The sequence below is a fragment of the Gymnogyps californianus genome, chromosome 1 (genome assembly GCF_018139145.2).
Source record: "Gymnogyps californianus isolate 813 chromosome 1, ASM1813914v2, whole genome shotgun sequence".
In the NCBI taxonomy this organism is placed as follows: Eukaryota; Metazoa; Chordata; class Aves; order Accipitriformes; family Cathartidae; genus Gymnogyps; species Gymnogyps californianus.
Window position 1 is genome coordinate 11,078,427 of NC_059471.1, and position 72,089 is coordinate 11,150,515.

At 40.8% G+C, this 72,089-nt stretch overlaps 1 protein-coding gene across 1 annotated transcript; it reads left to right on the top strand.

The window, feature by feature from the left end:
• Positions 1 to 523: 523 nt before the first annotated feature.
• MTNR1B (melatonin receptor 1B) lies at positions 524 to 32,207 on the top strand. The gene is made up of 2 exons (XM_050908677.1): positions 524 to 734; positions 31,339 to 32,207. The coding sequence occupies exons 1-2, from the start codon at positions 524 to 526 to the stop codon at positions 32,205 to 32,207; spliced, it is 1,080 nt and encodes a 359-aa protein (XP_050764634.1).
• The last annotated feature ends 39,882 nt before the right edge of the window (positions 32,208 to 72,089 follow it).

Consider the following 72,089-nt stretch of genomic DNA (forward strand, 5'->3'; position numbering starts at 1 on the left):
GAGCAGCACCGAGGGAGAGGGGCTTCGCCGCCACCGGCTGTCCCCGCGGCTCTCCCGGGCTCTCCGGCCATGGAAGCCGTCACCGGGGACGACCGAGCACGGCCGCCTCCGCTGCCCCTGGGCCCTGCCCCCGCACCTCCCCGCCGCGGCCGCCTGCCGCCCCTCAGCACCGAGAGCCGCCCTCCCGCCAGCCCGGGATCCCCCGACCCCGCCGAGGGGCACCGCTCCCGCCAACCGCCACCGCCCCCCTCCCTCAACTGCCGCCACGCGCCGGGGCGGGGCCGGGGGCGGGGCCCAGGCGAAGTGCCCGCCCCCGGGCTTTCCCGTACGGCCTCGGGGGGGAGGGGGCGCTAGCCCCGCCCCTAGCCCCGCCCCGCCAGCTCCGCTGGGGAGCGGGAGGGGCAGCGCGCCCGGCGCGGCCGTTAAAAGCCCTCCCGCGCGGCCAGTCAGCGGGGTCGCCGTGCCGGGACAGCGGCCGGTCAGCGTGAGGAGCCGGCCGCAGCGCAGGGGCTGGGTATCAGCGATGCTGGAGAATGGCTCCCTGAGGAACTGCTGCGACCCGGGTGGGCGAGGCCGCTTCGGCTTGGCGGAGCGGGAGGCGGCGGGTGCCCCGCGGCCCGCCTGGGTGGTGACGGTGCTCTCCAGCGTGCTGATCTTCACCACCGTGGTGGACATCTTGGGCAACCTGCTGGTCATCGTCTCCGTCTTCAAGAACCGCAAGCTCAGGAACTCAGGTAAGGGCTCGAGCCCCGGCACTCGCCCCGGCGGCGGCAGGTGGTAACGAGCGCCCAGAGCCCCACGGGCACCCTGGTTCCCGCTTCTAGCTGCCCTGAGGAGACCAGCCTGCTTGTGGAGTCCGGGCGGGCCACCTGCTAGAGGCAGGGGACCAAGGAGTCCCCCTCTATCGGTGCTTGCCCCATAATGTGTGCAGGGACCTCCAAACGCTCAGTCCTGTGGCAGTCCTTCCTAGCACACCTGCGCTCCCCTTAGCCTGTGCTCTATCTGCCCTAGCCCTCAAGGGGGGAATGCAGGTCATTAAGTGGCTCTTAATGAGGCATTGTGTAGTCTCTATGGAGCTGCTGATGAGGGGAACCGGTGTCATTCGATTAAAATACCGGAGACAAAGAGCGTGCCCAAAACGGTCAGAGGAAGAAAGAAGGAACTTTAAAACTTGCCTAAGAGTACTTCTGAAGATGAGGTGCTGTGCATGTGTGGGAAAGCGGCTCAGCCCACGCTCCGGAGTCTTCATCAGAGTTCACAACAGTCTTTCACGAAATCATCTTTCTGCTTGTCTCCTCACCGAATATCCTGCAACCAGAAAGCAGCAAATAAAGTGGAGTGTTTTTCTTGAATCGTGTCTGTAGTTTTTCTTTGCGTGTGCCAAAATGCGGCTCTGCGTGTTTTATTTGCTAAACCTATTTGCTTTCTTTTCTCATCTTTGCTGGGCTAGTTACACGTGTCTCAAACTACAAAACTCTGTAGTTAGCACCAACTTCTCGGATTTGCCTCCCGGCCAACTTATCTGATTCACGTACGGCCCACTGCATGCGGATGCTCTCTTTCCCCGCACCCTGTTGATGCTGCAGGTTGCCGGTCGTTACCCGATGCGCAGAGTTCGGCTGCTGCTCGCACACCTGCACTCGGCTGGCTGGTGGGTGTTGGTGCAGAATGAGGTGCTACCCCCGAAATAGTGGTGTACCTACTAAAATTCTCATAGCACCAAGCAGTTCCCGAAACTGCTCGCTTATTCGGATCTCGAATGCCATCGTTTTGCGATGCGCACGCAGGTCGGGGTAACAAAACTTTGCCGAGAGCTGAGGGAAGTCAGATGCACAACGTCCCCTGCGCTCTCAGAGCCAGCGAGCTCTGTGTCATCGGCCCAGCTGCACGCCCAAGGGGCAGCGGGGTGCTTCCTCACCAAGGGGAAGGAGGGAGGACTGCTCACTTGTCTCTCCCGGGTGGTGTCTGTGTGTTTTTTTTAATGGGTGTCGCTTCCCGAGCGCTGTCGTGTTTCACGTGCAGTGACTAGAGCTCCTGCTAACTGGAAGTAGGCACTCATTCGCCCTTGTTTTAAATTAAATGATGCTTAGGAACAGAAGCAGTTTATAGAGGGATGAGACTTCCTCTCCCTAACCGTTACACGGCTAACTGCGTGCGAGGGATGCCGGCGGGTCCCATTTACGTGGGGCTGAGCGATCACACCCCACGGAGCAGCGCCCAACTTGAGGACGTCTGAAAGTGTGGTTTGGGTGAGGAAGGGAAGAAATGGCGGGGGGGAGCTGCTCGGGGCGTGAGGCGCGGTCCTTTGGCTTGTACTTGGGCTGTACATGCAAGGGAACCAAGCCGCCACGCAGAGTAGCAGAGCCGTACCGAGGTCGGTCAAGCCTTACCTGGTGCCGAGCCGCGGAAGGCGGCACCCCCGGGAGCCGGAGCTCTCCGTTCCCCGAGCGGGGGCCGTGGCGGCCGAGCAGCGCCGGGCCGGGTGCGAGCGGGCGGGCGCTGCTCCGGCCGAGCGGAGCGGAGCTGGGCGCACCGCCGCGGCGGGGGAGGGAGCTCCCCCCGCGCCTCGCTCCCTCGGGAGCCCCCGTGGGTCCCCAGCGCCCTCCCGGCCCCCTCGGCGCCGGGGGAAGGCGCGTTCCCGGAGGGATTGGCGCCCGGGCTCCGGAGGGGCGAGCGCCCAGGGAACAGGCTCTCGCTGGAGAGCGCGGCCGGCCCGCGGCATCAAATCCCGGCCGAGGGGAGAGCAAGAGTGGGGCTCTCTTCTGAACCGTTTCCTTCGTTCAAACGACAGCAGAGGGGAGGGTTTGGAGTGGAAGAGAGTGATGCCTGGAAGAATAAGTTTCACGATACTGATCGAAGTGCTCTGTGGCATCCTAAGACTGTTGAAATAAGACGTGGTAGACGTGGTCTTCTTACCTAATTCAAATACCTAATTGATCTCCTTCTAGGATCATCCTTAACGTGATGTACTGACCCTGTCCCAAGGATCTCTTCATCTTTGATAAGCGCCATGAAGAATAGCAGGGAGTTCCTTCTGCATAATCCTCATAAAGTTAAATACCTTTTAAATTGCCACTTGTTAGTTTTCCGTCAGGGAGAGATGGCTCCTGGAGATGAAGCTGAAAGAGGATAGTTCAGTAAAGGTCCACAGAGGTCTTTTCAGACCAAATTTCTTAAGGAGGGAGCAGAGTGGAAGAGGACTGCAAACTTCTGTGGGTGGAGTGATGGAGGGAATGGGGAGGTGGTGGAGAGGTAAGGCACTGCTTGGGAGCCCTTAGCCTCCGACAAGGAAAGAAGATGGACAAGCAGGTGGGCTTACAGGTTTTCCTTTCTGAGCAAATCAGAAACAACATGTTCGTACTTGCAAGGGGAGCGGGTGGGGTAGAAAGTGAAATGGTGAGGAAAAATGTCATCAAAGGAGTTAGACTTGTAATAAGGGATGTCAGAGAGGGACAAGAAGAAACTAGTGGAATGGTTGTGACAAGAGACAGGGGGTCCAGATGACCGAAGAAAAAAGGAAGAGCGGTAGCACCATGAACACTCAATTCTCTTTGAAGAAGCTAATGAGAGACTTTCTTGGATAAGGATGAGAGTTTGGGACTTCAAATAAGCCACAGGTGTATGAGGAATAAATTAAGCAGCTCTGCCCACTTCACTAGTACAAATAGTAATCTTCCCTTCAGAAAGCAAAACAGGGCTTCCACATATTTCTAGGATTTACCAACACTATCTGTCCTAGGCCTTACAGAGAAATCTGATAGCTGCAAACAATGTATGCATCACTCTCCTTAAAATTAAAGCATGATCAAAAGCAAATGTGTTTTAACTCTGTTATTTAATATGAGGCACAAGAATGGAGTGAAATAAAATGACCTATTAGCCTTTATGCTGGTAAGTATTATGCTCAGCAGGAGAGAAAAGGAGAATGGGTAGGACTGGTGCTTTTAGAGATTGTTCATTCACTCCTTAAACAGTGGGAATTTTGCCAGCCTTACAACAGAAGGGTTGTTTCATCGCATACAGAAGCCTCTTTCCCACGTTTAAATTTGTTTTTGGAGGGGAAGGGGAAAATTTGTGAAGGCTCTTCCAAGTAATGCATAGCATAATTGGTATGAATCAACATGCTTGTCTTCTTACATAACTGCACCCAGTCTTTCTGTGAGAGGCTGAGCAACTTCTGATCTCTAAAAGTGATTTAATTTACAGAAATTAATGCTTTTATAATTTGTAACTTGGGAGGGGAGGAATTTTGTCCAACACACTACAAAATTAAATAAAACTTTGTATATGGAAATAATAAAATAAATTAGCCTGTCTTTCTATTTGAAATGTTAAATGTGTTCTGAATTTTCAAAAACGACTATTGATTTTGGATGTCTTCAATTAAGCATGCCCAGTTGAAGGCAGCTTTTAAAGTGCTAAACTTTTGAAATGCTAAAGTTTACATGTGCTCAAGAACCACTGCTGGATCGCCAAGTATCCTGAAGGTGCATCAGGTCAATCAAAACCACTAGATGCTTTTAAGAATTTCAGGATACATTTGTATAGCCATAGCTGTGAAAATACCATTACGGGCTGGGGTAAGAACTCGGTAGGAAGTCAGAAGGTGAGAACTGGCAAGGCATCTCCCACAGGAGGGAGATAAGCAAACCATTTGTATTTCATTGGCCTTAAAGCCAGCATAAAATCAGTGAGAGGTGAGAATTAGGCACATTAACTCAATATCATTTCAAAGAGTAGTGAGGACTTGGGGCCCTTTGACTTTTGGAAGAAGGCCTAATATTAACCTTGGTGCACTGCCAAAGAAGACGTTAGCAGAAAGCGATATTTTTAGTGCATTATGTCAACCCTCTTCACTCTCTCCACTATTTTCCTTTCTATATATAACAGCTAACACAGTATGATGAGACTGTGATTTCCATTCGAATGGCAAGGTTGTCTTGCTGTTGCAAGACAAATTAAATCAAAATTCATGTTTCTTTTACCTGTAAGAACATGGGCATATTTCCATGTTTAGTTCTATCTAATGTGTGTGTGGCTGTAGAGATGGACAATACTTCTCACATGTACATCTGTACGAAATAAAACATTCCTGCACATAGAATTGTAATTTTTGTACTTGTCTGTCTACTAAATAAACACGTTCGGCAATATAACCAAGTCTTGTACTCTTTTTCCATGCTATTTCCCTTTCTGTAGTCTTCACTCCATTTCTCTCTAATATAGCTGAGGGTATGTTTTCTCCATTGTTATATGCTGTTTTCAGTTATTCTTCATCTCTTTGGCCACACCAGTTCTCTTTCTCTCCTTTATTCCTCCCCTATTATTATTCCTGTCAACTGGGATAGAGGACAGCTTTTGTACTCCTGACTTATTGAACCCTGGATCCATGGACTTCTTAGCCCTGGGACTGTGTGTGTTTGGCCTTCACATTCTCTCTCACATTCAGAATCTCTAGCCTTGAAGCTGCTCAATACTAAGAAATTCATGGGAACATGACTTCAACATTCACAAAAGTTCATTGAACCCAACGCTTAAAATAAAGTTCTTCTATCTCTTTGTAATAATACTATGGTTCAAACATTTTTTTATTTTAACTTTGTGCTTATTAGTTGCTAATTTATAGTGGATATTTCTATTTGTAGAACTCTAATTGTCATTTAACTTGGATGGATCATTTCTCTAGCTGGTGAGAACTCTTGTGCCATATTAATGGAAAATAAATACATATTTACCTCTCAACCTTTGTTTTTCCATGATAAACAAGCCAAATGCTTTTAGTTCCCTCTAATTAACGAGGCTCTCTATTTCCCCGATTGTTTTAGGCCTTTCAGTTCACCTATCCCAGCTGAATTAATCTGTCTTGAACATGAGAAAACTGAACTGTTCACAGTAATGCAGATGAAGTACCACCAACACCTTCAAGAAAATAATATTAACATTCTATTCTGTTCTGTCCTTCCCTGGATGGACAAAATGGACCTGGTATGCCTTGGAGCCACATTTTCCTTTTATGTGATAGCATCATATAGGTGACTCTTCTTGGTGCAGTCACTTGCTAATGCAGCTCTTCTTTTTATTTTGTCTTTTCAGTCCACGCAATTATTATTCCTTCAGTACCTGACATCATACCTCATGCTATTATACTCTATCCACTTTCTGCTCTTTTAGTCCTCAAGGAAAAAAAGATCTTGACATTTCCCTGTATCCATATGGGCTCTCAACTTTGTATTATCACAAAATGTCATTAGTTCTCTTTACATTTTGTGACATAATACTTCTGAACCAGACAAAATTAGTTCAATGTAGGTTATCTCCCTCCAGTCCAACAATTTTCTTTCATCACCATCCAGGCAGTGGTAGCAACAGACTGTGTGTGGTACCCTACCATATGTGCTTCCAAGGCTAGATCAGTTTGGAGCAACCTCCCAGGTACAGAAAGTCCAAGTCCAGCTTTTATTAAATAAAGATGATCAGATTAGTTGGCACAGTCACTTTGTATAGGCTCACATCGAATTTTATTCCATTTGTCTTTACCTGCATCTTTAATTTGCCTCTCCTTCCAAATTTGTTTCTGCAGCCTTGCCTACAATTAAGATGAGATTAAGAAGCCCAAAGATTTCTCGATTCATTCTTCCTTTGCAGCCGATTCACCAACTTAAATACAAGTGCCATGTTAGCACATACTCTATGGTAGACAAATGAATCTTCCAGAGGTGGCAACACTGTTTTAGTTTTCTCATTACTCCCTGACTAATTGTTTTTCTGACTTATTGCCAGCACCATTCATGCAAAAAGAAACAGCAGTTGTGCCAGCACCACAGCAAGGGAGGAGGAAATGCGTAGTAAAGTGTGAGAGCACCAGAGCTGCAGGTGAGTCATGGCAAAACTGCTCTTAGGGATGCATGTGGGAGCCAAGCTCTGTGCCATAGCCTAAGAGAAATCAGCACTTCCCTACTGGCAGTGAGGACCAGAGAACACGTTCAGCCCCTTTTTACAGGTCCCACACGTAGCTCTCTGTCCTTTCAGAACCCATAACACTATCTCTAACAGATGTTAAAAAATTCCTGCCATCAAGTATATTCAGTCTCTCTGACGTTTTTGCTTTATTGTAGATATGTTAATTCCTCACCTGCCAGCCTGCCTTGTCCCCAAGCCCACCATTACTGTCCTTATTAAAAACTGTAGCAAAATCTTTCTTCAGACCGGCAGCCATTTTTAAGTTGATTTTCAGATTCCCCCTCCCCCATTAACTCCTCTTTCCTTTTTCCTTTTGTTAATGTGGTGAAAGGGCGTTTTATTCATTTTAGAAGTCTTTGCAAAGCCAATGAAGTTTAGGGTTTTTTTCAGTTCCCATTTTATCCATTTTTGCTCTCTCTAGCAGTTTTCTTTGGTGGACATATATTTTCCTGTTCCTTCTAGCCTCACTTCTCGCCCCTGGTATCCTTGCTGAGACACCTTTTCCTCCAGCTAGATCTGGAACTTTTCCTTATATTTTTTCCCTCTTTTGGATGCAAGTTCCAGAGAATATTTTTGTATCTTTAATATGAAGAAATGCCAATCTTCCTCCACATTCAAGTCCCTAAGCTGCTCAATACAGTTGACTTCTTCCTAATTAGCTTCTTTTATTTATCAAAATGTGCAAACTCCCTTCTTAGTTATGTCTCTTTTATTTATTCTTCCATTTAATTTAAACAAAATTATCTCATCTGCTTTCAATACAACCTTATTTTCTATGACAGGCTCTTCAGGGATGTCTTTGTTCTTTATCAAAACAAAGGCCAGGGTATGTTGGCAAATAGACTCTGTATTGAAGAAATCTACTGGGTCCAGAACTCAACAGGCATTAGTATGTTTATTATCTCTTTTACATATTAGGAGCCACAGTGCCCCATCATTAAATTGTTCCCGTTAGTATTTCCCTACTAAAACAGAGGTAACCTCATCCTACTGCAGGTTTCTGCATAGTTCCCTGCACATTGTCTTTACAACTCTTCTCCAATGTAATTTTGGCTTTCACCAGGATATCATCCTCTCTCTTTTTTTTTTTTTTTCCTTTTATGAAGACTATACACCTTTCACTCAGTATTTCTCTTCTCTGATCATTGGTGCAATTCCATTCTAACAGAATTATTTCCATAAAGTTTGATTTTAATTTCTCACTGTTTTTGGATCCCCTATTTTGCTGCATAGGTTCCTGGCATTCTCTTACTGACTCTACTGCTTTTTTTATTACCACTCCAGTCGAACTCCTCAGTCTTTGAGATCCTATTTTCTATATTTGTTGCCACCACCTTCCTGAAGCCAAAATTCCCCCTGCCCTGGGTGTTAAATGAAGAATCTATATGATTCCTTCTCAGGCTCTCTTCCCATCTTTCAATTTCAAGTTCTTTTTATTCATTCTGCCAGCTTGTATTGCAAGCTGGTATCCCATATGCTTAGGTGAAGTCACATGAAGATATGAAACCTCTTCTCAGAGAATACCTCCAAATGATCAATACTCCAAGTCTTTCTACATCACTTCTAGAATTATTTAGTCATGTGCCCATGACTCATCTCATACTTCTAATTAGACTTCTATTCTTTTCTTGGAGAGGAAACAGAATAAGTTCATCACCAATTCCATCCTCTTTTCTGTGAGACTTGGTTCAAACAGTAACCAGCTGAGAAAATAAATCTTCAAAGACGTTCCTCATAAAATAATAACTTTAAACTTTGTTAACCTGTTAATAATTCCAAAAGTAGAAGAGTAAAGTAAAAAGCCAGTATTGTTCATTTGCAAATTAGGAAAATTACTTTAACAAAGGAAGTATCCTTCACTGAAAGGAAGTAAACCTTGCAAGTAAATTTGGAAAAAGTGAAAATCAGAGACCTAAGAATGTTCTAGATGAGAAGAAATATAAAGAATATAGAATTCTAAAATATGTTGGAAGTAGAAAATTTGTAAGGAAATTATCGGCCTAGAGGGATTGAAAGAAGCATTTAGGAGTACAGAAACATCATAAAGGAGAAAAATAACTTCTGTATCAGTCTGCATCACAGGGAATCCTGAGGAGATAAACAGTTTCTTCAAAAGCAATAGGAGACGGCTTTATGTGACACTGTATATAAAATAATGGATAGCCTTAGAGAAGATAGACTAGAATCATCTTTTTTTCATCATCTAGAGAATCATGACACAAGACTAAGGACATGTTCAGCATAATTTGGAGATGGAGAATACTAAAATGGAAGTTGCTTTCTCAAATGCTAAGTAAACTGTGGAAGTCAGGAATTTGGTAAATTTAAAGAACTACTGGCTCTTCTGTGAATATTTTGAGTGTTCAAAGTCATAATGGCTAATGCTACCAAAATTGGAGAAAGTATGGAATGTATTAGTGGCAGGTGTAAACCAAATTCTAGCGACTAAGGAATAGGGTAAAATTGTAATCTGAGGCAGGTTATTCCACAGCTATAGGGTACTTTGTATCCTCCTTTGAAGCACCTGGCAACACCATATTGGATGATAGCTCTAAATTAAAATTTTCTTTTATCCTGTAGAGGAAGTGATCAATTTATGGATAAGCAAAAAGAAAGTATATCGCCAAGATCAGCTCCAAGACACTTTATTTTAGAATATAATGCTGAGTTCTATTCCACTTGGTAAATGGAGCTATTGGTGTGCTTATCTTTAGAGGAAATAGAATGATAAGCATTTAGTTGAACTGGAGAAGTATAAGGGTTTTCTTGAACCTGTAATGGAAGAATCTAAGAGTATATTTACACTGTGTATTTAATTTGGCACAAGTCCACTCTACCCATGTTCTGAGCAAAAGGAAAACCAAAGGATGATGTTAGTGTGATGCTTTGCCTGCAACACCATATCCAGGCTCTCCATAGGTACAAGTCTAACACAGTCACACAGCTTTTTTTTTTCAACTCAGAGTATGAATAAGTTTCCTTTCATCTCCCTGAAATAACCAATGCAAACATACCCTCAGACACAGGAAATTAGAAGGACCTCTTAGCAGCTGTAGTATGGCAATTCCGTCGTGTCTTAGCACTCCCTTTGCTGCCAGCTCTCTCCTGGACTCTGGACTGGCGTTTCTTTTGCAAGACTCACTGACTGCATGAGGCATGACCTCTCTGCAGTAAAGCTCTATTCTTGGATGGACCAGCAGAAGCAATGCAAAGATTCATGGTGTTCTTTGACACAGTCAGCCAAAGAGCTAAGAGACCAAATCTGCTCACAGAGAGCCAGGACAGGTCATTTTAAAAGACTAATTTTTCCAACTATTCTTAGCAGATATGTGTTCACCAGGTGACTTGAACCATTCTATTGAGGATGTTATAGAAGACTACGTTCATCTCATTAAATCAGTGATAACCTGTTCTCTGCCTCTAGGGGTAAATTCTAGTCCTACTCCAATTCAGATCTACTCTGAGTACCAGTATCTTCAGATATGCTCCAGATTTTAGCTTCTTAGAAGTTATCCTTTACAAGCACGTATTGGTACCTTGACGTAGACTGTCAAGTACATTGCCTTGTTCACAAGAATACATACGAAAACAGCTATGTTATCCTGAGCTGATAAAACAAAACCATTTTTTTCCTTTGCAGAAAGGAAGAAATGTTATGGTAATTTTCATCTTCCTAAAAATCAATCATCTGAGCAGCTGTTCTAGTTTTTAGACTCCCACCTTGATATAGGCATGAAACAGATTTCCTGACAGCAAAAGCTAACAGAAATACGTCTAAATCACTGTGGGTGCAACTCCATTGTCCTCCTTAACAACAGTAGCTGCTTTGGAATCTTCTGGTTTACTTTTGGTCTCAATACTCATAAGGACTGAGCTATATCACAGAGTCAGCATTTTCCTGACATTTCAGCTGCATGTGGGACAGTCATGTCTTGACATGACAACAGATAACAACAGCCTAAACACATTCATCAAATTACTAGGATCTTGATTGCTGGGATTCTTTTAAAATTATTTATTAATTATAGAGGTATGTGATTATGCTGTTTAATAAATGCTGCTTGAATTATGTCTGAAGACAAAACATAACCCTTCTCACGAAGTTACTAATTTTTTCAGCTGCTTTGTGGACTTGGTTCATTTTCAATGTTTAAATACCTGTATGAAGATTATAATAATATTACTTGACACTTCCACAAACATTGCCATCTTCCTGTTATAGAACAACATCTGTTCATCTGTTGTTTTAAATTGCCATATTTGCACAACAAGGGCAACAATTGTTGTTGGAAAATATCACATACAGCCACTGGAACTATCAGTCTGACTAACAGCAAAAATATCTGCTTAATACATCAGCCTTGTAAATATAATTATGTTAACTAATTATAAGTCTAGAGCTAGCATCAAATAGTAAAATATATCACTTCAAAAAAGACAGGGACCTATAAATGGCATCCTCATGTCTCTAAGATTTGCTCAAATCCTGCCTGAAATTCTCAGTGTCCTCTCATTCTAAAGCCAGTGCGATTTTTTCCAATTACCTCAGTACACTCAGCATTTCATTTGAGTTCAAATAAGGAAAAGGACCTTATGTCAGATGGGTATCACTTATGAATATGTGTAATCTAATCAATCTAGGTATTTTTATTTCCTACTTTTCATTCAATTAAAAATAATCTACTTACTGAATATTATCTGCATTTTTTTTTTAAATGTGTCTATTCAAGCTACTCATGCTGTGCAGATCCTACCCATGATGAAGTTCGTCAGTGTTGTAGTCTTTAGGACTTTTTAAAGATGTTCTTAGAAGTAGACAACTCTATTCAGCTTTTCTACTGACAAGTAAAAGGATGTTATATTAAAACATGCTGCTTCGCTTCGAGACAAGTAAAGACATGCAGGTGGCGTAGTCACTACTTGCCAACTGGGAGCTATCCCATCCCTCCTTTCTGTGAACTACAACTTATGGTTCTTAAGAGTCTTGGGAATCTATATTCAAGAGACTGAGCATTCCAGCCAACTTGTTTGAAATCAGGCGTTCCTCACAGGAATGCACAGGGTGTAATTTTTGGATTGTTACAGAGGAAAAGTTTCACACAACACCTTAGCTGGAATCTCTGTCTTCACTCAGACAAACCTTCTGGTCTGCAAATTCAAGACAGCATGCAACTTTAACACACCTTTGTACTTTCTTCCATGTTGTCCTTTAAAAATAGAGGGCCATCCTTTTTAGCTGCTCAGGTAAATGTTAATTCCTTTATTTTCTTAAAAGCACCTCAGCAAACCACTTCTGATGTAGTAAACTACACAGTAACTGCTACTGCACTGCTCTGAAGTGAAGCCACTCGTTGCTGATGGTATTTTTAGCCTCATTCATTGAGGCTGTTAACAATTCTGAGTTCAGGCTTAAGGACTGCATCCTTCATGTATCCAAGAGCTGCTAAGAATGGTGGGTGTTACCCACTGTACAGAATACAGAGATATGCAGAGTCAGCACACCATTACTTCTACATAAGCATGAAATGAAAATAACAGATTTCCCCAAGTGTTCACAAGCCAAGGAACTTTTGGGCCTCAAGCTGCTCAGAAACAGCCCCCACTTTACACCTATGTGCAAAATTGCTTAATTCCATTGTCTACAGGGAGAGAATTTACAAAAAGCAGATGTGAATTGCTTTACACAAGGTATACTTGTGTACATTCTGAAGCAAAGAGATGAGCTTTCCCAAAGCTTTCCTACCGGCACCAGCTAACTACACTATTAAAGTGTAGCTAACTACCAGATAAAACTGGTAGTTTTATCTGTTACAGGTACCTCCTAGTTACTAACCGGTAACTACACTAAACCAGCTAACTATACTATTCAAAGCTCCACCAAAGCTGATCATGCATTCATTTCTGAGTAAAATGCTATGGTCTTGTAGATCCCCAGTGCTTCATTCATGAAATGTAAATAAAAATCATCTGCAAAGAATTGAGAGATAAGTACTTTGGAAACTGCAAGAGATGCAGCTATGTATTCCTTCTTTTATTTCCAAACACTGCCAGTACCACTGAGGCCAAAAGTACTTATTTGAAGAGTTGACATGCCTTCCGCAACACTTCCAGAAATTTCATGTATAATTTATTTTCAAGACAGGATTACAACCCTGTGGGTAGCCTCAGCGTATGAGAATATGTGACATGTTTCCAATTAGTGCCTCATTCTCGGCTATTGATTTTTAGATTAATTATATCATAACCAAAGCAAAGTTTGACTTAATTAATGGTTTGAAGACAAGCAGTCAATAAAATTGCAGGATGCTATAAGAAGGTACCACTTCTGATTCATTAATAAGGTAATGAATAGTTGATGGAGTAACTAAATCTGGAAACCATTTCTAATAACATGAAAGACAAGAAGGTGATTGGCAGTAATCATCATGGATTTACAAATGGAAAATCATGCTTAACCAGCATGATAGCCATGATTAGCTTGGTGGATGAGAGGAGAGCACTAGATGTTGTTTACCTTGACTTTAGTAAAGCTTCTGATACTGTCTCCCATAACATCCTCATAGACTAGCTGACAAAGTAGGGTTTAGATTGAAAACTGGCTGAATGACTGGGCCTGGGGGGGTTGTAATCAGTGGCACAAAGTCCAGCAGGAGGGCAAGCCACTAGCAGTGTGCCTCAGAGGTCAATACTGGGACCAATACTGTCTAACTTCTTCATTAATGACCAGGATGATGCGGCAGAGTGTACCCTCAGCAAGTTCACAGATGATACAAAACTGAGAGGAGTGGCTAATATGCCAGAAGGTCATGCTGCCATTCAGAGGGACGGGACAGTCTGGAGAAATGGTCTGACAGGAACATCATGAAGTTCAACAAAGGGAAGTGCGAAGTCCTGTGCCTGGGGAGGAACAACCCCAGGCACCAATATACGCTGGGGGACACCCAGCTGGAAAGCAGCTTGGCAGAAAAGGACATGGGGGTCCTGGTAGACAACAAGCTGATCATGAGCTAGCAATGCACCCTTGTAGCAAAGAAGGCTAACAGCCTCCTGGGTTGCATCAGAGTGTTGCCTGCAAGCCAAGGAAGGTGATCAGCACTGATAAGGCCATGCCTGGAGTGCTGTGTCCAGTTCTGGGCTCCCCAGTGCAAGAAAGTTATGGACTTATTGGAGTGAAGTCCACTACTTGGCCACTAAAGTGATTAGGGGCTTGGAGCATCTCCCGTATGAGAAGAGGCTGAGAGAGCTGTGACAGTTCAGCCTGGAGAAGAGAAAGCTCAGGGGGATCTTATCAATGTATATAAATACCTGGTGGGAGGGAGTGAAGAAGACGCAGCCAGACTCTTCTCAGTAGTGCCCACTGAGAAGACAAGAGGTAATGGGTACAAATTAAACCCCATGAAATTCCATCTGAACACAAGAAAACTTTTTTCACTGTGTGGGTGGTTAAACACTGGAACACGTTGCCCAGAGAGGTTGTGGAGTCTCCATCTCTGGAGATACTGAAAACCTGACTGGACACAGTCCTGGGCAACCTGCTCGCACTGACCCTGCTTGAGCAGGAGGGGTTGGACTAGAATACCTCAAGACGCCCCTTCCAACCTAAAAGAGTCTGTGATACAGTGATTCTGTAAGGCTCCAGCACAACACCATAATTTGCTGTAAAAAACTTGTATGTTAACCTAAGTACTGGTGGAAAGATTTTCATTGGACATAATTGGCAGAACTCTATTAACTGCACTGGCTTACCGACACATAGGTAGGCTTTGACTCATCCTGACTTCTGAGATCCCTGATTTCTGAAAAAGCTTGCTTTTTTTCTCAGTGCACATGTGTTTAAAGGTGGTAAATTTCCTGTACCTTTAATGTGGTCTTTTATTGCTTACTGCCACTAGTTTTCCATTCCTTTATTGCTCCAGTTTGGAAAAGACCAAACAGGAAAAGGAAGTGAAGCTGGAAATGTTTGCAGTAGTATTAGTGCCTTTAGTTGCATGTCATCTGTTAAGCAAGGGATAGCCTTTTGATAAATAATAGGAAGAGAATAGTTTGTGTTGGGAGAACTCTGTATTTGCAGTATACAGTGATACTGAAAGCAGCTGCGAGGTAAACTTTCATGAATCTTCTGCATCAGTAGGTCCAACCCTTAGCGGAAACATAAAAATAATTTTCCAGAAGAGAAAACAAAGCAGCACACTTTCTCACACTTTTAATTACATCAGCACGGTCACCTGACAGAAAATGCTATATTTAAAGAACTTTATGTTAAATAGAAAGGCCTAATACTTAGATAATGAAACAAATAGGGGAACTGATTAATTGGGGAATGGTATCTTTATATGCCTTTGTCTTGTTATGTTAGAGATCATGATAGAAAGAAAACTTAAAATTCAAAGTCCCCTGCCAAAAGTCAGGTAGTGCACTGGCATATTCCAGGTATTTTACTGGCATAAAATATAGTGGCAGAAAGTGACTGCTGTGCTGTGGAAATATAGAACAGTTCTACTCAAGGACACACAGCCTACCTGTGAGACCTCTAAAGTGACTGCAAAAATACTTGTTATTAGATTCACAGGTGGGGTTAAAGCCCATGGACAACAGATTGTTTTCTAAATCAGTCTTCATGTTAAGCAAGATTTTCATTTTTTTTATGCTTTCTTTTGCAGTCGTTAGAAGCAAAATGTGTAAAATATTAATTAGATGTTGAAGCGGGCCTTGTAAAAAGATGGTTTAACCATAGTGATTTGCCTAGAAAAAATGATCTACTGGTAAGCGGGTTGAAATAGTTTAAAAGATTTCACCTATGATTATAGTCCCAGGTATGAAACATTAACTACACAATCCAGAGTCTAATTTCAGTGCTGGACATTTGTTGCTTCCAAGTTGAGCAAAAATTAACTAATTTGAGATCCTGTAATTATGCCTTTAGTTAGATAATCTCAAAACGATGTAATCCTCTTTAGTCAGTCTTACGAAACACCTGGTAGGCTAGGACCATAAAGATTGTAAAACTTGCTATACAGTCAGCTTCCTGGTTAAATATGAAGCAAGAATATCTGATCTGCTTATGGAGAGCAAATGAAATAGAGAAAGTACATGACCTTCAAACACAACATTCTCATGTAATATATACAAAAGTGATTTCCATTTGAGCCTGATTTAGTAAAAATTACATTGGTTTGACCCAGTTTGCAGGTGTATTCACTCAGTAGAAGAGATGTGACTCGGTACTTCACACAGACAGGAGTCACCCACTGCTTTTTCTGGACCACAGGTCATCAGGTTGCTCACTTGGGTTACAGCTAGGACTCGCACAAGGAGTTAGTCTGAATGGCTAGTTGCAGTTCACAGTGCTCAAAGATCATCAAAGTAGAGTGTGGAAAAGGATTCTGCAATCTGGGTAACCTGAACCTAGTATTTGAGTATCTAGATAAGGAGAGAAATTCTGGCCTTGCTAAAGCCAGTGGGAATTGGTTTCCAAAAATATTTTTGCTGGGATCTCGTGCCTCTTCCCTCTTTCTTTGCAGCCCTCAGCACACTCCACCCTCTGCCCCCCACATCTGTAAACATTTGTTGGTCCAGATTCTCTGTTTGGCTCAGACCATTATGTCCAGTCAGAGACTGTTCAGATTCTGTGCCACAAGGAATCTGAAGACAGAATCATAAACAAAACAAAGCCCCACCTACTCTAATCTGCACTGGGACCTGTTCTTCTGACCAAGTAACTCTAGCTTGCTATTAATGACCATGTCTTTTCTCTACTTACATAGTAGCAGGTATGATCTTAGATACCCTCTGCTATTTAGTAGATCAAGTAGAGCCCTCATCTGTTGCAAAATCAACAGCATCTTCCCCCTATTCCCTAGTGAAAACAGTAAATATCCTATATACACATTCCTTACTAGAACAGGTCACTCAGAGAGGGTGTTGAGAATCCATGGCTGGAGATAGTCAAAACCTGACTGGACATGGCCCTGAACAACCTGCTGTGGTTGACCCCTCTTTGAACAGGAGGGTTGGACTAGATGATCTCCAGAGATCAATTCCAACATAAATGATTCTGTGGTTATATTGGTTATATGTCTATACCTATCACCCTTCATTCAACTATCTCACCAATATCATGACTCATAGGCCCAGCCAGAACAGAGTTTTCGTCTAATCATTTTGCAAGGCTTTTACTGGCTCTCAGAAAAGACCTTAATTCAGGAAATTATCATTACACACTTTGTCTGTGTTGAGTTGAAACAGAAACCCGCCAATACTTTAGAAGAGAATACACAATCATTTTCTGTAAAAGCATTTTATTTAGTCATCTGTTTACATGCTGTTTACAAACCTATGAGTATCATTATAAGATGAATCATGTCAGTGTACTTTGCTTTAAGACCTTGTTTCCAAAAGAAGCAGATGGCACAGCCTGACAACAGTTTCTGAAGACATTCATCTCCCTATGCATGTACAGTGATGAGGCCTTCCAAAAGCTCAGAGCAAAAAGGGTAAGACTTTTCCTCACTGAAAGGTTATAATGGCCATTTTCATCAAGTATCATCTATGTTCTTCCTTGGCGAAATAGGAAACAAGAGAAGGGAAAAGAAGATCATAATGAAGGGACTTCAGAGAATGTTAGAAGCATTGGCAACTTGTCAACCTAAGTGTTCCCCATATTAGATATTCCCATATATTATATTTACTGCAGTGTATCAGATCCCATTTTATAGAATTCCAAGACTGCCTTAGGATCCCCCACTGTGTCTGGGAGTTGAACATAGGAACCCCTAAAAGTACATAGCAGCAATAATGGGCTTAGATTTGATTTCTTTTTGCAGCTGTAACTAGTTTGCATGTACATGCTTTGCATGTACTTGTTTCTGGTTGTGTAGCTGTCACATGCTGCGAGTCCTTCATCTGGAGCCCCAGAGAGCAGTTGAGTAAATCACTGTGGAAATTACCACTTGCATGTCTTCATTTCCATAAAAGGAGATCCCAACATTTGTACTGGTCAAAATGCTCTGTTCTATTTAAATGGGTCTACAGGGCAAAGCTACGAGATGCACCTTATCATAGCTAACCAAATCTCTTGGCTAACTGGTGCTGAGTATGTCCCACAGTCTGCAATAGTCCCCATTTTATTCACATGATATAACTGCTGGATATTTTGAATATCTTCTGTAATATCTTGAGCCTTATATTTCAAAATAGAATTATTTTATGTTCTGGGGTTTGTTGTTTTGGTTTTTTTTAATTCAACTAATCTGCTAGTGAATATTAAAAAAAAACCCACAAACCAACCAGCTTAACAAAACAAAACATGGTTTTTGTTTGCAAAAAATTATTATCATTCTTCAAGTTCCTGTCTTCCTTTCTAAAAGAAGGTGGAAGATAAGTTATTCTAAGGACCTGAATGCTGTTTTGTTGCTGTAAGAGAGAAAAAAACCCAACATAATTTCCTTTGACACAAATTCAGACTAAAGACAGTAGCAAAGATGAAGGTAATAGAAGGTAATAGTGAAGGTAATAGAAGATGAGCTAGCTTTTCACACAATATAAATTAATATCTGCCAGGACAAAATAAAGTTTTGTCCAGAGTTTTTAACAGTGAAATGTCCTTACTTTGTTTGCTTCCACAGGCCAGTCTTTTATAGTTGATCTGAACCAAGTTTTAGTGTTTTGTTTTTTTTTTTTAACAAAATAGCATCCTACAAAATGCTACATATTTCACCTTTTTCCTATGAAATGCAATATAGTGTTGGGAGACTGAAAAAAATATATTATTGTAGGTTGCCTAGCTATTTGTAGGATCTGACTAGATTGCACCTGTTGTGTTTTACAGCTTTTCATATTAGCCCCTTTGTCAGCAGTAAATGAGTTTTCATACTTGCAGTTGTTCATGTAGGTTTCCTGTTCTTCCTTGGTTGAAGCAATCAACAGCTGTGATTACTTCAAGTGAAGAAAATAAAGCTGATATGTACTGACAGATACAGGAAACACAAGTTCTTTCATGAATTAGTGAAAAAACAGTGTGTTTTTCTTGTTATTCAGTGACTGTGCTCAGCAACCGGATGTTTCGAAGCTGGGCTGTCACTAGTGCCCACAGTGGTAAGCACTCAGAATAAAAGCCTTGGCTTCATTCCCTGCATGAAAAGCAGTAGTACCCCAGATAGAGACACTCTCTCAGCAACAACAGGGGCCTTTCGCCGTCCTAGACTACTCTGAAGGCAAGATCCTGACTTCAGTGTGAGGGCATTGGTCTAAGGATGCAGCTCAGTTGCAGATGGCTAGACATGGAGAACAAGGTTATTGCCCCTTCAAATATTTTGTCAACAAAACCGGGATGGTTGTGTAGAGGAGTGGCTGGCAAGGACCTGAATGAGAATGTTGCATCGTACCACTCAGATCACAACAGCGGAGCTCAAGAAGGAGCTGTGCTTCTGAACGGTGCCACTGAAACCTACTGTCCTCATCATAAAAGCAGTTGTATTGGTACAGACCAAGGGCATAGCTAGCCTCATACTCTGTCTTTAAATGTAGATGCAAGTAGGCACTCAGGAAAAAAAAGAGAACAGGGCAACCCTGTATGATACTTCTGTATTCTCTCAACTTGTGATTCCTTCCAGCTCAGAGGATTTCCTGAACCTATTATGTTATGTCTGTTTAGTAACCTTCAACTGATGTCTCTTTCAAGTACTTTTCCAGCCTTCCCTTGAATACAGGTAAAATTTTTGCACCTGCAAAATCTGTTAAGCAGTTCCACAGATTTACTACCTATCGCAGCAAGCACCCCCTTTCGTTTGCTCTGAATTCGACTAGCTTCACTTAATAGCTCCATCTCTTCTATTGGCTCCATCCCTCAGTACCAGTATGCCACTATGGTGTCATTCTGGAGCAGTAAGCTGGACAGGCGCTGTCATTTTTTCCAGAGTGTGCCTAATAGCAATGGTATTATCTAACAGAGGAGAGCAAGGCTCATGAACCTAGAGCGTTCTTCCTAATCTGTGTCTTGGGAGAGTCCCTGTGCCTGTCTATCTCAGTTTCCCACCTGTTAAATCATGAGAAGGATTTTTTTTTTTTTGCTTTGAAACATACTGATGAAGAGCACTCTACAATATAAGTGGTAACCTGTGTGTTCTGGTTCTAGGGTGAAATTCTTGAACATAACCTAGACAGAGACAAGCAGGCTAACCCCAGAAGAGCAGCAAGGCTGGTGAGTAGGGCACTGTGTTGTGACTATGGGAGACATAAGCTCAAGTCCTTTTTCAAAGAAAGGCTCTTCTACCGTGGAAGTATCCTAACCACTAGGCGACAGTGAATTCTCTAGAAGAGCCTGTCTTGCCTCTTCTGCTTCCCTTTTTCTCTCTGAAAACACCCAGTACCAGGAAAGTTCCTGCAAGCTCAGAAAGTATCAGAAGCCCAGAAAAGTATTTATCACCCCATAAACGTACTATCTGTTTAGCGATCAGACTTTTGCTCTGGAAGAACCAACCACTTCCTTATGCCTTCTGCCCTGCTAGACGGTGCGATGTATTGTCTCTGTTGTGGCTGGTGCACTAGGTGGCAATAGAGAGTCACCACTGTCCCTACTCGCACCTCAGGAAGCCACAAGTGAGCAAAATTGTACACCTAGGGGTTACAAATCTCCAGCCTTTACTAAGTTTTTAACAGCACAGCACTAGAAATATCTTTTTGCACCTGCAGTCCATTATGAAACTCATGGCAGCAAACTCACAGCCAGTACTGGTGCTCCCGTATTTAACCACAGAGAGAAGAAGCCTGAGCACACAGAAAAACTGGAGGATTTGCTCACTGGGTTATAGTCATATATAGCTGCCAAGCATGCCAAAATCATGATCTCAAAAACATGTTAATCAACAGTGCAACTTAGGTGCCTCTTTTCAGCAAGACTATGTTGACACGAGGGCTACGGCTTATAAGCCTAAAATTCAGCTCCTGCGAATGTAGCTTCCAGCACCAACTCATAGTTGCAGATGTAGGGCCAAGAACACAAGTCTGTCCCAGTCCAGCAGTCTGCAAGTCACTAAGCCACAATCATCTCAAGCTTCTTTTTACATGCTGAGTTTCTATTCCTGTGAATCCTGCATTCTTTGCATTGCAGCACAGCTTGAAAAAGGGGTGTACTGTGCATTCTCCACTAAACTATCCCACAGTGGGGTGTTTGTATTGTTTCGTCTTAAAACAAAAAGTTCCTCTTCTCATCTTCTACATAACAGCATAGTGCTTTCATCCAGAAAGTGGATGACTAAGGTTTAAACCCTATTTAGTCTGGATTCCAGAATTCTCTGTGAAAACACGGACATCTAACTTACAGGGTGTCTAGGCCTGGATTTCTTCTGAACAGAAAGCTCTCCCAAAGCCTTTGGGTAGCTGCACAATGAAAGGATAATTGCCAGAGTAAATACTCCCCTTCTGCTCTGCGTATAGTACAGTCCTGAAGGGCAAAGGAGTCCAGGAAGGCTGGACTTTTTTCAAGAAGGAAATCTTAAAGGCACAGGAGCGGGCCATCCCCATGTGCCAAAAGATGAGCCAGTCGGGAAGAAGACCGGCCTGGCTGAGCAGAGAGCTTTGTCGGGAACTCAGGAAAAGAAAAGAGAGTTTATGACCTTTGGAAGAAGGTGCAGGCCACCCAGGAGGACTACAAGGATGTCGTGAGGTTATGCAGGGAGAAAATTAGAAGGGCCAAAGCCCAACTAGAACTTAATCTGGCTACTGCCGTGAAAGACAATAAAAAACATTTCTATAAATATATTAGCAACAAAAGGAGGGCTAAGGAGAGTCTCCGTCCTTTATTGGATGTGGGGGGAAACATAGCGCCAAAGGATGAGGAAAAGGCTGAGGTACTTAATGCCTTCTTTGCCTCAGTCTTTAATAGTAAGACCAGTTGTTCTCCGGGTACCTGAGCTGGAAGGCAGGGATGGGGAGCAGAATGAAGCCCCCATAATCCCAGGGGAAATGGTTAGCGACCTGCTACACCACTTAGACACACACAAGTCTATGGGGCCGGATGGGATCCACCCAAGGGTACTGAGGCAGCTGGCGGAAGTGCTCACCAAGCCACTTTCAATCATTTATCAGCAGTCCTGGCTAACCGGGGAGGTCCCAGTTGAGTGGAGGTTAGCAAATGTGACGCCCATCTACAAGAGGGGCCGGAAGGAGGATCGGGGGAACTACAGGCCTGTCAGTCTGCCCTCAGTGCCAGGGAAAGTTACGGAGCAGATCCTCTTGAGTGCCATCACATGGCACGTACAGGACAACCAGGTGATGAGGCCCAGTCAGCATGGGTTTAGGAAAGACAGGTCCTGCTTGACTAACCTGATCTCCTTCTATGACAAGGTGACCCGCTTAGTGGATGAGGGAAAGGCTGTGGATGTTGTCTACCTAGACTTTAGTAAAGCCTTTGACACCATTTCCCACAGCATTCTCCTAGAGAAACTGGCTGCTCATGGCTTGGATGGGCATACTCTTCGCTGGGTAAAAAACTGGCTGCATGGCCAGGCCCAAAGAGTGGTGGTGAATGGAGTTAAATCCAGTTGGTGGCCGGTCACAAGTGGTGTCTCCAGGGCTCAGTGTTGGGGCCAGTTCTGTTTAATATCTTTATCAATGATCTGGACGAGGGGATCGAGTGCACCCTCAGTAAGTTTGCAAATGACACCAAGTTGGGCGGGAGTGTTGATCTGCTTGAGGGTAGGAAGGCTCTACAGAGGGATCTGGACAGGCTGGATCGATGGGCCGAGGCCAACTGTATGAGGTTCAACAAGGCTCAGTGCCGCGTCCTGCACTTGGGTCACAACAACCCCATGCAGTGCTACAGGCTTGGGGAAGAGTGGCTGGAAAGCTGCCTGGCGGAAAGGGACCTGGGGGTGTTGGTCGACAGCCGGCTGAATATGAGCCAGCAGTGTGCCCAGGTGGCCCAGAAGGCCAATAGCATCCTGGCTTGTATCAGAACTAGTGTGGCCAGCAGGACTAGGGAAGCAATTGTCCCCCTGTACTCGGCACTGGTGAGGCCGCACCTCGAATACTGTGTTCTGTTTTGGGCCCCTCACTACAAGAAAGACATTGAGGTGCTGGAGCGTGTCCAAAGGGCAACAAAGCTGGTGAAGGGTCTAGAGCACAAGTCTTATGAGGAGCAGCTGAGAGAACTGGGGTTGTTTAGTCTGAAGAAAAGGAGGCTCAGGGGAGACCTTATTGCCCTCTACAGCTACCTGAAAGGAGGTTGTACTGAGGCGGGTGTCGGTCTCTTCTCCCAGGTAACAAGCAATAGGACAAGAGGAAACGGCCTCAAGTTGCGCCAGGGGAGGTTTAGATTGGATATTAGGAAAAATTTCTTCCCCGAAAGGGTTGTCAAGCATTGGAACAGGCTGCCCAGGGAAGTGGTGGAGTCCCCATCCCTGGAGGTATTTAAAAGACGTGTAGATGTAGCGCTTAGGGACATGGGTTAGTGGTGGACTTGGCACTGTTAGGTTAACAGTTGGGACTCGATGATCTTAAAGGTCCTTTCCAACCTAAATGATTCTATGATTCTACTCCCAGTGATGGTAGAGAATTTTCCTTATAGGTATCATAGGATAATTATATGCACCAAATATTTTAAAGTTTCATAGAAGATATGTTTCCTGAAAAGAAATAACCTGAACATTGCATAGATTAAAGACCAGCCTTGATTCATTGTCTATGTTATATTTTTTGCTAGAGTCTCTAAAATACTGTGATTCTAGTGGAAATATATTGCCTGTCCCTTGCCATTACATCAAAGTCTGCAGTACATCCCACTAATATCTGAAATCATGAAACATAGTTACAAAGGAGCATATCACCACTTTTAAACTGTCATATTCAAAGAAAACAAAAACCCATCTGGCACTTGTCTGGAACATTATGTTAAACCTTCTGTTAGTAACACACTGTTGAACATTATAGTAGATTAACATGTCTCAGTGAATCAAAGATTACCCTAGGTCTTGGCTTGTAGTGTCACAGGGAATTCAAATGTCAGTGTGTGAAAGACTTAATTCTGTGCTCCACCTGCTGCCGGTGTCCACTTCTGGTGGCTTCATTCCTGCTGACATGAATGGAGTTTCATCTGAATTAGGCTAGCAGGTTTTATTTTTTCTGATGGATTGTGAGAAAAAATAAGAGTTGACACAGGTGATTTTAAACAGATTTAAAAGTTACCTATTTGAACAAAAAATCAAGAACTACAAGAGCCTAAATACTGTAAAAAAATACTAATCAAAGAAGTCAAAACTAGAGGCATAAATTAGTAGCGAGGAAGTAAGAAGCATCAGCTTTTCTCCAGGAGCAGCTAACATCTCCCTGCATGCCATTTGAGCCATATTTTCTGAGCCACTCTGGAAAGAGAAACAAAACCTACCCAGTCCTTAGTTCTGTCTGCCTACCTGGTGCCAGTTCCTCAGTCCCTCCAGAGTCATGTTTTTCTTTCCACATTAAAGAGCAAACCTTAAGAAGAACCCCCACAACCAAGCCTTAAATGATCTGCAAGGATTATAGGAACTGAAGCCCAGTGGAAAATATGATAGGTCAGAAAATGTAAGTGTCACTGCCAGCATCAGGAACCAGCAATAAGGTGCCCAGGGCTTCCATTTAAAAGCCACTGCCTGGAAGTTTAGCAGAAACCTAAGAGCTCCGACAGCAGAACCTTCTATCTTGTTATGTAATTCTTCCATAAAATATGCCAAAACTAACTCAAGTTTTGGGAAAGATAATCAGCTGAATAAGTAGTAAGTATCCATGTGTACATGGACATACATCTAATGAAGAAGCTCCAGAAGTGAGACCAGCTACACAGTTCCATCATAGTAATCATCTGTTTTGCCAAAATCCTGAACTCTGAGCTGGAAAACCACTCATACCTTGCTCAGGTTTGCACTCAGGCTGGCACTTAGAATAATCTACTGCTTAAATGGTTTGGCTGAGCAGATTGGTCCTTAGTTTCAGTCTCAGGACTATTCTTATACAACCAGGGGTGGAGACATAGACGCGTGAAGTCAATTTTATACCAATTTGCTCTTAGCTGAGTATGCTCCTGTTTTATCTAGTCCAGACCTTGAGACTCACTTTAATGAGGATTCAGCAGGGTCTGGAGCCTGGAAATTATATTTAAGCCTGGTCCTCAAAAGGTGACATTGGAAGAAAGTTCAAGACAATACTTCATCAGAGCTGCATAGTTTCTGTTACTAATTAGTAATTATAGACAAGGGGAGATTAAAGAGGGACAGTCTTCTTGACTGAAGGACTGATTGCTTTCTTCAAGCTGTTATATATGCCTCTTCAATCTCCATGTTGGTCTAGACTCAAACAATAGATCCAATAAGCCACTTGCTGTAGTGAATCCTGGCTATCATGCCTTGCAATTAACACACTGCTATTTCTCTTTGTCTGAAGGTAAGATCTGCTCTTTTAAAAGTTAAGGAACTATGAAAGGGGTTTAGGTTTCGATTTTTGTTCTTTTACATCCAAATATAATTCAAGTGCTTAATTTTTTTCGTTGTTGTTGCTTTTGTTATATGGACCAAATGCTTTCAGTATTTCACATTCTCGTTAATAAGAAATCTTTATTTTCTTATATCGGATTAATGTCTCCTTTAAGTCTATGGCAATTCTCCCATTAACTTCAGCAGTCATTAAAGAGGCCTAAAAGGCAGATAATTTACTCCAATATAATATAACATAACATAATATAATATAATATAATATAATTAAAGGCAATAACATTAAGATTAAAACTATAAAAATAACATTTTGTTTCCACAAGTTGCTGGTAGTCAGAAAGAAAAATTATAAGCCACCAGCAACTTCCATACCAAGCCTAGTATCAGGATCAAGGTTACCTTTATTAGAGAGGGATGATGTCACAGCTGAGGAAGGATTTTGTATGCAAGTGGCATATCACTTGCAGAAATTTGGAATTATGATCGAGACTGTAAAGCTTTTTTTTTTCCCCTTTAGTGACTTGCAGGAAAGAACTAAAAGATTAGACTCACCTTGTGTATTTTGTGAACATTTTAAAAAACTAGAGCAAAAAAGCATTTTGTATGCTTAGTGTTTATATAAAAGTAACTTACAGAATGGATGACACCATGAATCCCTGAAGTGGTATCTTGTGTCTTTGACTATAAGGCTGTCTAGAAACTGAGCCCAGATTCTGTCTTTATACATCAACCACAACAAGAAAGCTATCAGAAGCCTTCCAGAACTCTCTTTTTTAAGTTCATTTTGAGTACAGGGGCTACAGGAATTTGGCAGAGGAATAAAAAAAGGGGCTGAAGAGTGAGCTAGCACTAGAGAAATGCCCAGTGTGTATGGACTTCTTGAGGATTTTTATTACTGTGAACTCTGCAGAGGAATGATTGTCTTCATTTTATAGAATGGTTGGACTCTTATTTACTTCATTAAAATCAAAATCTTGCTCCTCTTCCTTTAGTACAGATAAATACCTACAGGTAGTTGTCAGTGATATCATAGAAAAACTTTAGTTCTTATCATTCTTAGCCAGTATAAAAGGCTATTTAATTGTAAACAGCACTGATTATTAGAGAGGTGTTTAAGCCTTAAGCCCAAACAAAGAACTTTCCCACTGACGTTCCAACTGAAGACATAATGAAGTAAGAAATCTGCAAGAGTAACTCTGAGTTTTCCCTTAAGGTTAGGATGTGGAAATGGAAGAATAAAATAATTATCCTGAGTCATTGATCCTTGGTATTTAAAAAAATCTGCCAATACATTATGGTAATATTCATTCACTTTCTGCCTTGCCTGTCCCTACTCCTTACATTTGTTGCTACACTGTGACCCAAGTTCGACAGTAGGAGAGGAGGGGGCAGAGAAAAATGCAAGTCTGCGCAATAGGCTGTGTAGAAACAATTTTCCTGTCTTGAAGCTAGGCCTTTGTATGCTAAAGAAGACGAGAGTAATGGATGCAGAAGAAGAGTAAACAAGGACGAACATGACTGTAGCCAGGGGGAAATAGAGCTAAGAGGGTGATGTCTGTATGCAATGTATAACAACTTGTTAAACAAATGGGTAACAACCAAAACACCATCTGATAAAAAATAAAATGCCATGATATATAATTAATCATTTTAGCCAGTTTGAAACCAAAGAAAGAAGCAAAACCTTTAAAAAAAGATTGCTGATTGCAATTGCTTCTGGTTTTGGTAGGGACATTAGAAGTCAATTTTCTTTTCAGAAGGCAGACGCTTAGCCCTTAAAAGTCCTGACCTTACCAAAAAGTTTGTTCTGTGATTAAATTCCTACAATATCAAGTCATATCAAGATTACAAGAGGGTGCGAAAGTTCCCTTTTTCCTGTTAATTGGGGTAACAAAACCAATATGCAAGAATGCTTCATAAAGTATCGATCTAGTTCTGTTGCATCCAAAGTCAATATCAGAACTAATTTTCTTTTTTATGCACCCAACTATCAATGTTTAAAACAGTGCAGATGTGTATCTTTTTGAGTCTCTGGCTAGGTATTTGGCTTTTAGTAGCTACTGCTTGTAATTAAGGGGTCTTTCCATTCCAGTGAGCAAATGTGTTTCTTATAAATGAACATAATCTTCTGTCTGATGAAACTGAAATCTAGGAACAAAGTCCATCAGGTAAATTATGGAAATAATTATAATAATTCCAACTAGATGAGCATTCTGTGGTTTCTATTTTATTACAAACAGCAAAAAGTTACCTCTTTGGTTATCTTCCGTATGTAATTATAGCCACTCCAAATGCTGTGTCTTAGGTGTATCAAGGAACATTTACTTTCTCCAAGCACTTAAAAGACATCTAAGACCTTTGATTTCTCAAAATGTTGATTATCTATTTTTTACGAATTAGAAAAGTTTCTCTCTACTTTTGTAGGGTATTCATTGCAGCAATGCAATATTAAACTTCATTCCACAGTCAGCCACATAGAAAGAAAAAAACATTGGACCTTTCTTTTGCAGTGCATAGTGTGAACACTCAACCCTGTAAACAGCCATAAAAGTCACAAATCATTTGAGGCCTTTATAGATATTGCACCATTTTTCTCCTGTGTTGTTGTCGTGGTTTAACCCCAGTCAGCAACTAAGCACCACGCAGCTGCTTCCCCTTCCCCCTCCCAGTGGGGTGAGGAGGAGGAAAGGAAAAAAGTAAAACTCAAGGGTTGAGATAAGAACAGTTTAATAACTAAAGCAAAATATAATACCAACAATAGTCATAATGAAATATAATAATAATAATAGTAATGAAAAGGAATATAACAAAAAAAAGGAAGGGGGGGGGAACCCAGTGATGCACAATGCAATTGCTCACCACCCGCTGACCGATGCCAGAGCCGCGATCCACACCTCCCGGCCAGCTCTCCCCTGTTTATATACTGGGCATGATGTTCCATGGTATGGCATATCCCTTTGGCTAGTTCAGGTCAGCTGCCCTGGCTCTGCTCCCTCCCAGCTTCTTGCACACCTGCTTGCTGGCAGAGCATGGGAAACTGAAAAGTCCTTGGCTTCTTAAGATAAGTGCTACTTAGCAACAACTAAAACATGAGAGTGTTATCAGCATCATTCTCACACTAAATCCAAAACACAGCACTGTACCAGCTACTAAGAAGAGAGTTAACTCTGTCTCAGCCGAAACCAGGACAGTTGTGAAGTGGTATGTTATGTTTTTGACAAGTTCGTTGCTAACTGTCCTTATTCATGGCAGTTGGAATTTTCAAGAAACCCTAAATTACACACAAAATTTTGAATGTCTCTTGCCAAATGTACTTTACAGTAAATTTCCAAATATGATTGAAAGAGCTGAATGCCCACTTGATTTTAATTGAACAATTACATTTTAGGTATAAACTGATGCTGGGAGGCCTTAGAGATTAGATTAATTTTAGCACAAATCCCAGACTAAACTCTGTCTTTCTCCAGAAAGCATTCTAAAACAGAAAAAAAGTATTTTTTTCTTTCTTTCTCCTGACTTCTCTGTCTTCTAATGTCAGATACAGTGATGAAAAAACATAAGAGAAATTCTTGTTGCCATGATGTAAATACATTCTGATAAAGATGCCCCTGCTCCTTTGTTAGTCTTGGCTTTTATCCTATTTGTCATATGGCTAGAAGAGGCCTTCAAAGTCATCTCATCCTTCCTGTGCTCAAAAGAGAGACCAGCTGTATCTAAGCCAGTACTGACAAATGCTTATTTAACTTTTTCTTACAACCTCCAATGGCAGACTCAAAGCAAGCTGTTCCAGCACTTCCTTCTTCTTGCCATTAAAATGTTTTTCTCAATGTCTAATTTGAAACTTCCTTGTGACTGAAGCTTGTTTGTGTTCACCACAGTCATGGGAATGGATTATATCCTTCCTGCTTTGCTTATTTGAAGTTATCATGTCCCCCCCAGTTGTCTCCCTAGTTTGTTCAATCTTTCCTCATAGATCGTAAAACTAGTAGATATTTGCTTTGCTCTAGATTAGCTCTAATTATAGTTTACTTTTTTCTTGAAGTGTGAAGCCCCAAACTGAAGACATTTTTGTAATGCCTTAGCAATCCTGAGTAAGACAGAAAAATTACTTTATGTGGTTTTGCATCTGAAAATTATGTTTACCTTTTTCACAACAGCATGACGTTACTGAATTGTATTCAGTATAGTGCATATAAAGCCAGCAGGAAATGTCTCCTTGTGCAGGTCCAACAACATACTCAGATAGGCCTCCCTCGACCCTAAAGCAGGGAGTGACTGTGGCTTGGGAGGGCACAAAACGCAACACAATACTATTGGTTTTACATCCTGCTTCTAAGACAAATAACATGGAATTGCCTTACATCCAGTACCATGCCAGTGAACTGTAGCTATGAAATCACTTGTGTGGCCTTTAAAGTATAAAGAGCGTGTGAGACAGGCTGCTAAACGTATAACAAGGAACTACATTGTACACCACGCTTGAGCTGAGCCGTGTTTCTGTAGCTACAGATGGATAATGCTGCTTTCTGTTAAGTTCACTAGCTGTCGTGTAAATTCTGATGAGCATGGTCTTCCCCTGAAGTGTATGGGAGAAAGAGAACTCCCCATTCCTTAATTCAGATTAAGCAAGCTACAGATGCAGAGCAGGTGGAGCAAACAGTATACAGGTGAACTTCTGGCTTTTTTTGAGGAGTTTAATCCTACACGGTTATTGGTTTTATGGCTCCCAGCTCATGACATCCTTATCCACGGCATTATTTCTGTACTTAAAATTAAATGGAGAACTGCTTTCCTAGATGAGGACTAGAAAGCTCAGAATTTGTAGAACTGAGCGTCTAACTGTTCTTTTAAAAAAATAATTATGTTCCAGACACAATTTTAAAAGCTACTTGGGTCTTTTGCACCTCTGTGCATGCTGTGAAGGACTTTAAGCAAAAAAGTAAGTATGCAAACCAGAAATGTGTTTTATGCTACCTAAATGCCAAGAATCTAAAGTTAGTACCTTTATTTTCTGTCTCCTGGGAAGTTCCTAGAGAATGATTTCACATTTCATTTTTCAGGAATATAGTTTACTTTCTCACTATTTTATTCAAACATCCTTAGATACAATGCCTAGAAATTTCAAACTGATGAAAAAGATACTGTATAAAGAGAGAGAATAAGTCTCAACCATACCACTAAAATTTCTTCAAACATCATCAGCAGAAAAGGATCTAAAGGCTCTTTCCATGAATTTGAATACTTTCTCTTGCATTCATGCATTTTTCCTTTGTATAATTAAATATGCCTTTCTACAGAGGATGTTGAAGGCAATTCACTCTTCTTTAGTCAATCCAATGGGAAAATAACTGCAGTATGGGTAGGCCATTCATGCAGAAAATATCTATACTACAGACTATCGTGTAGCAATTTAGAATATGCATAAAACAACACATCCTTCTAATCCCTATAGACCTAGTCTCTGTATATCCTTCCCCTTGATAGCAGTCAAGCCTGTTAGTATTCCAGTGATAGGTTAGAATGGAATAACGGCTTGCCTACCTGGCACAATTTAGACTTTTTTTCTTTTTCACCTTATTCGATCCAGCTGTGGAGTTAGCTACACTGAAACAACTCAGCACATGCTTATGTAATGGCTTGCTGATGGTTATGTTTATTAAAGATTAAAATAGAAAGGAGAGTATAATTCAGCCACCAACAGATTTGAAACATCATGTTGCTGCAGATATTTCTGTGATGTTCTAAGCTGAATTGTAAAATTATTTCCCATAGAGACCTATTGGTCCTATGTACCTGCTGCTTGCTGACATCATCAGTAATTTAGCATTGCAGATATCCAAAATAGTATATCATGTTTTCTTCTTGTTCACAGCTATGCTTGCTTTCAGACTTACGTCTATGTATTTTTCTTTTTCCCCAGGTAATGCATTTGTGGTGAGCCTAGCTTTGGCTGATCTGGTGGTGGCCTTGTATCCATACCCACTGGTGCTCTTAGCTATTTTCCACAATGGATGGACGTTGGGTGAAATGCACTGTAAAGTGAGTGGCTTTGTGATGGGACTAAGTGTAATAGGCTCTATTTTCAACATCACTGCAATTGCAATAAACCGATATTGCTATATATGTCATAGTTTTGCTTATGACAAAGTGTACAGCTGTTGGAACACGATGCTGTACGTCTCCTTAGTCTGGGTATTAACAGTAATTGCAACTGTGCCAAATTTTTTTGTTGGCTCTTTAAAGTACGATCCACGCATCTATTCATGCACATTTGTTCAGACTGCAAGCTCCTACTATACGATAGCTGTTGTGGTAATTCACTTCATCGTCCCTATCACCATTGTGAGTTTCTGCTACCTTCGAATTTGGATTTTAGTGCTCCAAGTTAGAAGACGAGTCAAGTCAGAAACAAAGCCAAGACTGAAGCCAAGTGACTTCAGAAACTTTCTTACCATGTTTGTGGTTTTTGTGATATTTGCCTTTTGCTGGGCACCTCTAAACTTCATTGGACTGGCTGTGGCCATTGATCCTATGGAAATGGCACCAAAAGTTCCTGAATGGTTATTCATTATAAGCTATTTCATGGCCTATTTCAACAGCTGCCTTAATGCAATAATATATGGACTTCTTAACCAGAATTTTCGGAATGAATACAAACGAATTTTAATGTCACTGTGGATGCCAAGGCTTTTCTTCCAGGACACATCCAAAGGAGGAACTGATTGTCAGAAGAGCAAGCCTTCTCCTGCTTTAAACAACAATGACCAAATGAAAACTGATACCTTGTAAATGTGTAATAGTCAATGCAAGAGTTTGTCATGGAGAAACCGAGGAATATAGTTGTAATGTTCTGGTCATTCTTGCTTACTTTTGGGGGCTTTCCATGTGGATGGCACTTTGTGACTGGAATACTGTCTTCTTGGTAAAGCACATTGCTCTCAATTCATGATTTATACAAGATATCAATTGAAAATGCATTTCAGAATTAAAGGAGCAGATAAGTGCAAGCTGTTTTAGTTCTGAGAGCTGAATTCTTCTCCCAGACATATGAATGAGACTTTTTTTTTACTTCAGTGGGAGTTTTGCATTCTTTATACAAGATCAGTATTCATTTCTTAGAAGATGTATTGAAGGTACTTGTCTATGGGCACAGCAGCTCATCAAGGCTGTGGAGTGGTATTTTCCTCCCTCCTGTATCTGAACAAAGAGGGTGAAGCAGATAGATACTCTGTTTTCCACACATAAGCCAAACATCACATTTCTGTGCATGTACTGGTGGCAGTAGTATCTTTGAATCAAACTGGTAGGTTGGAGAGAAGAATATTTGTGTAAAAGAAAATATTAACATCACAGGTTTTTCATACTTACATCCACTGAGATTGGGAATACAGTATATTTACTCTGTTCATCTTTTGTGGTCAATTTTATGGTAGATAGTATAATACAAATGGCTGATTTCATACACATTTACTTTACGCAATATTCTTCCTTTAGAGAGGATTGAATTTTCATTGTGCTCCTTTTATTTGCCTAAATATATACATCCAATGTCATTTGATGCACTTTAGTACACCTTACACATTTGCAACAGGCTGGAAGTTACGGCATATGACCTGTGATCATCTGGAGTGGCAACCGGACAGCAGGCAGGATATCCTAGGTCATCTCAAATGACACTAGACAGAAAGAAGAAGCCCTTTTGACTATAACAGTAGCTGAGATACTTGCCTCACATGTCTACATCTAATCTTGAACAAAATCCACTGTTGGTGTCTAATCTAAGTTAACCTTCAAGGTTCCCTATAGTGGAGATACGTTTCCTTCCATCTGTGATGATAAACACACATCCAAGGATGAGATGATTGCTTTGTGGAGGTGCTGGTCTCCTTTCATTGACTTTAGAAGGAGCTTTGATTACTAGTTCAAACATCCCACTTTGGATAGCTAGATGGGGATTTATCTTGCCTAATTTGGGATGTCTCTAGTGTAGGTGTTTGCACAAGATTTATTTTCTAAATTCCCACTGTAGTCCATGGAGTTCTAGGAAATGATTAATTTTATCTTGAAACAGGCATCTTTATTGGTCAGGGGAACTGATCAACAGAACTCACTGACTGCATCTTCATTGACTGTAATGGAGATCAGGCAGCTCATGTAGACACATTTCAGGCAAGATAGGTGATCTCAATCCCATAATTAGTGTACCTACAGTTCATATTTGCACAGTTCATAAAATAAAAGGATGATTTTCTGTTTTCCTTTCAAACTGAGCTCAAATTCAAACTGCATTTCTTCTTTTTCAGGTAACACATTGTAACAGTGACCATACAGATCAGATTACAATCTGAGTTATGCCCCACAACATCATAGTAATTTACACAATATGTGGTTTGTACCTCTAAATCAGATAAGGGATCTGTGTGCAAACACACAGTTAATGAAGCTATTTTATCATTAGACCTGAAATGCATATTACTCTTAGTAGCGCTGTTCAGGGCAGAGGAGATAGGCCTCTGGTAAATCCATGTCAGGTACGGAAATAGGAAAAGGAGGAATTCAGGTTGCTATTACATTCCAGTTTGGGTTTCCTGACCTGGCTATTATGAAAAATATTTCTGTAGTAATGTTAATTTACTACAGTCAATATACTGCTCCTGAAGCCATAAAGATGTACTAAACATCACCCATATGTTGGTATACTTATAGAAAAACATCAAAGAACCACAGTATTTTAAATGTTTTATTTGCTTGCCAAAAGTCTATATAAAGTACAGCAAAGTAACAAATGTGATGATTCTTCTAGGTTCTTTCATGTTCTTCAGATAATTTCTGATAATCTCTGAAGTTCAGTACCCTAGGACTCATAGAGTAGTAGCCTGATGAAAGCTGAAAACTTTGTGAATAGAGATAAGAAAGAGATGGGACAAATTTAACCTCATGGCAGATAATAAAAATATTGTAGCTAAAAGTAGCAATCATTAATACGTAGGTTCTACATGGAACATAATTTTTTAAGTCTGACGCAGTTTTGATATATATTGTGTTTCTTCATGACTTCCACACCAAGGTAATGAACACAGAACTAATATACATGTTTGTCTACATGTGAAACTTCCCCTAGAGTAAATAAGGAGTTTCAAGAGTCTGGGAAACTTACAGGACAGGACATCAAGTTTGCTTCATTGACAATCCTGCTTTTTCTGACTTCAATGAGTACTCAAAATCATGACTTGAAAGTCAAAATTTGTTGTCTGACTTGTAGATGAACTAGTATTAGAAGTAAATTGATTGACCTTGGTTTATCACTTGCTGACACGAGTCAGAATAGAGTCCAGAATTTGGATCAAATTCCCATTATTGTTTCAGCTCCATAAAAAAAATCTAAACATTGGAACCACTTGCTTGGCTGTAAAAGTGAGCAGCTATCATTCTGCATACTCATGGGAAGAAGATTTGAAATTTTTATGAAGTCATTTTGCAATTATCTCTGCACTTTAAAAATTAAAGATCACTTTTAAGAATCTTTGTGCTGGTATCTCCTCAACTATCCTAAATGAAGCTCACACGAGTAATAGAATAGAAACACAGAATCATAGAATGGTTTAGGTTGGAAGCGACCTTAAAGATCATCTAGTTCCACCCCCCCTGCCATGGGCAGGGACACCTTCCACTAGACCAGGTTGCTCAAAGCCCCATCCAACCTGGCCTGAACACTTCTAGGGAGGGGGCATCCACAGCCTCTCTGGGCAACATGTTCCAGTGTTTCACCACCCTCACAGTAAAGAATTTTTTCCTAATATCTAATCTAAATCTACTCTCAGTTTAAAGCCGTTACCCCGTGTCCTATCACTACACTCCCTGATAAAGAGTCCCTCCCCATCTTTCCTGTAGGCCTCCTTTAAGTACTGGAAGGTTGCTATAAGGTCTCCTCACAGCCTTCTCTTCTTTAGGCTAAATAACCCCAACTCTCTCAGCCTGTCCTCACAGCGGAGGTGCTCCTGCCCCCTGATCACCTTCGTGGCCCTCCTCTGGACCCACTTGAGCAGGTCCATGTCTTTCTTACACTGGGGACCCCAGAGCTGAACACAGTACTTGAACATAGTAATGCATTGTTCAAAGAAAGAAGTGTTCCAAAATTTAATCCTTCCTCACAAATGATGGAAAATTTTTGTAACAGTGCTAAATTATTAGGTGTGGATTCTACCACCACAACATTTCTGGAATGGGATCCTGCTCTGCATGGTGTCTGAAAAGCCAAAGGAGCTATTTAGTGTGCCAGGTACTGCTACTTGTTGAGTCCTGATGTACAGACAATAACTCATGCCTGTTAAAGTAAGTTTTTATACCATATATTACTGCAAAACATTGCATTTGACTTGACCTGGAAATCAATGAAATTCATAAAATTTAAATTTACCTGGAAATCAATTGAATACATAAAATTTGTATTAATATAGATGACTAAACACAGCTCTTGCATTGTGAAACCTCTTCATGTAACAATATTTTATTTTTCCATATAGTAATGTATCCATCTACCTACATCAAAAGCCTTAAATATTTTCTCCCTTCTCTTACTATAATTCAAAATCCATTTTCCCTCAATTTACATTTGAAGAAAAAAATATAAATGACATTTAAAATGTAACTAACCATCAAGATAGGTGATATGGTTATAACATGATTTGAAATTATAGTCAGGAAGAACATATCAGCTCTGTACAGATTTATGCATTTTTGAGGAAATTTTTATTTCTGTTATATAAAAGTATTTATACTAACATATCAGATATAGACACTTCAAGAAAAAGGAGGAAGAAAGTCAGGTAGACCCTGTGTTCTGCACAAGGTAACTAGTGAAGGTAAAACTAGGGCCTCAGGGACAAAGTCTGTTTCCAGAAAATTCGGAGTGTTTTCAAGCATTTAATGTTATCTTGATTAAAAAATGTTGTATTTTCTGTTTATTAAAAGAAATAAATGTATTCTAGAATTGTTCTTACAATAGAACTCTGATTAGAAAAAAGCTTACCCTCACATAGATGGGTGAAGACCACTTGTAAATTCTATTTCAGTAAAGAGGGAAGTGGAGGTGCAGTAAAGTCTAAATGAGACTGAAGCGATGCATTAGCCTTATCCTGTGTCTCCATGCAAGTGAAAATTTCACTCTCAAGGAAGAATTAAAACTAAAGATTCAGTCCTGTTACTGTTGACTTCAGTGACATCAGGTTTTCAAACGAAATTGTTGACTCAATAGAATAATTCTGCCTGGCTCATTCTCAGGGGCAGAAATGCACTTCTGTATCTCCACTTCTTCCTTTAAGAACACATTTAGATAAAAATGACTACTTTTATTTCCCAATTGTATTTTTAAAGAACTGCACAAGTCTGGGAATTTGCCAATGAATAAATATATATGGAAGATTGTATATATTTCTTAATATGTATATAATACAATTTTGGTCATCTGAACAATATCTTGCATTTAAAGGCATTTACAGATTTAATGGAAATGTGGAAGACAATTTATTTTCAGTCATCTATTGATATGTTGCTATTTTAACTGGATCTTGCACACCTGGTCTATAATAATAAATCAATATTTTGCCTCAAGTTATAATGAGCATGCAAAGAGACTGCTATGGATGTCAGTTGTAGAACACATAGATGATTCCTGTTCATCGTCTTGTTGGTAACACCTCCAGCTGTAGTGAGAAACAAAATGACTAAAAACATTTTTTAAATGTATATTTTTATAAATATTTTTGTACTCTGGGGTAACAACCACATTAAATGCATCGTCAAAAAACAGATACTCTGAATTTAACAATTGGAGTTGGAGGTTGAAACCACAAAGAATGTGACTTATTGTGTGTCCCACTGGACCTGGTCACAGAGGTGGGGCTGTCACATTCACTAACTGTAGAGACTCTTGTGTTCAGCCCTGAGGGCTTTAGTTCTTGGGGATAGCTGGGGAGATCCTATGGAATATTGTTGGTGTCCACTCACAGAACAAGTTAATCTCATGTCATTGTGCAGGCAAAACTCCAAATAGTTCAATGGCTGCAGAATGAAGTCTTGAAATTGCTGTATAAAGAAGCATTCCTTGGGAGAATAAAGAAGAGCTGGCCACAGTAACAGCATTTTAAAAAACATATTTTGTATCTGAAATACATGCCAACTAATTATACTCTTTTGTAAACTTACTGAGGTTCCCTTTTACCTGCAGTCATGTGATAAAATCAACTAAATGAATGTCAACTGATATTATAGGCAGTGATAAGTGAGGTCCATTGATGCCAGCTGTGTTTTTTAATTACAAACTAATGAACAGTGAGGTTTTGTCCTTAGAAAAGAAACAAGAAAAAAAAAAGCCTGTGAAAGCAAGTTATGTGACCATACTTTAAATTGCTTCACAAAGAAACCTCGTGGCAAATCACTTATTTGCATGTATTTAGTGTAAATGTAACCATTTCATCCTAGAAAAAAAATCCAAAAGGAATTCCAAAAAATAAAATTATATAGTCCTGTTCTAAGGCAAAAGATACTCTGCTGTAGAAACGCACACTTTGCAATTCCTAACTTTCAGAAGTCCCCATAAGTCACCGCACAGAATAATATGAGAGCAAAACATGGAAGACTGCAAAATGACAAATTTCAATGCTTTTTATTTTGTCCACAAAACAGAGCTTGCCTGATTACTGTGAACACAAAGAAATGCAGGAATATGCTAGGTCTGGGAAGCACTCTGAAAATCCTTCTGCTGTCCAGGACGGTTTATGGGAGGATAAGACCACAACTATTGCTAATAGAAATGTGGTTCCTCTAGCAGATACTGTCACTGTCCCCTCCTTCTCATCCTCTCCTGACAGCAAATTTCCAGGGCTCTATTTTTTGAGTCTTCACTGCATTTGTACCTCTTTCTCATGCTGCTCCCTTTCTCATGTCAGAAGCAGCTTGGTCCAGCCTTGTTTTCCCAGCCTTAAGGAGAACAATTTGGTTACATGGCTGAGGAGCCTTAAGCAGTCTCTACAACTGACAAAAAACAGCTTTTCCAGGAAGAACCACCTCTCTCACAGTCTCTTCCTTTTAATGTCAGCACCCTTTCTGTTTTTGAACAGTTGTTACCAAAAAGGAAAAAAACCCTCACAACCATTTTTAAGAGACTTTAAAATAAAGACTACCTCTGGCTTGAAATGTTCACATCTATGTGGTAATCAGTATATGAGTAGCTGTAAATTTTCCCTCACAATCTCAATAATACTGTCAGAATCCCAGAATCATAGCTTAGGTTGGGAGGGGCCTCCAGAAGTCAAATTGTCCAATCCCCTGCTCAAAACAGATCTAAATAGATCAAGTTGTTCAGGTCCATGCCCCGTCAACTTTGAACACCTCCAAGGATGGAGGCTACACAACCTCTCTGGATGTTCTACATCAGTATTTGATCACCCTCATGGTATATTTTTTTCCCCTAATATCTATTTGGAATCCCCATATTACAACTTGCTCCGTTTGCCTCCCATCCTATCACTATGTACTTTCAGGAAGACTGTAGCTCTATCATCCTCTGATCAGGTAGTCGTAGACATCAGTATGGTCTGCCCTTCAGCTTCTCTTCTCCAAGCTGAACAAATCCAGCTTTCTCAGCCTTTCCTCATATGGCCTGTGCTCCAGGTCCTTGACCAGCTTGGTGGCCTCTGCCGGACTCACTCCAGTATATCAACACCTATCTTGCACTGGGGAGCCCAAAACAGGATGCAGTACTCCAGACGTGGTCTTAAAAGTGCTGAGTAAAGTGGAAGGATCACTTCCCTTGACCTGCTGGTGATCCTTTTCCTAATGCAGCCATCTGTTGCAAGCACATACTGCTGGCTCATGGTCAACTTCTTGTCCGCAAGGACCCCCATGTCCTTTTCTGCGGAGCTGCTTCCTATATGGTTGGGCCCCAGCCCATAGTGTTACATGATGTTATTCCATCCTACGTGCAATATCTTGCTCTTACTGAACTTCATGATGTTCCTTGCAACCCATTTCTTCAGTTTGTCCAGGTCCCTCTGAGTAGCAGCCCTGCCCTTCAGGATATCAGCTGCTTTCTCCAACTTGGTGTTGTCCACAAACTTGCTAAGGATGCACTCTGTCCCATTATCTGGGTTGTTTCTGAAGGCTTTAAGCAGCATTGGTCCCATTATTGACCCCTGAGGGACCCCATTAGTTACTGACCATTAGCTGGACTTTGCACCACTGATCACAGCTCTTCAGGTCCACCAGTTGAGCCAATTTCCCACCTACCTTTTTGTCCACTTATACAGCCCTTATCTTACAAATTCAGTGATAAGGAGACTATGGGATATTGTGTCAAAGGCCTTGTTAAAATCAAGGTGTACAACATCTACTGCCCTCCCTTGGCAACAGCACCAGTCACCTCATCATAGAAAGCAGTGAGGATGGTCAGGCATGATTTCCACTTGGTAAACCTGCGCTGGCTGCTCTCAATCACATTCTTGTCTTTTATGAGTTTAGAAATGAATTCTGAGTGGATTTGCCCCATCGCATTCCTAGAGACTGAGGTGGGACTGACCAGCCTGTAGTCCCCTGAATCCCCCTTCTTGCCCTTCTTAAAGATGATGTGACGTTTGCCTTTTTCCAGTTATGAGGAGCCTCCCCAGTTGCCATGACATTTCAAAAATGATGCAGTATGGCATCACAAGGTCATTAGCAAGCTCCCCGAACACCCTTAGATGCATCCCATCTGGTCCCATGGACTTGTGTATGCACAAAAGGCTTAAGTGATCCCTAACTCTTTCTTCCTCTACTGTGGGTATTGGTTTACTCCCACAGATCCTGCTAGAAGGCTCAGGGACCTGGGATACCTGAGGACAACCTTTCCCAGTGAAAACTGAAACAAAAAGCGCATTGAGTACCTCAGTCTTTTCCTTGTAGCTTCTCATTAGGTTCCCTGCCCCACTGACAAATGGGCCCCCATGGTCCTTACCCTTCCTTTTAATACCAATATATTTATAGAGACTTTCCTTGTTGCCCTTCACCTTGGTCAGTCCAGGACTTTATGTACCATGTGAAGGAGATTATTGCACAGATTCAATTGCAATCTCTGTGCTCCAGAGTCTGAAGAAACCTTTCCCTTTCCATCCCATTTGCAGCAGCTTGACATTGTGACTGGGAGAAGTAGGTGCCATTTTGTATGACTTCCTATAGTGAAGAAAGGTTAGCTGGCGCAGACTAATCTCGATGATCCAAACTGAATGCATAGCCCAGTAGGAAAGCGATTGTATTGGCAAGTCATCTCATATTCCTTGACAATGACATTTTGATCAAATGCTAGAGCATGTTGAGAAGTAAATCTTTTTGTGAAGGAATCAATCAATCAAAAAGAAAGATCAGGCTTTGGGACTTTTTCCTTTTATATTTCAGTAGCAATCTAGGGACTTCTAAAAGATATTTTTGACATTGAAAATGTTATTATCATATTCTGCACTTTTCATTACTCTCAAGCAGAACTTCACTGAAAGTCCATTTCATCAGTCTGGCTCAAGCAGTTGTGTGTCTCTTAATGTTAAAGCATCCTTGTCAAAAGCTGCTCTTAGCCAGAGGAACTGCTGCTAACCTATTTTGTATTTCCTTTATCATTCGCTTTGTTTAAAAGGTAATGAACCAGAAACATTTATATGAAGTATATGTAATATATATAATTTTCAAAATATAAGCTAGATTTTCCATGTTGTAATGTATTCACCAATCCCACATGCCTTAGCTTATATATGATTATTCATAAAGCCAAGAGCTAGTGATCCTAATGCTTTTCAAATACTAACCCCTAATTCAGTCTTTAATCAACTGCAGCCTTTTTGTCATGCTTTAATTGCTATGTCATTGGAAATCAATGCAAATTTTGTGTTCATAAGGCTAGATTCCCGCAAGGGTTAATTAGCCGAGTCCAGCACTTTACACAATAGCACAGCAGGAAATAGGAATTTCAAGCAACATTACATCATTAAACATAGTGCATCAAAAGACTTTTTTCCCTTTGTCCTGAAGTGGCACTAATCTTAAATTGGGTGTCACTGCAACACCATGAAAGCCTGTTCTGCTGCTAAATTTCAAGAAGATATTTAGTATTTTAGAGAATTTTATATAATTAGCAGATATGAACTATCAAAAAGCTACTGCAGTGATTGATCTGGATACTCTTGGGCCATTGGTTACGATGCCCAGCTTTCAGTTGGAAATACAAGAAGTGAATACCATGACTCTCATAGCCCTTTCTGATGTGTATCATATATTGATATGGCATTCAAGTCATCAGTATTAAAGCATATTCTGCATATGGAGATTTTTTCCAGATTTGTTTGTGTGGAGAACAATTTGAAAAAACCCAACAAAAACAACATGACAACATCCCATATATAGAGACCATCTTTCAAATGCATTACATGCAAGGAACTAGGCGACCTTTCTTTGGGGAAAAAGTATACAGATCCTGGAGTTTTATGCTCCGTCTTATTTCCAGCTATTTTTCAAAAGGATACACTTGCTTGTTGAACAACTTATGCCATCATCTTAAGTTTTCCTAAGCAAAAAAAATTGCATGGATTGAATTGAAACCCATGGACCAAAAATGGCATTATTTGAAAGAATTTGATATGCTACTGATGCATTTAGTTCTGTGTCCCCCCTACTCCACCCCAGAGGACCAGGGCTTTGTTACAACAAGGCTTTCATCCCATGCACTTCTCAGCCTGACAGATTCTCCCTCGTGTTCATTTTCTTGGAACTAGGAAAGGATTTTACTGTAAATTTGAATCTGGCTCGTTCAGCTAAATATAGCAAAAAATCATATCAGAAACAGTGAGGTCTTCTTCATAGTTTGTTAATGAATGGCATTTGAAGTTGCAGAAATCACCAAGGAACATGAATGCAAATCATGATCCATTCTGTCTGTCTTTCGTCCAGTATGCAGCAAACTGGACAATATGCAAGAGACAGGGAACTTCTGTCGTTGTCTTCTTCTTAAACAATATGTCTTTGTTACTCAGATTCCTTCCAGAAAGGCGCTCTCTAATGAAAAGAGTGGTTAAATGTCTTATAATTTTTATTTTCATGGCATATGAATAAAAATCTTAAAAGGCATCTCAACAGCCATATAATTCAGTCCATGGTATGGGAACCTCCTAGATGTCACACACCATGCACATGCGATTACTTGCATAGACTGAATACTCTCCAGAGCAGTAGGAATCTCTGTTAGCATAACAAGTCCTACTTGGCTTGCTGAAAATGAAACCCAGGTAAGCAGATTTTCTGCCTTTGCCTTTTTTTGTTGATCTCTATAGATTTGCTGACACTACAAATCATACTGCCTTAGAAAGCAGAGATTCAAGTAAAAGGTCAAATTATACTGCCTATGAGGGTGAATTTGTTGTGAGCTGCTGTGAGATAAATGGTCAAACGAACAACATATTTCTGCTCCTCAGAGTAATGAGACTCTAGTTCTGGAAATGGCCTCTGTTCCCATCACATTTACAAATATAGGCACTTTGCAGTCTCTGACGAACTTCTCACACTCTCCTGTGGGAGAAAGGCAGATGTCTACAAAACCAGGTTGCTCAGAAAATGGTTAAGTAGGCTCAGGATTCCTCAATGACTATGTCAGCAATATTTACTGTCCTCCTGCTCTAGTGCTGCCACTAACATTTGTATGGTGAGACTGGATGCTAAAGAAAACACCCAACTATCATGAGAGTAGTAATAAATCCACAAGTGTTAGAACCAATCAGAATAAAATGAGAGTATTTTGTTTCTTTTTTTTTTTTTCTAGATGGTATTTCTTATAAGTAGTTTGAATGGGATGCCTTATAGTTTAATGACACAAAGCTAAAACATGCAGTATTTTTCTTGGCTCCATGGAAAACTCAAAGTAGACAGTATTGCTCTGATGTCTTACAAGTATTAGTATTCCCAGCTTAGACAAGGCCTCCTCATGACCAAGGCAAGGGCAAGAAGCCAGCACTTCTGCCAGCTTTCTGTTCTGGCTTCCTAGACTTGCTCCACTGAGGTCCTGGGCTCTGCTCCCACCCAAACCCTAAGGGCACTCCATAACCTCAGCATTTATGGGCCCTGCTGAAACAGCTGAAGAGAGGACGGTGGCTTCACAATGTGTGGTTCCTCATTCCTCATGATTCAAAGGAACTTGAATCTTTTTGAGAGCTGTGCTCCCCACCGGTCCTGTACTGCCCATACGTGTGGGTGAAGGAAGACCCAGCGTACAGAGCCGCTGTGAGAGTTTGGTACGGTGGCAGCATATACATAAGGATAGCTAATAAATATCAGCTACAGATATATGTGGACACATAATTCCATACATAAACATACAAGCTCCTTAGAGTTGTTGTGCTGTAAAAGACTCGGCACAAGCAGGATGGGATTAAACTGTTATTTATCCAGTTGCAAAACCACCCTGAGCCCTTAGGAGGTACACAATTAAGAAATCAAGACATACTAGCTGTGTTGGAAGGTGTGATCTTAGATCTTCCACTTGTCCCATAAAGTGGGAAAATCTTACTTGAAATTTCCCACTCCATCCTGTAATCTTATTTTCTCAAATTTAGGATAAAATGATCACTTACATTGGCAGAAAGGGGATAAAGGGATGAACGGTTCTGTAACACAAATGACTTTTTAACCTATTTTATGTCTCAACAAAAGCACACAGAAAGAATCTTTTTTTTTTTCCCACTGGAAACACAAAGACACCAAAGTACATATGGAGTCATGAAGGTAAAAAAAGAAGTTTCTTTTATTCTTCCCCCAAACATCACTGCCTATTTATATTTTAAAAAACAGCATAGGTATTAACAATATGTACCTTAAATTTTATAGGGATTGTGTATTAAGAAATTCATCATTTCTTTAGGAGTTCTGTATTATAAAAGGCCTGTGTGCTTTTGGAGGGTAAGCATAATCTTCTCTCATCAGGCCATAAGTAGTTAACACATTCTTTGTTTCCAAGTGGCTGACAGCTCACTTTTTTGTTGCATTTAAGCAGTTTCTTCATAGTGTTAATTGGGTAAATTGTAACACATAGTATTTAAAAATGAAGAAAAAATATTTTTTTAAATCTCTTAGAAGAAAACATTTGGCAAGCAGGTTTTTTATTACCTCATACTTAATGTATGGCTTCTTTTGCCTTTAGACATGCTGATAGACCTCTTAACTGCAGTGTGAAGCACCAGGAAAAGAAGAAGCAGGCACCCAAGTGATGTTTAGGAAAGCAGGATAAAATATTGTTCATAATGTTCATATTTCTTCTCTGCTGTATGAGATCTGACAGCAATAAGGGCTGAATCATTTCCTATGGTTCTTCAGAGATATTAGCTGCTGGAAGGATAATGGCTATGTCTTCATGCAGAGGCAAATGCTTCAGATTTGACTGAGAATCCTCTGGTCACCCAAGTGTTAAATTAGCTTATTTTGAATGAATGAGTAAACTAAGCCTAAGAGACCTTTTTCAGATGCCCTCATTCCAGGTAACTATTGCATAGCTTGTTATGGAGCCCCTGTAATTCTTCATCATAGCCCTTTTCATTTATATTTACTGGATTGGCATAGGCTGCAAGATTTACCTTATGAGTTTCAAAAGCCCATGATTCTGTCTTTGAAGATGCAAGTGCCCTTTGTAAAAAATTCACATCCTCAGCTTTGAACTTCAGCAGCAGTATATTATTTTAACACTTCATTTAAATGTTTATGTGTTATTTTCTAAACTTCAAACTTCTAAACTGCTGCATGATTTCCAGACTTCACGAATGTCCTGGTTTCAGCTGGGATAGAGTTAATTTTGTTCTTAGTAGCTGGTACAGTGTGTTATGGATTTAGTGTGAGAATAATGTTGATAACACTCTGATGTTTTAGTTGTTGCTAAGTAGCGCTTATCTTAAGAAGTCAAGGACTTTTCAGTTTCCCATGCTCTGCCAGCAAGCAGGTGTGCAAGAAGCTGGGAGGGAGCAGAGCCAGGGCAGCTGACCTGAACTAGCCAAAGGGGTATTCCATACCATAGAATGTCATGCCCAGTATATAAACAGGGGGAGTTGGCCGGGAGGCACGGATTGCTGTTCAGGCATCGGTTAGTGGGTGGTGAGCAATTGCATTGTGCATTACTTGTCTTTTCTTGGGTGTTATTTCTTTTTTTTTGTTATATTCCTTTTCATTACAATTATTATTATTATATTACTATTCTTATTCTTAGTAGCGTATTTTATTTTACTTTAGTTATTAAACTGTTCTTATCTCAACCTACGAGTTTTACTTTTTTTTTTCCTCCTTCCCACCCCACTGGGAGGGGGGAGGGGGAAGCGGCTGCGTGGTGCTTAGTTGCTGGCTGGGATTAAACTAGGACAGGTAGCAGTGATCATACATGGCTACTATGTGGCATCTGTTCTGCCGCAAGTATATGTTCTAAGCAAATAAAAGGCAAGTAAAACCATCCTGGGATTTCATGTCATGGTAAAATGGGAAGGAGGTCTCTTGACCAGAGTGGAATTAAGTAAAAATCTTCAGGAGCTCAAAGACAATATTTAAAAGAATCAGCTAACAGTTCTGTCCATTATTTACTATTTCCTTCAACCAGTGCATACACAAAATTTCAGTTCTGTTTTCCTGTAGTAGAAAGAAACAGCAGGAGATGTATAAAGTATCTAGCTGTACTGTGCATTTCTCCCTATATTTAGGGATCAGCTACAAGGGCACAATGGTTATGCTTACTACACGTACTACAAAAGACTGGATTCTGGAGCATCCATGAGCACAATGTGGTTTTAGATTTGCCTGGTTCCTGTGCATAAGGCTGTCATGTTAATGTCTTTTTGCTAGTGGATTAAGCCACATATCAGGCATATTAAGCCACCAAGCACACATGGGTATGTGGGTTCCTATAGATTTCCTGGTGGCCCCTCCTAGTTGCCACAGGGCCACATTTGTAAGCTGCATGATGAGTTTCTAGATTCAAGTGCTCAAGATGCAGAGAGTAGGTTCAGCCTGATTCTGGTTTTAGCTTGATTTTGGTTCACCTATGCTCCTTCATTTTAACAGGCTCTTAGTGTACTGCATATGAAATATCAGATAAGGTCTTCCTCCACAGATGAGTAGAAACTCCAGGGAAACAGATAATTCTAGAATCACGTTCATATAAATCCATAATGAGCAAACAGTAGTGGGATCATACGTATTCCTTTCTTTCATCCTAATTTTCAGTTTTTGAACTCATGAACACATATACCCATCTTTAATCTTAAACTAAGGGTATTTCACAGGCTAAATGATATATCAGTTTCATGAAGGTGACTGGGTTTCCTTTCAGATTAATGTACTACGATCAGGAAAGAAAGCTGAACCCGTAATTACCAGAACACCTACTTAGTCGCTCATAGGTTTCTTCATTTCTGTCAGACATAGGCACAGTTTGTTATAGGCCACACTCTTTCGGCCTTTGCAATTAGTACCATAAAAATCCTTTCTAGAGGAGGACTGCACTCACACCAGCTGGGAGAGAAATCCTCTCTACAAGCCCCTAAGAAGCCTAAAGGGTGACTCCCAAGTGCTCAGCGTTGAAGCCAACTTGTTCCAATACTACAAGACTTGGAAATCACCCCTTGTACAGCATGGCCTCTGTCACCACACACACCCACCTGGAGGTACATTGACAGACAACAGTTAGGGTGACTATGCAAAGCAATATTCCTGGTATTTTTCAGCCACTTATGTGCTGAATGACAAGTGCAACTGAAATGAGCTAAAACCATGTATAACTTGACTTGCTTCTCATCCCAGTTTCATAGGATAGGTCCTTTCTAGCTACAAGGGCCTGAAACAAAATTATTACTCTCTATGGAAAGGGTAAGATATCAGTCTTAAGACATCTCAGTTTAGAGAGTTTTATGTAGATATCTGCATGTGATCTGGATGTCCAAGGTCTTATTACACAGAGGAATCTGTACACCAGTTCAGCTCACCCTACAGTAGATAACTAAGGTATCATCCAGTTGCCTAAAAATAGGTATTTAATGTTGTTTCAAATAATCTGAGATATCTGAGGCTATATTCTAAGGCATGTATGACAAAGGACCTGTGGGAAATGTGTTCATTTCTGGAGAAACCCTAGAGCATTTCACATCATTTAAAACACCTTTGCATAGCTTGGTCAAATGGATGCCTCATGTCTGGTCAGTCAATTTGCTTTCAGTGCTCCGTGGGTTTTATGAGTGGATGTCTCATAGATGTGAGCTTAGACACTTGGCTCATATATGATAATTTTCATTTTGATGTCTTAATTTAGAACTAAACCCTATTGCTAGTGACTTCAGCTGATGTCAGATCTGATTCCACCAAAGTGTCAGCACCATACCCAGCCCTGAAAACAAGGAGTTAAGCAACAGCAAATTTTCTGGTGGGCAAGAAGGACTGATGGACAGGCAGCAAGACCCCTCCTAGAGTTGTTTGTTTCCTTTAATCAAAAACAGCAACAAAACAAAAACAAAAACTCATCAGAAGGATAATTTTTGCACAGGAGTAATAAGGAGACATAGTCATTATAAGCAGAATTACAGAGCCTTCTGGAAGGTAATTAAATGTTTTCTGACATACTGTGCAGTTGTAATTGAGGTCTGCTGGGGCAAAAAGGCTATGAGCAATTTTTTTTTACTCGCTAATTCAGGAAGGTCCTTTTTATTTAGAGCCATTTGGGTTTATTAAGTAACTACATAAAATATTTATAGTATCTGCAGTCTGTTCACTGTTCGTTTGGAAACAAATACAGCACATCCACAGTAGGTAAGTTAAAACCCTGTATTATGTCATCAGGATGGAGGAAAGAGCCTTTTACACAGCATTTAAAGACACTCCCACACAGATCTGAATCATACTGTGTGTGGAGACATGGGCAGCTCTCGCTGTTTTCTCTCCCTGACTGACTCAGAGGGGCTGCTCGCCCCCAGAATGAGGAGGATTTTCTGCAGGGAATCTAGCAAGGAATCAAGCTAAATCAGATATAGGCAGTTGACATGAAAAATCAATGGAAATATTTAGGATTTTAAAGCTTTGCAACATTAATAATGAAAGACTGACTTTCATTAATTAGCAACATTAAAGTAGCTTTGCAACATAAATAATGAAAGACTGACAAAAAGAGCACCTCAAATTTACACTGCTGTATTGTAGTGGGCTGTGGAGATTTGGAAAGCGATGGGTACCTCTATATGCCACAGACAAGTTAGTTTTGAGTGTGGTCTCTACATCCCTCAAAACTAAGGGTCTGTTTGTCATGGTGTTTTCAACTTTCTCCATATTCCTAAATCACCACTTTCTTTGGAGAAAGCAGTTCAGATAATGAGTAGTTTGTCAGCTTCATTTCATACAAACATCTTTAATACAAACACCTAGCAGTACAGCAACTACATTTAATAAGTGAATGACTTAAAGTGATTAAATAAATTAATCAAAATTAATTAAATTTAATTTACAATAATAATTATGTCTAATGTAATTTAAAGCATGTCAATGTGTTTTCTGTCTTTTTTCTTATGAAAGAACCTCAAACCTCTAAAACATTTTCCAACAAAATCATGGACCCCTACAAAACCAAGTAAGCTAACTGAGAACTGGCTTACTTTTGCAGACCATTTAGAAGTCTGTAGTCTCCAGTGATGCAGAGACCTCAGGCTGAAAAATCACATCCAAAAGAGAAATAATTCCCAAGGTTGAGAAACACAACACAGGCTAAAAGCTTAATAAATTCAAGTCAAGTGTCAGTGGTGGGTAGAGCTGATCTGTGGAGGACTTGACACATAATTCAATAAAACGTCAGCTCTCTAAGGAAGAAAAAAGAATGGTTCCCAAAATAACCAAGGGAAATACCTCCACTCTTATCAAGAAGGGAACTATCTTAAAGTTGGGCATGAGGTTTATATCGCTCATGTTCTCACTTTAAAATACCTGTTAGGCTAGATTAAATCCCAACAACCACTCAATCCTGACTTTTCAGTAATTTATAGCTCAAAGTTAATTTGAAACCTTGCTGTGCATTCAACAGTAGGCTCTTTTCCCCAAAGGTCTCTATATATTACCTGTATGCAAAATACCATAAGATTAGTGTCACACATCCTGTCTTTGGCTGTGGCTGACTGATGAAAATTTTTCTGTTCCTGGCCTATGCCCAATGGCTGGTCACTGCTCTTCTCATCCATTGGCATAACTGTCCATGTAATTGCTTCCTAGCGGAATTCATTCAATACACTTAGGACTACAAGAGATCTTCTTTAAACTGTTTAAGAGAAGGTAGATCATGTCTAATTAATTGGATTAGACAGCAGTTCTACAAGCACTTATGCTGGCAGATCAAAGGTTCAGAGTCAGCATCAGTAGCTCAATGAAGAATGATGCAAGTGAAGCTCTACAAAGCTCTGGACACATCTGACTTCAGATGGCAGACAACATGGGAGAATCTTTCTTTGTATACAGGTAACTAATGTAGTATGAAATCACAGAGGACAATCTGCTTTTAGTCTCCTTCAGGAGTAAGAACTTGAAGAAGAATTGGAGTTTGGAATCACAGCAGGAAGAACCAACATCCTTCCAGGTGCCTTCCAGGCAGACTGGAGTGCTTCAGCTTGGTGGCAACCTGTCCTCCAACCAGGCTCCTCTGCCTGAGGGTAGGAAGTGCAGAAGCAGGTGAACATAAAATATTATTACATGCTGTTGAAACATCTTCACAGTTTCCAAATGGACTGGCTCGGACTCAGCCTTGGGTAGAAGTGTGAGTTCAATTTCCGTTTTATTTCAAGGATTTGAGGAAAAGAAAGAAAAAAAATTGTTAATGCAAGTTTAGAAAAACTCAGCTTAGGGTGCAGCCCACAACTCTGATTGATAGCATTTATTCTTCTCAGGAAATTTTCTGCTGTCTACTTAGAAAAGCTAGGAGGGACCAAAATGTGTCTTCAGACTCTTGTTCTTCTTCTTTACTTCTGAGATGTCTAACCAAGAACAAGCTCTGCTAGTAAGCAGTAGGTGGCATGTGTTTTCTGACAGAGTAAAGCTAAACCTTTCAACACTAAGTAGGTAGACTTCAGAAGTCTAATAGTAACAGTTCCAAGAGACAAGAGTTCAGCCTACATCAAAGTTTGAGGAATGAAATGTGCACTCTTATAGTTCAGTCTGTCTACTCAAACGTCAACACAGAGGGAGAGTTCCTGCTAATTATCTGTCTGTCTTTTAAGAAGTTAGTGATAGCTGTATAAGTTAGTGATAAGCTGTATAAGTGTATCTCTGCACACAGAGATTCTTGGGGGTGGTCTTGCTAAATCATTGTCTCATAGATAAGTCTCAAATCAGAGCAATGCTGAAGAACTGGTAAAAAACAACAGAGCTTCCTACCACATCATTTGTTAGAAAGAGACGTGAAACCGATAAACTCTGAGGAATGAGTGGCCAGATCATCCCTTAAACTCTTTGCAGGGAGCTAAGTTCCACCTTATTGAAGACTTTGCATTCTGTCTACACAGACAAAAGCCACTTGTAATTTTTATATAGGGTCTGACAGAAAATCAGATCAAAGGAAGGACTGGGGTGGAAGTAAACTGGATTCAGGCTAAGAAGATTAAATGAGCTGATTTCTGGTGCTTGGTGTTTCAGGTCATTGGCGGGCATAAGCAAACCTGCTCTTCTGCTTTATAGGTCAGAGACTTAGCGGAATTGAAGCTGGAGAAGTGTTAAGTGTTCAAGTTTCAGGCTTTGGGTGACACTTGGCACATTGCTTCTGATGCACATAAAAACAACCAGAAACATGTTGCTGTTCCTGTAGGAACAATGATGAGGAACATGCTGACAAAAACAGGAGGCAATGAGGCAGATTAGAATTACCTCCAGCAACAGAGCTCAGATGTTGGTGTTCACTCAACCAGCCAATACTGAAGGTAGAACAGTGAAGGGGAATAAGGAAGAAGGAATTACAGTGGTGGCCCCATGGATTTATCATGACATTAAGAAGGACCCAGCAAATTCTCAGCTCACCTTTGCTTCTTGCCTGAGTGGCTAACTGGAGCAGAAATGTGCTCTACTGGCTTTCACATCTGTGTCCTCTTCACATCTGGTCATGTGTTGGTGCAGCTGTTTCTAACTGCTCCTGACTCTGTTAAGGGCTGGGGTCTACAAGCTGAACCCCATCCCTTCACTGTGTATGCAACACTTTGTCAAACAAAATACTTGCCCAAAGCCACTGATGAGCATAATGAATGAAAGCATCTCTATGGTGACACAGATAGGTCTGTGTTAAGTATAGATTGCCAATCTGCTGTGATGTTCTTCACCAGGCAAAATGATGGTTTATTAAACTATTTCTTTGTTTGAATGAAATTTTACACCATTTAAATGGATTTTACTAATCATTCTTACTTTTTCTGATCTCTTTTTCAGGGAGATGATTCTCCCCCTCAACCCCACTCTCTTGAGACCCCACCTGGAGTACTGCATCCAGCTCTGGGGTCCTCAGCACAAGAAAAAACCTGGTCCTGTTAGAGCGGGTACAGAGGAGGGCAACGAAAATGGTCAGAGGGCTGGAACACCTCTCCTATGAGGAAAGGCTGAGAGAGTTGGGGTTGTTCAGACTGGAGAAGAGAAGGCTCTGGGAGACCTCATTGTGGCCTTTCAATATGTAAAGGGGACTTATAAGAAAGATGGAGAGAGAATTTTTACGAGGGCCTGTAGGGATAGGACAAGGGGTAGTAGTTTTAAACTAAAAGAGGGTAGATATAAGGAAGAAATTATTTACAATGAGGGTGGTGAGGCATTGGAACAGGTTGTCCAGAGAAGTTGTGGATGCCCCATCATTGGAAGTGTTCAAGGTCAGGTTAGACAGGACTTTGAGCAACCTGATCTAGTGAAAGATGTCCCTGCCCATGCCATGGGGGTTGAACTAGATGATCTTTAAAGGTCCCTTCCAACCCAAACTATTCTATGATTCTGTGATTCTATCCCTATTTAGGGATAAATTTACCAGATATTGACAACCCAGGAACACTGTATGTTAGACTCCAAAGTGACAATTCTGAGTTTCATTACTCTGGAATGATTTCTTCTCATCGGACCAGAACGGCTGTCAACATCAAATAGCTCTTATCATCACAGCCAGTGGCTTACTGACTAATAGTGCTCTCACCCTACGTAAGAAGACTGCAATAATTTTCTGAAGAATAACATCACAGCTTTGAAACTACTGCATACATTTCCAAACCATGGAGATCTTCATGTGGATACTACTTTAATAATCACTCAATTAATAGTTATGGGACGGAGCTTGCAGACCACTTGTCAACCACCATGAGGACTACTTTTTTGCAGAGATTCAAAATGAAGTATGTCCCATGAGTAACTTCTGGCATTGTCATTCCCAACTCAGAAGCCTTCACAGTGCTGGACAGTGGGCAACACTCCATTGGATGGTTATCAGCCCCTTAGCCAAATTTATTATACCTTGTCTCTTCTTTTTACTACTCGGCTAAAGTAAAATGAAAATAAAAGCTTGACTTTATAAATAAACTGTAGAGAAGGAATCATTAATCTCTTCAATTCACTTCTCTGTATGTGGAAAACATAGCTATACCTGTCTAAAACAACAGAAAAACATCACATGCCATCACATCCTTGTGCTGGTTTTGGCTGGGATAGAGTTGATTTTCTTCATAGTAGCTAGTATGGGGCTATGTTTTGGACTTGTGCTGGAAACAGTGTTGATAATTCAGGGATGTTTTCGTTATTGCTGAGCAGTGCTTACACAGAGTCAAGGTCTCTTCTGCTTCTCACACCACCCCACTAACGAGTAGGCTGGGGGTGCACAAGAAGCTGGGAGGGGACACAGCTGGGACAGCTGACCCCAACTGACCAAAGGGATATTCCATACCATATGACGTCATGCTCAGCATATAAAGCTGGGGGAAGAAGAAGGAAGGGGGGGATGTTCGGAGTGATGGCGTTTGTCTTCCCAAGTAACTGTTATGTGTGATGGAGCCCTGCTTTCCTGGAGATGGCTGACCACCTGCCTGCCGATGGGAAGTGGTGAATGAATTCCTTGTTTTGCTTTGCTTGTGCATGTGGCTTTTGCTTTACTTATTGAACTGTCTTTATCTCAACCCACAAGTTTTCTTACTTTTACTCTTCTGATTCTCTCCCCCATCCCACTGCAGGGGGAGTGAGCAAGCCACTGTGTGGTGCTTAGTTGCTGGCTATGGTTAAACCAGGACAGTGATGAATCTGATGCAACAAAATGCTTGTTTGATGGAGCTCTGCTTGTGTATTTCTGTCCTGTTTTGTTTAGCTGCTAGATATTAAATATCAGTGAGACTTTCAAACTGTCTTCCAGAATAAAAAGTCTCATTTTGCCCTGATCATCTAGAGGTTCTCCCAGTAGGGACCTAACAGTTTACCAGCAGTGAAGCCAATTAGGTCAAATCCACTTCTCGCCGCTATTTACTGGTGAGAAAGGTGTGGCCTGAGATCTTCCAGCTACATTGAATACTTCTCTTTTTCATTCTTCATCTTAATATGGGAGGGATTGGGTTGTAAATCATCACCATTATAATTTAGTCCAGACCAGACTGTACACAAAGCTTCCAGAACATAGTATGACAAGACTTTCCTCACAAATGATCACACTGGATACAAAGGAGGTTTATAGACAAAAGGATATAATCAAATGCTGTACTTTCAGGCTGAACTGTTAGTGGTATAATTGAAAAGAGCCACAGCTCTTGTTTGCCTCTTTGGCACCAAGATAAAGACAGAGCTCAGGTCTTGAACCACCCTCCAAGAGTAAATGTATATTTGGTCTGAAGGTCAGCTCTGTCTGAGGCACCAGGCTGCAAAGCTGCAAGACGCCATGGCTCTGAACTTTGCAGTCTCTCAAGGACAGCACACGGGAGCTGGATACACTTGCTGAACAGAGGAACAACAGAGAAGCTGCAGCCCTGTGGGGAACAGTGACTGCTCTTCTCCTTTCCCTGTTCTGACACAGAGGTGATAAGTGGCTCTGAGTTTTTATAGTAAAACAAAGCACAAAAATAAATGACATTTTTAGCACAGCGTTTACATCCTTCCGTTAGTACCATCCTGACAAGCTCTGACACTTGTCTTATTTTTGTGACTGCTTGGCCTTTACGAGGTTTTGTTCTTCAGTTGTCATGGCACTCAAAGGGTCTAGTCACATCCAGAGAGAGTGAGGTGTTGTAGTACGAACGCACAGCAAAAAGAGGGTCTTGTTCTACAGAGCTCCCTGTCAAAATAATTTCTGAGAAAAACAGCTAATAATCACTTACTATGCTTACATTTTTTCTTCTTTGGACTTTTACATTATTAGAACAGGATAGTAGCTTTATTAATTTTAGTAAGTCATCAAAAAAATGCATTAACCTGAAATTAACCTGAAAGCCCATGACAATTGGGTGGAAAAGCCTTCCACAAAGCAACAAAACCAATACTGGAAGAGAAGGTAGCAGTGACTGCAGCAATTTGACTGGAACCAAGAGTCATGCAAAGGGCAGGAGATATAGCCAGGGAGTTGTGGCTGGAAACATCAGAAACAGTCACATCATCTTAATAAACATCTCACTGTTTAATAAAGTGCCAGTTCAATTTTAGAAACCTAAGTTTGTCTCCTGTTATCACTCAGCATGCAACAAAAACTTTACCTCACTGTACATGGCATTATAAATTGCTCAGTGTTTTTATATTATATCTCCAGTACTTGTTTACACCTCTGATTTCAGAGCAGTTCCTTAATCTTACTTTTTAAGTCTGATCACATTCCTAGGCTGCCAACAATGAATGCTGTTGCTAGTCACTACAAAAATAGTTGTGATCATCCAAAGAATGCTCTTTTCACTCCTAACTGTTAAAAAAATGAGAGGCATGATTGAAATTTGGAGAATAATCATTTTTATGAAATTTCCAGCAGCTTTGAGCAGGTTGAGTTAGCATAAGAAGAGCTCCCTCTCTTTAAATACTTCACAAGCACCTATACTGCTAAAACCACTATTTTGCTACCCAGTCTGAATGATTCTCTTCAGGTGTTGAGAAAACGGGAGATTTTTCAGACTCCACAATTTAGAAGTCTCAGTACTTAAGGACAAAGGGAGTAAAAGTTGTTCATTATGTCTCATAACCGGGACATTTATTTAAGAGTCTAAATATGAAAGTAAAATTTAAATAACCAGACTAAACTGGTCAGTGTGTACATCAGATTCTTAGAGGCTTGATTCTCAGTAACCTCTCAAAGGACTTAGGGAAAGTATGCCTGAAAGACATATGCCTGGGCCACTGAATCCAGTCCCTCGTTATCCCACATGCCTTCTCATATGCCTTTCATAATGACGTATGTGGTCTTAAAATAAGTTGGGAGTTTGTCCCTGTGACTCACATTTGAAGGCTTTTGTAGAACTGGTGGTGAGAAGCCCTCCCATGCAGACCCTACGACACTCACTGGTTTCTAACCATTTGTTGTGTTTGGTGGCATTGTTCAGTCAGCAGCAGAACTAGAAAAAGAGTCTTCAGATCATTTTGATTTTTGAAAATGCTGAGTTGTTTTAGTCTATTGCGGATTTGGATTAAGTCAGTGGAAAACTCCTCTTACTCCAGCTGAAGCAAGTTGGGGAAGTCTTTCTGGAAATTCCAGCTTTGAACTTTAAAAATCTGATTGTAAATGCTTAGCAGGCTGACTATCTTGAAGTCAAATCATGTAGCAAACTATTAAGAAAACTTAATAACCTTCATTCCTTTAGGCACATATATTAAAGATCTTTTCTGGTTGTATAAGCTCAGCTTCACTCTGTGATAGCTTTTTGCCTGTTAGCTATGGAGCAAGAGTTGTTCTGCTCTACCTTGCATGCTTATCCCTCAATAATGGCATTGTGCTGAAAAGGCAAAACTAGAAAATACTATATCCACTTTTAAAAACTAAGGCATTGGGAAGTAAGCAGTTTATGAAAGTCAGAGAGAAAAAAAGACTGGAACAGAGGAGTCTTGATTCCTTTGTATAGCAGAAAGCATCCTCGGTGCTTTCAGGTTAGCCAAGGCCACACTGCAAGTGTTGTACATTTACAGAACTGCACAGCCTTTCATTTTTAATTAACTCACAACTTGTGTTGCTCAGAGGCTGGTGACTGCGAGGGAGCTTGGAACCCCATTGTGCTCAGACACTATCCACACACAGCACTATCTGACCTGCAAAACTCGCGTCTAAAGGCTGACAGCAGGTGGAAGAAAAACAAGATTATAATCCCCCTTTCATAAATGGGAACCAGGGTTCAGGAAAGAGCATGCATTTTGCTCGAAGTGGTGCAAAGTTGTTGCAAAACTAGGAAGTGAACATGGATTTCCAAAGCTGTAGGCTACCATCTGAGAGCTGGTTGCACCCCCTCTTGTCAAGGGGAATCCAACCTTTGAAAAGCAAGTCCCAGTCATTTAGTTAGCTCCCTTGTTACTGAGTAATATGAAATAGTTGTGATACTTGATATAATGGTACAAACTGTACCCACCTTGAAATAGCAGATATCACATACTGGAGCTTGGCATCATCAGAAATATGGAGGTTTTAGTACTCTTCTTCAGAGACACATCCATACTTCAGTCAATGTATAGGTCACGGAGGTCCCATATGGATAACAGAGACAGCTTTGCACTAGGTACTGCAGGCACCGTGATTTTAAGGCCCACATTTATTCTTAAACAAATCAAGAGTTTGATTAAAATAACAAAACAAACGAACAACAAAAAAACCCACAGCAAACACCGAAAGTGTGTAAATAGCAGTCTGTTTTGAACTCCATGTTGCAAGCACTGTATGGCTACCACCACCTGAGAGCTGTTTCACAGCTAACTCAGGCATATATATCTCCACAGATATACCTTTAGAGTGCTCTGCATGCCAAAGCTGTGCTAGTAAGGATATCTTATTCTTTCCTGTTTATGCTGTTCCAGTTTGTATAAATAACCAAACCCTCAGCACAGCAGGCAAGAAGTTCCCTTCATATAGTGGTTAAAGAAAGCATCTATGATGTGAGAAACAGGTTCACCTCCTCAGGCCAACAGCTTCCTATTCCTTTTTTTCAAATCTAAAAAGAGCATCTGAAAGATCTGTCACCAGTACTCTGACACCGCATATCTGACAAGTGGAGAGGCAGCCGATTGCTGGCACCAGGACATCCCCTGTTATGTGGATGGAGTTAACATATGGTAAGGTTTACAGCTTGGTCACAAATTTCCTATATTTGATGTATGAGCTTAAGTTTAGTTACTAGATATTAAATTCACAAGGGAGCACTTAAATTCACAAGATTGCAATCCAAAATGAGATCACTCATTAGACCACACCTAGATTCTGCATCTAGTTTTGGCCCCACTGATGCAAAAAACACATCAATAAACTGTAGCAAGTTCAGCAGAGGGCCGTGAAGATGATGAGGGCTGGAGCACTTGACCTGCAAGCAGAGGCTGGGAGAGCTGGGCTTGTTCAGCCTAGAGCAGAGACAGCTTCAGGTGGACCTAACAGCAGCACTCCAGTATCTACAAACTGTATACTTGGCATCGCTCTCATCAAGATGAAGAGTGATTCCCCTATGGTACTTGAGACATCTAGTTATTCTATTATATTCTTTCTAGTCTCTGCCTAAAAGTGTCCAGCAGGCAGAAATTTACTGCTGGATTATAAATACTAAAGAGACAGAACTAAAAGACTGAGACTGAACTCTGCTTGCTGTTCAGAAGGAAAGGCAGCTCCAGACAGCCTCATAGTACAGGAATTACAACTTGAGCCACAAATCTCTATGCTCTGTGGGCTGCAGGTAAAACTGGTGTATGGTTTGGCTGAATCCACAGTTACTTGGACTGAACTTACATAAACTGAGGCAAATTATGCAAGATGTGCCCCAGAATATGTGAGACTTCTTGACCTGACAGATGTTGAGATTGGTTTGATACAAATGAAGACCACATTCAAGACACAAGCTAATCAAGGAGTAAGGACGGGCACATCTTCCCTTTCCCCACTGCCTCTAGAAAAGATCTCAGCTATATCGGCATCTCTACTTGGCACCAAACATATCACAGAATCGCAGCATGCCAGAGGTGGGAAAGGACCTCTCAGGTTGCTCAGGACAGCAAGTCAGGTTTTGAATATCTCCAAAGATGGAGACTACAGTAAATTTCAGTGCTTGCCACCATCTAGTCAGTCTATAGGCCTCAGGTGGGCTCACAGTGCTGGGATTCCCAAGGCAGCATTTTGCATCAGCGCCCCACTCTTTTATTCTGTGGTGGAACCAAAATCCCCCGGTCCCTGAGGGACCAAGGATGGGACTCTGCCAGCCCAACTCAGCCAGCTGCAGCTTGCAAAGCCAGGGTCTACTCACTGTGAATAACATCATGAAGTTTTACAAGGAAAGAAAGCTAAAAAAAAAAACCCCAACTTTGCATTCTGCTCAGTTCTCCCTGTGGGCAAGTGTTAAATCAGTATCTTCATTAGCTGTAATATGTCACTTGCTCTTACTTCCGTTCAAAACAATTGCTTAATTTCCTTATCACAGGCAGTGAGCGAGGAGGGCTGGCAGAGCCAGCTCTTTGTGTAAGGATGGGTAACTTATACAGTGAGTAAAGACAGTTCTTGATTACTTTGACCTTTCATCGTTATAACTTTTCTTAATATTGTAATTAGAACATGTGCTTCATTTAACCAAGAATTTGATAAAAAGTAATTCCGTCAGAGGTATTTTTATACACCAGATGATTGAGAATTCAGTGAATGAGTGACTTTCCGTTTTCTTTCCTGTGTCCTCTTTTTTCCACGTATTTTAATTTCAACTCATGAGAACTATAAAATTAGGCCAAACCTCAAATTATTGCATCCTTTTGCTTGGCAGATTAAAAGATATCACTGGGATCATGTAGCCTAACTCCCTGCGATCATCATTTGGGACAGACAGGCCACTAACACTTAAAAAAGGTGTGAAGGAAGGGGATGAATCAGGGTATGAAAAAAGTGCTCCACTGGTTGAGTAAGGGAGGCAAATCCAGTACAATAATTGAAGGAGACTGAGATATGCCAAGATAAATTTAGGAGTATCTTGGCCACTTGTCTAAAAATTAAAAAATCTGTTTCTGGAACAGACTTTTAACCAGTGCTAGAGATTTGTGTTTCAGTACATTCATCAGGGTAAAGATTTGGCTAAATGTTCAGAAATTCTTTTGGTTACCCATCCAATATACTACATTACCTCATGCATGCAAAAAGCTAAAGTAAGGAACCCACTGTTAGCTGCTTGTCCCAAGCCTTCTTTCCTAAACATATACTTCCACAAAATTGTCTAGGGGTGTGGAAATGCAAATTGGAGACTTTTCTCTGTTCCTTTCTTGCATTCTTTTTTTTTCCCAAACAATATCATTTTTTGGCTTTGCAGGTAGCAAGTTCCACAAAGAAATGACCTTATCTGGTTTTGAGGCAGATGAGCAGGAGCAGTAGTCACTGTATGGAAATCATGTGAGTTGAGCGTAAGATCAAACATCCTTATTCTTCATCTAAACAGAACTATACGGTTTTTTTGAGTTTACTTTAAAGTATTGTGTAAGCATGGCCCCATAAAGGAAAACCCTGTTAAAGTAAGAGATTAACAAATGGTAGTTTTATCTGAAATGACCAGACACAAACAGAAATACTTTACATACCTATGTAGAGAGACATGAAATGGTAAATTACCCTGCTTGTGCCACCCAGTTCTTTTTATTTAGAATGTTAGAGTTTAACTGTCTCAATTCTAAAACTGTGTTATAAAGCAGAGGCACCACACTTAGGAGCTTGTGACGTTTATCAGCAAAGCATTAAAGCATTACCTAATCCCCAAGGAGAGCACATATGTCTTCTCTAATTATATTGCTTTAAACACATACAAGTCAAGAAGCATTTGCAAGAGGCATTTTCCTTGGCAGCAGACAGGAGTGCCCCAGCCTTTATTCCGGAACCTCCACTCCTTTACAATAAGGCTTTCCGACTAGTTTTGTGCTGCAAAGCTCTGCTTGCTACTTCTAGTAAATCAGCGCATTTTCATTCTCCTTTTCCAAAGCAGAGCAGTGTGAGTAAACCAGCACTTCTCACTACTAGAAGCATGATGTATCTAACACCCAATATTAATCAAATATTAAACCCTGTGGTAAGAAGGTCCCTAAAGCAAATTTTGTAAAAAGGAGTCTGCTTATCTTAGTGGGACCAGAGAAAAATAGTTCAACCAGCAACCCTCAGCAAGATGTTTGTCAAATATGAAGCCTCCTGACAATACTCACCCTCTTGAGTGGTGAAATAAAGTTATTTTTAATGGCAATAGATTAATTTTTAATGGAAGAAAATGTCAAATAATCTTTTCTTCAGACAACTTCAGTACTGTGCAAAGCTACTGGCCATGTCAGAGAGAGATTGCATGGAGTACAATGCAGACTACTATTTTAAATCAGTCTCCTGCCAAGACAGGAAAGGAGTGACTGGTTGTTTGTATATATATTTCCAAGAGAGGAACTCTTTCCTGCAGAGCCTTGAACTGAGAGTGATGTCCTGTAAGTAGCACAGGCTTTCTCGAAGATCAAACCTTTCAGTAAGAAATTAGATGCCTGCAATGAAGGCAGACTCCAGACCCTACAGTGATAACAACTGCATGGTCTTGGGGTGCTCACAGGCTGCCTTGTAGGATGAGCAATACCCAAAGACCATAAGAGGAGCATGCTGACCCATGCAGTGGTCCCAGTCCTCTTCTAGCACACAACAGCCACGCAGAGGCCAAGGGACAGCTCTGAAGTAGGTGGGTCAGTAAGAGTCATGCTCTTACAGGAATGGATATTGCCTATGGCGAGTGAAATGGGAAGTTTCTTCCTCTGGAAGGAACATTAGTGTGATCCAAGGAGCATTAGTGGGACTCAAGCCAATTTCCATTTATTTGAAATGAAGGTGATGATTGATAGTTTACTTTGGAGTTAGGAGGACTGTCTATAGGTGCGTAACAGTACTGTGCAAGGTGATTACAAAAGGGAATGTACCCAAGTCCCTAGGATTTTTATCATACCTCGATTTTCCTCAGTAGCTAAATCCAAAATCCCCTCTGGTTTTCTTGGTTCCTTTATTTAGTTACTTTATTTATTTGTTCAAATTTATAGAAAAATAATAAAGCTGCCTTGCTGGTGCTCTAGGCATTTTGACTGTACACTAAAAATAGAACACATGAATGCAGCAAAGAGACACAACAACCTCCCAAAACACAGACTGATCTCCCAAATTCTGATAACTATTCTCTTCCCAAAAGCCAGACAAAGATACAGGTTTTTCATATGTCCTGTTTCAAATCAGGAGTTGAAGTGATTTGGTAAGTTTTCAGACCTAACTCAGAAAATACAAGTCTACAAATCCCAGAAGGAATCTGTAGAACATCAACTATAGAAAAAGAGCACAAAAGGTAAACTTTGAAGTGGGAAAGTAGGAGACCTTCACATTTTAGGGAGATTCATATAGTCATATTATTTGAGACTTTCTGGTCAACAGTTTCCCACAGAAAATTGTTCAGCAAAATTTTTTTTTGTAGGAAAACACCATTTTTTCATTTTGAAATTTGTCACTGTAAAACATTGAAATGGCTTTTTACATTTTTTATTTAAATTGTTCTTTTCAAAATTGATAGTTTTATTTTAATTTATTTTTATTTTTTTTTTCTCTCTCGTCTCCACTTCCCCTCTTTTTTTCTTGCCAGTAAATCAAGGAATTTCAGCAAAACAAGGCTTAAGAAGCCACCTGGGGTTTACTCCTCTTCCAAAGGAAGAAATACCTAACCTAAATCCCACCTGACAAATGACTATGGAACCTGTCTTCGAAGGCCTCCACATTCATACATTACCCCCAGGGTAAGCAGCATGTGCTCTCAGTTTCATGCTATGAAAGCACCAGCCTGGTGAGCTATACCACAGCCCTTGCATTACTTCAGACACATTGAATTGCAAAGGAAGATATCATACAAAATCATTATTATGCCTTGGGCCACAGGGGATCAGAGTAGACTCAAGACCAAGTGCTGTGAAGTGCAGACAGTGTCCATCTACTCTAAACAAGGGTTGCCCTCAAGAGTGAGGAAGCAAACCAGTGTGCATGCTTGTCCTCAGACCCAGAGATTGGTCCTTGTCTCCTGTTTAGCAGAACAGGTATAAACTCTATGTTCCTTTATTCCTTTCCCAGCTAGTGAAGATTCCCCACTATCATAAGATTTATGTTTTGGTTAATTGTGCTTGTTTGTCACAAAGTCTCATCCACATTCTTCATTTGGTGGCCGACTCTTGTTCGTATGTATTTTTTTCCTTTTCATGCTTACACAGAGATTTGCAGCACAACTTACCTCCTACTACATTTGAGACCTCAGATCTAGCCTATGTTTTTGATATGCAAGGAATACTTCCTTCCTTTTCTCCATGAACACACTATACACTTTTATATTAATACACCAATTATGTGAATTTTCTCTCCAAGTCTGTTTTATAAATTAAATTACATTCTGATCATCTACATGAATAATTTCAAGTTCACTGATATATTCCCCATGGTTTGTATCTTGTATACAGAAATCTAAAATGTTTAGCACCCTATGCTATGATCCCCTTTGTTACTCCTAAACCCTATAATGAGTAAATATCTCTCCTAGTTTCTTGGCCTTTGTCGAAGTCAGCAAGTCAGCATTGTTTATACTCATTTGTAGTCCACTGCCCCATACTAGTCTTGGTCCTGGATTAAAACTCTCCTCAGTAGATTTGCAAAGCAATCTTGAAAGTTTCTGTTCCCCTTTTATGTGTTTTGGACTCTGCCATCAGTAAAGGAATGACTCATGAAATATTGTTGGATGAAGCAGTGAAAGCCCTCCTGACAGCACCATCTGCTCAGCCATACATTTGTTTACCGGATACATCTTTATGTGGATGTGCTTTGTCCCTTCACTAGAGGGACAGATGGGAGTCCCCAGTCCTTCACTTTTCCTTCCAGTATCTCACAGTCACTTTGGATCAGTGTAGGATCACTAGCAGGGCTCACATGGCTGAGCAGAACCATGCCTTGGCCAGTGGTCTGGATGCGCCTCAGCAACTTTCAGTAATATTTCACCTCCCAGGTGCTCTCTGGCACATCTCAAGGAGTCTCTGGGCCTCTGGACAGAGACTTTCCCCTACCATCCTCACAATGCTGACTTGCTGACTTGGACAAAGGCTTAGAAACTAGGAGACAAATTTGCTAGAAGAGATATTTACTCATTATAGATATTTACTCATACACTCATTGAGGTCTCTACCCCTTTGGCAGCGTGGGCTACCCAACTAAGCTCACTTTCAACCTGCCCTGCAAGCTGTCCCTGAGTGTGTGATGGAACAGATGACATATAAACAGATATTTTCTCTTCTTCTTCTTTATTTTACCACCATGTTATTTTTGAAATTTCTCAATTTTGAAAAAAAAAAGAAAAGATTCTGGCCAAAAAATAAAATTAAGCAGGATTTCAGCATTTTGTAACTTTGCGAAATCTGGGAAGTTTTGAAAGGTGAAAGTGGAACTAAAGAAAAAGAAAGAATATAAAACTTGATATTTGTGATTTTTCTCCCTTCCTATACTCGTTCCTTCCACCCTTTTTTCTTTTTTTTTCTCTTTTTGCTGCTGCTGCTTTTCTTTTCCAAAATTGTCCACTTAAATGAACAATCTACCTTTTAAGAATAGAATAGAACCAGACCGCCACACTTCAGCATCCACAAAATGGACATGAAAAAGAAATATGATCACTTTATGCTACACCATCTTTTTTCAGCTCTCATCAATACTAATACCTCTCTGACTTCTCAGTAACCCACATCAGCCACTGCAGTTCAGAGCAGTGATGTTACGCACTCCCAAGAAATTCCCTCAAACAAGGAGGCGATCGCAAAATGCACTGGCTTGCAAATGCTTGCAATATATCCCTCTCAGAGGGCTTCAAGAAGTAGCTCTGTGTAAAGCACATTACAGTGACTAATTGAGGCAGAAACAGCATGGATCGCAGCGACCGTGGTCAGACACCTCCTTGGCGAGATGGAAATGAGAAAGTACCGTCCCTTCGTGTGAACCCTGGGGGTGCTTAGGGCAGCCAGATGACTTTCAGCCATCTGCTCCCTGCAGGAAGAATACTCGTTACCGTCTGCTGGGGGGAGCATCTCCCCGAAAGCAGGCGTCTGGCAGTGCAAGCCTCACATGGCACTGCTCACACGCATCGGCTCTGGGGACATCTTCTCACTACACTGACCTACGGCCACCGTGGAAGCGGTGCACTCGCAGTTCTCCTCTTTCACCCCAGTTCACCTTGTTCCCCAGCATCATGGAAGAAAATGAAGACAAGCTTCAGTGGCAAGGCATAATGTTTTTTAAACTATACTTACAAGGTTTGGAAACAGTCACCTATAAGAAGAAATCATAAAGCATGATTCTAATGTATATATATAATGCAAACATGATGTTTCCCTAAGTCCTTCTGTGTCCTATCTTTTCCTTCACTCATGCCACACATCAGCTCAGGTTAAGTAGTCCCATTGTTGGAGCAAATCTGGTAGTAACAACTGGATTAGATAATACTGAGTATTTTTCCTAAATTTGTTTCTCACCATTACAGGAAAATTTTTACAAAAAGGATTATAGTCAAGTATTAATCAATAGGTAGAGATAAGGATCTGGCAGAATCTGTGGTATCCAAAACCTTTTGTTTTGGATACCACAATTCTCCAGTTTGGAGAAAACTAACTTTAGGCGTGGTTTTTACATGCTTTTCTATTGCATTTTCATTTTCTAAGTGTTTCTTAATCTAATGGTTAGGCATAAATTCTTGTTGGCTAGGTTAATAATTTTTATTTATATTAGCATTTACTACAATTTTTCCACAGCTTTATTATTAGTACCCTTGATCTTGCATTTTATTATTAGTACCCTTGATCTTGCATTTTATTATTAACCAAAACAAAGTCTAGTAAAGAATTAAAACATGCTAACAAAAATAATCATCATGTTTATATTGTAATCAAAAAATAAGACCTCTATAAACTTTCTAAGCAGTAAAATAACTACTGTATGTCAGCATATCTGCCATGCGGCTCCTTCATACAAAGCAGTTTTCTTAGCCTTAATTTTTCCCAGTTTGCATTTCCAAAAAACTAAACTCTTCAGTAAAAACCCATTTGCCATAAGTGACCAGTTGAACTTCTCAATGAATTCCAACTTTTTTTCCCCTAAAAGTACTAGACTCGGCTTCCTGCTTTTATCTGTTATGACTCTAATATCGTTTTATGAAGGCCACAGTCTTTACATGTTTTAACTGAGATCTCGTATCACATCTGTTAACACAGAATTTGAAGTGATCTCAGACCAGGAACTGGGCACTGCTGACAGCTTTAGTGGGTTGATGGTCACCACAGGGCACTGGTTCATTGCTATCATAGGATTACTAGGCAAGAACCGAAAATCGCACATCTCCTAGGTTGTAAAGCCTAACTAATCAAATACAAGCACTTCTCTTGTTGTATCTCCTCAATTTTATGAGTCTCTCTTCCCTCTTTACGAGACTGAACAACAGCCAGATAACCCATCATCCCTGACAGACAATAACATGGAAGAACTCCAGAGAAGCCCCAATGAAGAAAAGCTGTGCTTTTTTTATTTCAGGCATTTTCTATTTCTATTGCTTCCTGCATGTGGTTTTAATGGACTAGAAACTATCTGTTAAGTAATAGTTACTTTGCCAACAGTTCCTCTAAATTGTTACAGGATCCTAGGTCTACTAAACAGGAGGAGAGACACAAGTTAATATCCTTTTTATTTCCAAAATCAAAGCTATTGCCTCCCATGCCAGTACCCAAGAGTGACAAAACAAAACAAGCTTCAGCTTGCATCCATGATTACAGCCTTGCATATCTTCCTAAGCCACAATGTGGTGACATTGATCCACTTCACCCTAAGGAAACTTCCAAAGGAACTAGCTTTTGAAATGCCTTTTATAACTTATTTTATATACTCTATATGTTGACTTCCCAAGCTTTTTCCAAAATATATTTGTTGAACAAAACATTTCAAGATTCTGGAGTACTAAATTCTCCTAGAACAACCAAATAATTAACTTATACTTCATTGGCCAAATCTTTATCACTATAGTGTGCTAAGACCATGACTTTATTACTATATTACCTTTGCTTTCTACGTTGTTGCTAGCCAAAAGCAATTCCAATTAACAATTCCAGCTTAATTTTCCTATCCAGTTCCTATGCTCTGCCACAGGAAGCTGCTACACTTCTGTGGGTAACATGCCAACTTCAGTAGGTTGTGCCAAGAATTCAGTTATATCAAGAAGCTAGAGTCTTAATGAAAGGGATTTTTCAAGGTCTGCTTCCTTTCTGTCTGCATTTCTGTTAGTCTAAAAAAATCTTTGTAAGGTTAATGCATCAAGCAACACATATCGAGAGCGCCAGACTCTCTGCAGTACAATACTAAATTATCTGTTTTCCATTATTTGGAAACTTTAATCTCTATACAATTAATCAGAAGTACAGGCATAATTTAAAGGTACATTCTTGTTGCTGTTAGGAAGCTTCTTATTTGTAATGCAATAGTCTTTAATCCTCTCTGTAGATGGTAGAAGCCCACATGCGGCCTTGCTAGCAGGTGAGTCCTGGCTACACTGAGTTCTTGCCCAAGAAAAGGCAATATTTAATTACTGACAACGGACTGGCAAATTAACAGTGGTCACTCAGGACTTGACTGCAGTTACAGGAGGTAGTTTCTCCAGGATTTTCCCATTAGCAAGGGAAGAACCAGCAGCCTGTAACCTGTGATACAAAACCTATAGTTTTATTCTTTTGTGTAGCAGAGACCTCATACACTTACTTGACAATTCCTTGTGGCATTTTGGTGGTACCCACAGGTATCCATGAAAACCAAGGTTTTCATGGCCTCATAATATATGTAATGCTCTACCTATCTCTTTCTGTCTGCAAAGTGTTTTCCTTTTAGCATCCAGCAAGCTAATAATTTCTTTCAATGGTCCCCCAAACTCACTACTGGTGTAGCATCTTCTGGTTCCCCTTTAGCACTTCTTCCACTTATCACTGGGGTGCAATCCTTTTTTTGCATCCTTTTTTGCCAAAACTCTGAGGTACCGCATTGTTAGTGACACTTCCAGGGTCACTTCCAGTACACAGTGTTACTTCCATTGCTTTCAGTAATTCCAGTGTTAGTGACACTTCCAGTAATTCCTGCAAAAGATGGAATTTGTCACAGAATGCTAGAAATATTTAGGTTGGAAGGGACCCCTGGAGCACACCTGGACTCATGTCTAGCTCAGAGAAGGACTAGACTCAAAGTTGTCAGGGCCTTGTCAAGTTGAGTTTTGAATGTTTCCAAGGACGGAGGTCCCTCAGCCTCTCTGAGCACCCATGCCAGTACTGCACAACCCTCATGGTGAGGATTTTTTTCCTTATACTGAATCAGAGTTTCCCTTGTTGTAACTCTCACCATTGCCTCTTGTCCTTTCACTGCGCATCTCTGAGGAAATGCTAGCTGCATCTTCTCCACAATTCTTGAGTAAACAACTGTAACTAAATCAGCCCTTAGCTTCCTTTTCTCCGGGCTAAACATATCCAGTTCTCATAAGTCATACTCATCTCCATGCTCATGGTCCTCCACTGTGCTCTCTCCAGTTTGTTGATCTCTGTCATGCACCAGGGACCCCAAAACCAGACAGTGTAGTCCAGATTCAGCTGTCTTCTTCTTCCCTAGCATGAATGTAAAACCTCTGAAGTTCAGTGTCTGGAATCGCAGCTTGTTTTGGTATTGCATTTGTAGAGCCCCCAACACCATGGGGCTCTGCACCTGCATGCATTTTGTCTAAAGAGGGGAGGGGTTCAGGACAAAAAGGTTATGGGCTTCAAGCCTGGAAGTGTTTAACATCATGCATGAAAAGCATATGAACAAGTGCCTTCAGGACTAGTGCATCAGACAAGCAAAACAGGACTGACTATTAGAAGAAGCTTTGGTAAAAGAAGAAAATAGAAAGTCATTAGGATATCCAAATTGTGGAAAATTTGTAAAACATGGAAGCCACGTCCACATGCTGACACCTGTCAAGACTACAGAGGCCATAAGTTAAAACCTGTAAAATTAATCAAGCATGTCTTTTCTGTAGGCAGAAGACAGCTGCTAAGTGACCCTGGCCTCCCTGCTGAACACCAGGCTCACTGCTGTGCACATTTGCCTTCTTCTGGAAGATTCATGAGCCATTTCTCAGCCAGATGGAGGACACCCAGTGCTCCATCCACAGGTGCGGGGGGACCAGGTGAGTAGTCCAGGCTGCAGCTGAGCCCTGCAGCCAAACTGGAGAATTCAGAAATGAATCAGGGCATCATGGTCAGCTCAGGGGCAGCAGGAGGTACCTAAGGATGGCAGCTCCAGCCCAGGAACCTCCTCACCCAGCCGAGGACCTGGGGAGGAGCTGAACTCCACAGAAGCATCTCCTTCTGCAGGCTGTCAACAGGGGCATATTTATAGCTGCTGCCTAAAACCTGCCTTCACAGAAAGAGTGTGCACGTAGGAATTACATCCTTTTCTTTTGTTCTGATCCAGTTATTTTACCATGGTAAGAAGTCACACAAACTTTAAAACATGTTTCTGTGGTACTGTAATTTTCTTTTTTTTAATAATATGGTTCAACATCTCTTACCCTTAAAATCAACCGTTTTTTCTCCATAATAAAAGTAGCCAGCTATGAAAAAATAGAAATACAACAATTGACAGTGAAATAGGATGTTAGTCTAAACTGTCTGACTACGACTGACAGAATGTACTTTGGAAAGGTTCATTTTATTCTACAGCATGAGATGAAAAATAGTTGTCATCACTCTCCTGCAAGCCAGCACTATAATTTCTATTTCATAAGGATGCAATTATTGTGAGATGTTAAGTCCCCTCTAAAAGATGCTTGAATTCACTGAAGCGCCATTAAAATTTATCAACCTCACATTACAGAGATCTTGATGATTTTTCTGCCTTTTGGTTTCAGCTTATATGGCCTCAATGACCTCAAGTTTCATTTAAATGTCAGATTAAGATTAGATCTCCAGCATGGCTGGTCATTCTGACCACCCACTTTGATATGAAACTATATGGCTAGGCTGATATGGCCCACACTCGTAAGCATATTTTATCTTTTTAGGTACCCAGGGAAGTAGATAGTTGTATCTAGAAAGACAAAAAGGGACAGTAATGGAAACCAATTCAGGACAGGAATCCTAGATGACAGTCATCCAGCTCAGAAAAGAGGGAAGCTGCAGAGAGCAGCGTCTTTGACAGAGTATTTGTTCCCCTGTGTTAGGGGATAAAAGACAGTGTAATTTGACTCATTTTATACTCAGTATGCTTATATCAGTTCAGTTTGCAGGTATTCACAGGTGTGCTGGTTTTGGCTGGGATAGAGTTAATTTTCTTCACAGTAGCTAGTATGGGGCTATGTTTTGGATTTGTGCTGGAAACAGTGTTGATAGCACAGGGATGTTTTCGTTACTGCTGAGCAGTGCTTACACAGAGTCAAGGCCTTTTCTGCTTCTCACCCCACCCCACCAGCGAGCAGGCTGGGGGTGCACAAGGAGTTGGGAGGGGACACAGCCGGGACAGCTGACCCCAACTGACCAAAGGGATATTCCATACCATATGACATCATGCTCAGCATATAAAGCTGGGGGAAGAAGAAGGAAGGGGGGGACGTTTGGAGTGAAGGTGTTTGTCTTCCCAAGTAACCGTTACGCGTGATGGAGCCCTGCTTTCCTAGAGATGGCTGACCACCTGCCTGCCGATGGGAAGTGGTGAATGAATTCCTTGTTTTGCTTTGCTCGTGCATGTGGCTTTTGCTTTACTTATTGAACTGTCTTTATCTCAACTCATGAGTTTTCTCACTTTTACCCTTCCGATTCTCTCCCCCATCCCGCCGTGGGGGGAGTGAGCGAGTGGCTGTGTGGTGCTTAGTTGCCGGCTGGGGATAAACCACAACAACATGTTAATCAAGCTACTGCCATGAAAATCTCCCAACAGACATCCCACAAACCAAGACAGAGTGTGTCATGTTATGATGATAATTTTTAAAAGTTATAAAAACTTACATATCTGAGAGAGAAGGGTAGATAGCACCTTTGTGGCAAAGGGTAGCTTAGCTGTTCAGTCAGAACATGAGAAGTCCTGGCAGGTAGACCTTATGATCAAAGTGCCTTTCTGATCGTACGTGCTGATGCATTCGACTTCCTCAGCTCATTTTAAAATCCAGCTCTTTGTTTGTAGTCTAGATTTCAGATACTAGCAGTCAACAGCATGAACTGTCTGGCCAGCCCTCATGTAAAAAATCACAGGTGAAATCTCCCAAATACAGAGTTTTAAAAATCATGAGATCTAGAAGATAACACCTGGAAGCCCTGCTTGTTTCTGCTAGGAGCTTTCTGTCTTTTAACCTTCAGGATTTCCACACTAAAATTTATCACTGAAACAAAAAGGCTCTTTTCTGCCAGTTAGGATAGGGCTGTGTGCATTCACACAAAACTAGAGATTTTCTCTTTTGATTTTCTCAAAAAAAAAAATTCAATAGCCCCCAAATATCATATGAAGGAAAAAAAAAGGCAATATAATGATTCCCATGGACCTTCGAAGTACTTTGTGTAACAGATTATTAAGAAATGCCTATGCTTCAGCTGCCAAAACATAGGGTCTCTGGATCTGATTCAACTCCAGGAGCTGGCAGACTAGAAGTCTGCCACCAGAGATTATATTCAGCGTCATCCTATTATTCTTTTTCCCGAGGACATGTAGCCTAGATTCTTCAAAACAAAAATGTCATTTCATGTAGTTTTCTGTTATCATGCTTGACTGTATCCATAAGTGATCACCTTGCACATGATGTGTCTTCAAAGCAGACGATAAAATTGTGCCTTCCCTCCTGCAATACAGCTGAGATGCTCAGATAACCTTGCACCTCAGCTTCTGTTAGCCCCAAATACTGCCATCAGCATTACAAAAAGAAAAAAAATCAAACTGTCAGAAACTGATGACTTCTAACTCTCTGTTCTCATTGCAGGCTGCTCTCTTTTTTATACTCTGTGCCAAGGTAAATGTTTGTTATGGGATTTTCCCTCACTCGCTGCAAGACCGTGATGATCATGTTCACTTCTAGCCTAGGAGTTTCTCAGCTGCGTGTCACAGCCCACTGCACAACAGATACCTCTGTGACCAAACATGGGTAGGGAAAACTACTCAGCCTGGATTTTCCACTCTATATCTCATTCCTTACTAGGGGAAAAAGAGAAGGAGCATCCAACACCATCAGGATCCAGGACTGGTGAGAGCTGCCAACTGCATAACACAAGTCAGTAAGGGCTCCATGCGTATGGGTTTGCATTACAAAAGGTCACACCAACAGCCTCCTCTTTCAGGCATTCAGAGGCGTTAATTAGGACACTGAAGTGAGTGGAGCTTAGTGTTCATAACATTAAAATCTATTTCTTTGCTCATTTTACCATATACTGTTC

What these genes read in the sequence shown, in the direction of transcription:
- MTNR1B (XM_050908677.1), top strand. Translation starts at nt 524, where the DNA reads ATGCTGGAGAATGGCTCCCTGAGGAACTGCTGCGACCCGGGTGGGCGA. An exon ending in CCGCAAGCTCAGGAACTCAG is followed by an intron (nt 735 to 31,338) that starts GTAAGGGCTCGA and finishes CTTTTTCCCCAG; the next exon opens with GTAATGCATTTGTGGTGAGC.